We start from the raw sequence: 72089 nt of genomic DNA on the forward strand, positions 1-72089 counted from the left end.
AGAGAGAGGAGCAGACTGCCCACTGAGCAGGGAGCCCAATGCGGGGCTTGATCCCAGGACTCTGGGATCACGACCTGAGCCAAAAGTAGACCCTTAACTTAATGACTAAGCCACCCAGGCTCCCCTAGAATTGTTATTTTTAAAAATGGCCTCAAAACATCCTGTACTAGGGCACCTGGGAGGCTCAGTTGGTTAAGTGGGAGATTCTTGGTTTCTGCTCAGGTTCTGATGGGAGGGTGGTGAGATCAAGCCCCCGGTCCGGCTGGGCACTGAACACAGGTTCTGCTTAAAACTCTCTCCCTGGCCCTCACCACCAGCCCACTCCCACCTATCCACCCCTTGCTCTCTCTCTCTAAAATAAATCAATATTTTAAAAAAGATATTATTTATTTATTTGACAGCGATCACAAGTAGGCAGAGAGGCAGCCAGAGAGAGAGGAGGAGGAGCAGGCTCCCTGCTGAGCAGAGAGCTCCACCTGGGATTTGATCCCAGGACCCTGAGATCATGATCTGAGCCGAAGGCAGAGGCCTAACCCACTGAGCCACCCAGGTGACCCTAAAATAAATATCTTAAAAAAAAAAAAAAAAAGACACTCAGAATTGTCCTTGACCTTCTGCCTCACTCCGACTCAGAGAGTAACTGAATGTGGCGCCCCGCCCCTCGACCGCCCCTCCCTGCGTGACCACGCCCCACTCGCCTAACGGATCCAACCTCCCAACGCCAGAGTAACGGACCTCATTCCAGCGCCATCACGGAGAACACCGCAAGGTTTACTTCTTCACCTGGCTTGAAAGCACACCGCGGACCTGTCGCCACCGCCTTTAACACCACAGCTTTCATTTTGCACCGCGGTCACCTTCGCCGTGGTGCCGGGGCCGCCAGCCATGGCCACCCCGCAGCTCTCCCAAGTGCGCCAGAACTACCATCCTGACTGCGAGGCCGCCATCAACAGCCAGATCAACCTGGAGCTCTACGCCTCCTACGTGTACCTGTCCATGGCCTTCTACTTCGACCGCGACGACGTGGCCTTGAAGCACTTCGCCCGCTTCTTCATGCGCCAGTCCCGCAAGGAGACCCAGCACGCCGAGAAGCTGATGGAGCTGCAGAACCAGCGCGGGGGCCGCCTCCGCCTCCGCGACATCAAGAGGCCGGAGCGCGACGACTGGGAGGGCGGCCTGAAGGCCATGGAGTGCGCCCTGAACCTGGAGAAGAGCGTGAACCAGAGCCTGCTCGACCTGCACCAGCTGGCCGCCGACAAGAACGACGCCCAGCTGTGCGACTTCCTGGAGAGCCACTACCTGCACGAGCAAGTCGAGGCCATCAAAGAGCTGGGGGGCTACGTCACCAGCCTGCGCAAGATGGGGGCCCCCGAAGCCGGCCTGGCAGAGTACCTGTTTGACAAGCTCACCCTGGGCGACAGCGACAAAAAGTACTGAGTTGGGACTGTTTTCCCGTAGCCCCAGGGCGCATGGTGACTTTGCCTGGTCACCATGCTGAGCATGCGTATTGCAGTATTGCCTTTGCAAAAAATTCCAGTTTTTTTCTTTCTGTTCTGCCATAAATAAATAAAGTTGTTTGGTTTCAATAAAGTTATTTGGCTCTTAAATAAATAAAGGTCTCTGATTCGTGTGTGCAAATGTCTCCCCTTTAAAATTTGTAAGCAGGTGTCCAGGAGTCTTTCCACCCACCCAACCCTATCCACATATAGCTCAGGATCTTGGGAGATGGAGGGGGAAGGTATTCCATTCGACCCTGGAAAAAACAAATCAATCTTTCCCTGATAAACAATGTGAGGGTGGGGTGGGGTGAGATGAGGTGGGTGGTCTGGGGCCTTGGTGTTTGAGGGTGCATGTGTATGATAAAGGCATTAAAAAAAAACCCCAGAGTCTAGAATTCATCATAGTAGTTGCCCCTGGGGAAGAAGGGCAGGAAGTGGGATTTCACAGGGATGCACCCTGGGCTACAATGATAATGGGAAGGGAGCCCTATGGTTAATTTCCCCCAGGGACACGGGTGTGACAAAGTAAAGTAACAATGGCATTTTGCAAATCTCAGTCCTTTTATTTACATTATTGTATTTTACTTTTGTAAGAGCCTCAGGAAGTAAGAAAGGCAGGCGTTATGACCGTGTCTTAACAAGTGAGAAAAAGGGAGGCCATGCAAATAAGAAGTTATGGAATGCAGGCACAAACATAGATCTTCTGATGCCATGTTCCATTTTGTTGTTATTGTTGTTGCCTCACAGGTATATCAATGGGTTAAGCAAGTCTGTGTGGGTAGACTGGAAATCCAGCCAGATAACCAGACCCGGAAGGGAGGGAAATCCCCCCAACACTTGTAAAGACAGCCCTGATCACTGCAGTCTCTGCCCTAATTACAGGTGTGCCTTCCAGCCTAGGGTGGGGATGGCTTCTAAACATCAGCCAGACCCTGCTCCTAGGAAAGGAGTCTTCAGAGCTAGCAACAGAACGTATGAGAGGTAGAGTACCTCACAGGAAGGCAGGCAGCACCTGTACACCTGAATCCCGCTGTTCAGGCTCCCTCCCCCACACAGGCAGCGACACTGTTACCTGAGTTGGCACTGAAGACCTGGGAAGACCTCAGGCCTGGAAATCCCCCCGAGTGCACTTTCCACCCACACGGCTTTGCTCTCAGTGGCTTCTCTTCAGGCCCAATGGGAGACTGCAAAACACACATGTTGTGCCTGCAAATCCAGCTCAGCTGGACAGACACCCAGTACCCCAGCCACACACAGAGTCCCGGAACCTAGGCACTGGACCGTTGCCAGTTGTGGTTTCTGCCCTGGGCTCGGAGGCTGACCCGAGTCTGGTTCAGTCTTGGCTGCTGGGCCTCCTCTTTATCCCATCTTTCCCTTTCCTGTGACTCAGAGGGTCTCCCCAGGATAATGCCGTGGAGTCTGCTTAGATCTACGTCCTCTTATTTTACCAGGGAAAGAAGGATTTCCTCACCCACGAGACTCAAAGAGCATTGTGATTACGCTCAAGCGCCTCTTACAAGCTGCTGCTTGTAGTGTCACATTTCACAGCTTTTCTGTAAGAATCCCTGGCAAGGGAGTCTAGACACAGTGGCAGTTCTCCTTCATGTTCCGCAAGACAAAAGGAATGTTCGAAATCCCCTCCTGAGGTTCAGTTTTGGGGTCCACCAACAGACTCTTGAATGTGTAGGGCAGGGGCGGAATGAAGTGAGAATTCAGACTAATGAAGTTGGCCCCGTCCCTCCCTCCAGATGTCTTAACTTTGTCATTCCCACCTTCCTCTGCCTTCCCTCCCTCCTCTGCCATGCACCCACCCCTCAAAAGGTGGGGAGCTAACTTTTGTGGCTGTGCCACCTCCCTGCATACTCACAGCCATCCCAACCCCTCGATAACCTGCCTGTCAGGACATCTGAGTGAGTTGCAACTTGGTCATCCAGTCCTGGGGAAAATACCACCCCCCCCAGATGCACAGCTGGGTACTTGTCAGTCAGTGGCCATGCTCCAATGCTTCGAGGAACCATGTCTGAAATAGTCACTGTTGCTATGGGTACCGGGGTCTCAGGCAATGATAATATCAGAACAGACTGAGGGGAAAATGATAAAATTGATAACTTCATCGCAGGCTCGAACACAGATTCAAATTAACTGTGTTGAATAATTTAGCTCTGGGGACAAAAATCCTCACTGTATCACAAAAGGAAATTTCTTAATAGACGGTTGTCACTGACAACTTGCGCTTCATTTTCCAGGAAAAGGAAACGTATTTTTTCCCATCAGAAAGGTGTGACAAGAAGTACAAAGCACTCATTAATTTCTTCTCAATCGTCTCTACTCTTGAAACTTGTTCTACATTTCTGATTTTTAAATTCTCCTTCAATTTTTTCCATTTGTCAGCAATTTCGGTTTCTTTTTGCAAGCCCAAGAGACATATTTAATCAAACATTCAGTAGTGAAAGGCATTATCATTAATCTTGGAAGTGATACTATGCTTCAGAGTTTAAAATAATGAACATTTTTATTACAAATCATTTTCATGCAGTCCTGAGTTCCAATTCAGAGGGATATTGATGGAGAATTTGCATCAGGAAGGCTGAAGTGAAGGGTGAAATGAGGGGAATTAGCAAAGTGTTAGAAGACCTAAAAGATAAAGAAAAGAAAATTATGCTTTGATTGATTAGTCAAGGAGGACGTAAGAATGGACTAAGTCACAGTGAGAAAGCAAAGTAATAAAGGCTAACACATGTTTAAGAATCTTAGCTGGGATGCCTGGGTGGCTCAGTGGGTTAAGTGGCTGCTTTCTGCTCAGGTCATGACCCCAGGATCTTGGGATCGAGCCCCACATTGGGCTCCTTGCTCAGCAGGGGAGCCTGCTTCCCCCTATGCCTGCTGCTCCCCCTGCTTGTGCACTCTCTGTCTCTGTTTCCCTGACAAATAAAGAAATACAATCATAAAAAAAAAGAATCTTATCTAAGTTTGGATTGCGTTCGGTTATGAGTGACAAAGCTTGGACAAGCAGTAGCTTTAAAAAGATAGGGTTTCTCTCCTGTATGTAAACAAGCGTGGAGGAGAACACAGTTCGGGATGCTGCAGAGGCTCCTTCCATCTTATTTCACTGATTTCAAGAGGTACATTTTTTTCACATTATAATAACTTTGAAATTGGGATGAATCTTAACAATCATTATTGGCCATAGCTGTCACGTCGACACTTGACACAGTGGCATCATAGGCTAGGAACAAAATCTTAGAGGCATTAGGAAGAGTACTCTTAATAAATACTGCATCATTGTTGGGGCATCTGGGTGGCTAGTCAGTTGCACATCTGGCTCTTGGTTTTGCTCAGGTCATCATCTCGCCGTCATGAGATCAAGCCCCTCATCGGGTTCCATGCTTGGTTGGGAGTCTACTTGTCCCTAACTACCCCCCAACTCATGCTCATTCATGCTCTCTCTCTCAAATAAATAAAATCTTTTTTAAAAAAGGAAGAAATACTGTAAGAGACATCAATGATTCTGAGCACAAAAGTGATTTAGAAGAGTTCAAATTATTGATATATTAATGACATATAATATTGTGTAAGTTTAAGGGATACAACGTGACGACTCCATACACATATATGTTGTAAAATGATCACCACGATAAGATTAGTTAACGTCTCCATCACATCTTTGTGAGTGTGGGGAGAGGTGAGATCATTTAAGATGTACTCTTTCAGCAACTTTTCAGTATACAATACAGTACTGTTAACTATAGTTGCCCTACTGTATACCAGATCCCCATGACTTACTCATCTTAGAACTGGAAGTTGTGCCCTTTGACCAACATCTCATTTCCCCCACCCCCAATCCCTCACAACCACCATCCTGTTTCAGTAAATTCAGCTTTTCGGGTTCCACATATGAGTGAGATCATACAGTATTTGTCTTTTCTGTCTGACTTATCTCACTTAGCATAATACCCTCAAAGTCCTTCTGTGTTGCTGCAAATGGCAGGATTTCCTTCTTTTTTTCCCACTGTATACATCTTTTTCTTTATGTATGCATCTGTCAGTGGCCACTTGGGTTGTTTCCTTGTCTTGGATGCTGTGAATAATGCTGCAGTGAACAGGCAGGTATTTTAGAAGAGTTGAAATTTGAATCTGAAGAGGTTTTGGCAGTACCTTACATAATTTATCACAGAGTTTCCTTTCCGTGTTTATGCACAACAGTGATCTAATAACCTCCCCCTCAAAATGAATCTGTGTTAAGGGGCACCTGGGTGGCTCAGGAGGTTAAGTGCCTGCCTTCAGCTCAGGTCATGATCCCAGGGGCCTGGGATAGAGTCTCACATCAGGCTCCCTGCTCAGTGGGAACCTGTTTCTCCCTCTCCCTCCTCCCCCTCCCCTTGCTCATGTTCTCTCACTCACTCTCTCTCAAATAAATAAAGAAAATCTTAAAAAAAATTTTTTAAAAAATCTATGTCTTAATAAATGTAAAAGAGATCTTTTAATAAGTATAAATTAGAAAATCTAGTGGATGAGAAAAAATATTGTGTCTTAATTTGATAGCATTTTCTTTTTTCTTTGTGGTACACAAAATAATGGTGTGCCTTAAAATTGATACATTTTATTTGATAAAATATATTCTTTTATTGTTCTATAGTATAAGGCTTCCAGTCTTGTTTATCTCACATTCCAATACTGGAGTGCCAGCCATTACATCAGCACACAGTAAGAAACCATAGTTGGATCTGTTCGTGGCTGCAAAGGGAGAGTGGCCTTCAGAGAAAGAAATTTCAAGAAAAAGAAAATGCCCAACTTGTCTACCAATCATAATCACAATCATAACCATTATGGTCCAATTCATAAAGGTGTTAAGGTGGGTAGAAAGACATACTCTGTCTGGGAGGATTTCACGTATTTAAAAAAATTGAACAAAGCAACTTTAATACCAAACAATAAAAAATGTTTGCTTTCCCCCCCAACTCATTCTTCAAATTATGTGGATGTGGATGGAAAACCAAGAATAAAGAAATGAAGGAAAGAATATCCTATTGACTAAAAACCCATGATCTCGATCATTCTCTGGGTGATGGTTAACTTGAAGCTGAACTTTGTAAGATGAGGAAGAGCTGGCCTGACAGAGGTGAAGGAGAAAACAACATGAGACAGACTTCCAAATTTGGGCCTGCCGGAACTGAAGACAAAGGCCAGAGAGAGTCTGTCTGGTGTGAAGGGAAGAAGTACAACTCAAGATGAGCTCATAAAAGATGAAGTATGGAGGACAGCTGACGGGCAAGCGTGAAGTTTTTTTGTGTAACTAGAAGGTCATTTGAAGAAACCACAGATTTGGATCTGGGCTTCAGGAGTGGGTTGGTAAATCCCTTCTTGGAGAAATCCTGGGAGGAGGCGGGTGCCCGGTGACAGACACTTGGGAAGAATATTAAAATGTGAAACCTAGTGATCCTGAATTTGAAGAGGCAGGGAGAGTACTATCTCAGATCAGGCGAGTGGCATCGGAAAGTTTTGTATAAGGTCTTGGTGTCCTTTTGCCTTTTTTTTTTTTTAAAGATTTTATTTATTCATTTGACAGAGAGAAATCACAAGCAGATGGAGAGGCAGGCAGAGAGAGAGAGGGAAGCAGGCTCCCTGCCGAGCAGAGAGCCCGATGCGGGACTCGATCCCAGGACCCTGAGATCATGACCTGAGCCGAAGGCAGCGGCTTAACCCACTGAGCCACCCAGGCACCCTGTCCTTTTGCCTTTTATACCAGAGCTGACTATTGTTTCAATTTGCTGCTTCGGAAGGGTACAAGGCACATGTCAGAATGTCAGAAGCACTAGGAGTACATCAAAGCCTCTGCGGGGCCGCGTGAGTGTTTTAGAGCAACATCAAAGAAATGCAGTGTTTGCACCCTTTCTCCTGGAGAAAGAACATGGCACATAGCTCTGGCACGTCTGGCCTCTCTTCAAAAGCCATTCACCGTTCTTGTCAGACATGGGGAAGAAGGAACTGTATCAGCAGCCCGTGCAGTTCACAAGATGCCCGTGCACCTTAGCCGCCAGTCACTGCCGGGGAGTGCGTGCGTGTCAAGACAGGATCCAGAAACTACGGCGAGCTTACACAGCATGGCATTTATCCATTTGACGGTTCCGCTCACAAAACATGACCACCACCGCCAGACTTCCACATCACTATAGACAGATGTGAAGAGGGGCTCCCCGGAAATTCCCCAGCCTCCACAAATGATGCCTCCCCATCGCTGTCTGCCTCACGCTCATGAGCTTTAATCTCAAACGGCCTCTATGGCTGCTTATGTTCCTCACCACAAGAACCACATCGCCTACTCCTGTTTCCCAGAACACTCCTCAGCCTTCACACTAATCCTCATAAGGGCACTTCCCCTTTCTGTCCCCTTCTCTCAACTTCCCCCAACTCTTGAAATCCTTCCCTTGGGTTGTTTGGAAATCCTGGGCCATTACCAGCACGATCTCCTACTACATTCTCAATCTCTTTTCTGAACATTGTCTTCACCTTCTCCCTCTGTGGACAATCAGCAATATCACTAAGGACACTACTTCTGGGACAGCCCCCTTGAGTCATGGTCACTCCCTCCCCCCAACACACACACACAGTGCCTGAAAGTAAGGCAAGTGTCCTCCTTCCTTGTTCACACTTCCAGGCCATTCTCCCTCTTGTCCCTTTGCCCTTAAATGTTCCAGCTTAAAATTGGATGCCATCACACCGTGCCCCCACATTATCCCTTCTTGTTGTAGTTATCTAGGGACCCCCACCTGATGTTTCTTGACTATCTTGCTCCTGGCTGATGGCAACCTTCTCCAGTATGAGCCCTGTACTAATTCCTGCTAATTTCAATATCCACATAGATGATCCTTCCACAACCTGGCCTCTTATTTTCTTGCTTCTTCTCCCACGATCTTATCCTCCAATCCACTTAACAACTCATTGCTATAGTCACGTCATAGACCTTGTCACCTGCAATAACTGTCCTCTTTCCATTATCTCTAATTCATGTATCATGCATCATGTATCATGACCACCTCCTCTTTTTCTAGTTCATTCTCCCCAGTGTCCTGATGCCCCAAATCTTTAAACCCCTCAGGGAAATTCTATCAAATGGTCCAATAACATTTTCACTGCATCTCAACTCCTTGACCTCCTTTATTTTCTGAGGTTAAAGCCCATGGTAAATGATGATAATCATTCCCTTGTACATATTTCCACTTCACCTGACCCTCTGGCTTTGTTGTACTTGCTTGGCAAAAATCCCTGACCTGGTTAAATTCCTTTCTTTCCTAGACCACACCTGCACCCATGTAACTGAATGTGGCTAGAGAAAAATTCAACCATCTTGACTGAATGTGCTTAAATTTAATAAGTAGGGCTCTTAAGTGGTCCCTTCGTACCACGAGCCACCAAACTATATTTCCCTATTCTACTATCTCTCTTGTACTCCCTGCCCATTATCTATAATTCTCTTCTATATCCATTAACCCTGGCTACGTAAGAAGCCATCCCAATAAATAATGTCTTAAAGCAGTGATTATTGTGTTTGCTCATGAGTCTGTGGGTCAACAACTGGTTTGGAGTCAGTTGGGTAGTTCCTCTGCTGAATTTGCAGGGTGTCACTCATGAGGCTGTGGTCGTCTGGTGACTTGAATGGGGCTGGTTTGTGTAAGAGGGCAGTTGGTGTTTGCTATTGGATGGGTCACATGTCTCCAGAAGACTAGCCAGAGCTTCCTCAAGTGGTGGTGGGAAAGTTCCCAGAAACAGGCTCTCTTTTAAGCCACAGTTTGCATCATATTTGCCAATGTCGTGTTAGCTATAGAAAATCACATGGGAAACTCAGAATTGTGTAGGAGAGGAATGGCAAGGGCCTTATGCACTGGGAGTTGTTTCTGGAACAATCTACTACTTCCTCCAGCATCTAACCACTCACACATCCTCCCAATCCTCACTCTCAGCTGGTAACCCTGCTTCCTATTTCACTGAACAAACAGAAACTATGAGAACATCCAGAGACTCCCATCTACCACCTTACCTTCCACCCACCAGCCTGTGGGCACATTTAGTCTACCCCTTCTCTTCTTACTAGATGAAACCTCCATGCCTCTATCTGAGGTTAACCATTTCTTTTTGCCCTGGTGCCCATCTCTTCTTGTGCACTTAAGGACTTTCCTTCTGTGTCTCATCGGGAGTTACTCATGGTGATACAGTGATCTTGTGGCTTGAATGGGCTGCATGGTCTAAGACAGCCTCACTCTCTTTTCTGTATCATTTTCTCTCTCTTCATTGGATCATTCCCTACAGAATAAAACCATATTTTTTATCTTACTCTAAAATATTCCTCTAATTACCCTCTGGCTACTGACTGGTTTCTCTGTTCTACTTCACAGCTTAGTTCATTGAAAGCATTCTCTGTACACACAGTCTTCATTTCCTCTCTTCCCAACTTCTCTTAAACCCATGCTTATCAAACTTGCATGTCCATAACTCCACCAAAATGGATTTTGTCATCGTCTCCAATTTCCTCCACACTGATCACGTCAAGGGTTAATTATCAGCCCTCACCTGCCTTGAACACTTTCTTGAGCTGACCTTCAGGATATTTCACTCTCCCGGTCTTCTTGATACTTTTCTGGCCTCTGCTTCTTGGTTGCCTGCTCCTTTAGTGTTCAATTCCTCTTCATCATCTCCCTGACATCTTAGTATTACAATGTCCCAAGGCTCACCTCCTAAGGCTTTTCTCTTCACTGTGTCTATGTACTCCTTTGGCAATCTCATCAATTTCATGCATTTAAAATGCTCTCTCTGTGCTGATGATTCCAAATTTGTACCCCCAATCCAATCCTCTTCCCTAAACTTCAGACCCATTTGCACAAATACCTACTCAAAACTTAATGAACAACTTAAACTTAGTGTGCCACATAGAAGTCCTTATATTTTTCCCGAAAACTTCTCTACCTACAATTTTCTTCATCACAGATTCATGGCAATTTCCAGGTTTTCAGGACAAAAGCCACGATGCCATCATTAATTCCCTTCTTTCTCCTCTAGCTCACATCCAAACTATTAGTTCATCTTATTTAAAATATACCCAAAATCGGTGTAAGCCTGATGATTCACAGACCTGTACCCCTGGGGCAACATATACATATATATTATATAACATATAATACATTATATGTTAATAAAATAATAAAATACATTATAATTATATAACATAGAATACATTATATTTTAATAAAAAATAAAAAATATATAAAACAAATAAATAAAACAAAATATACCCAAATTCAGATCCCTCTCGCAACTTCTATTATTACCACCCAAGTCCAGTCAACTGAACCTCCCACTCAAGTTATTGCAATAGACTCTTAACTGATCTCTCTGCTTCTGCCCTTGTACCCTCGAGTCTATTTTCAACATAGCAGCTAGACTGAGCTTTTAAAAACAGAAGTCAAATCATATCCCTCTTCTGTTCCAATGGCCCTCACAGCTTTTTTAATCTGCCTATCCTTTCCCTCTATCCTGTTTCTTTTGCACTAACATTTTTACTGTTCTCCTCCTTGTTCACTTGGCTCCAGTGACATGGCTCTATTAATAATTCCTAGAGTATCCCAATCATGCTCCCTCATTAGGGTCGTGTTTTGAGTTTCCTCTGCCTGAACACTGTAGTAGTTACCTTTTGCTGTGTAACAGACTAATCCAAAAACATAATGGCTTAAAATAACAATGATTGGTTTTCGTGGTTCTCCGGGTTGACCGGACAGTTATTGTCTAGGCCAGCGTGGTTGAGGCTAGGTAGTCTAGGAGAGGAGTTGGCATGCTACTGACCGCTGACCAAATCTGGTCTGGCACCCCCTCTTTTCATAAAGCCAGTTTTACTGCAGCACAACCATACCTATATGTTTATGTATCTTCTGTGACTGCTTTCACACTATAATAGTAGTGGCTTGTTGTTGATGGGGCAATGAGGATGGTTTAGCCACATGGTTCGCATCATCCATCAGGGTAGCCCAGGTTCATTTACATACGGTGGTCACAAGAGTTACTGAGATCAGTTGGATCATACCTGATATTGTCCCATTGGTTAAAGAAGGTCACATGGCTAGTCCTAGAATCCATGTGGAAGGACCTACCCAAAGATGTAGCTGTAGGGATGGGAATTTTTGTGGTCATTATTGCAAATAATCTACCATAAATATGACTCTGTCTTCATGGCTTGTTGCCTCACCTTGTTCAATTCGATGCCCAAATACCACTTTTCTAGTGAGCCTTCTTTGATGAACTCATCTTCCCTATTTCCTCTGCCCCCTTTTCTGCTTCATTTCTCTCTATAACATATATCACTTCCTTACCTTACTTATTTTGCTCATTGTCTTCTCCTTCTAGAATATAAACTTCATGAAGGCAAGGATTTTTTCCATTTTGTCCATGTTTTACTTCAGGTGCTTAGAACACAGCCTAAAACAGAGTAGAAAATAAAATTTTTTTAGGGTTTTATTTATTTATTTGACAGAGAGAGAGAGAGAGAAAGAGAGGCAGAAGGAACGGGAGAAGCAGGCTCCCTGAGCTGAAGGCAGACGTTTAACTGACCGCTGACCAAATCGTTTAAGAGACAACTAGGTGTCCTTCAAAAAATATTTTTGACTGAGTGAGTGAATGATCTGATGTTATTTAGGATGAGAAGCAGGAAGAGAACTTGCTGGCCATAACAGTGTTATTGATGTTTCGGGCTACAGCCTACCAGATATTCCTCTCCATGTAATATGGCTAGTATTCTGAGGCAATAATAGATATTAAGCACTTTGAAAACACCAAGAACTTAAGAACAGAATTACTATTGCTTTGCTTTTTATTCCTTAGATAAGTTTGGCCTTAACTCACTCAGTAGGTAATAGTCACTAATTATTATATGTAACCCTCCTAAATTGACCAGGGCACTGCAATTATCTATTTTGGCATAGTAATTTCTTGGAGGAGGAGGAGGGATTATTCCTAAGACAACGCTGTGATCGCATTCAACATACCCATACCCAACCACCTTAGGAATTCTTTTCTGCCTGAAGAATTAAGTCCTCCCAAATTAATATCCATTTTGTCTTTGAGGCATTATATGTTCTTTATGGGTCTAGTTACGTCTTGAAAGAGCATGACTTAGAAAAGGGTGACATGAGGGGTAAGGGTGTCCAGGCAGGAGCCAGAATGTGAAGCATTTTCAGGGCCAAGTTGTGGAGCAGTTTGGCTGGGATAGAGGAGCCATATGATGTAATATAATACAGCAGGAGTATGGCAAATGTGTAAGCAATGCCATGTTTTCAATTATCATAAAATATGATCAAGCCCCAGGTCCACCAGATGTCCCAAAAAAAGACATGAGCATGGAATAGTTTGGCAATATGTGAGCTTTTCTTATGAATTTTGGTTCTTGCATTTATCCCTGTTACTGAATTACATACACTTTCTTTTCATTCTAAATTCTGTATAGGTTTAAGAAACTGAAACTACTGTACCAATAGATTATTTTTTTAATTCTCTTTTTTTTAAGATTTTATTTATTTATTTGTCAGAGAGAGAGTGAGCGAGAGTGAGCACAGGCAGACAGAGTGGCAGGCAGAGTAAGAGGGAGAAGCAGGCTCCTTGCGGAGCAAGGAGCCCGATGTGGGACTCGATCCCAGGACACTGGGATCATGACCTGAGCCGAAGGCAGCTGCCTAACCAATTGAGCCACCCAGGCATCCCTAGATTATTTTTTTATTTGAATAGTTTCATCAAGAGCAGAATTCTGACTTGTTGGATTGTTGATCTGCTATTATTTCTCTACCACACAGCTAGCTTGATGGTTATTTATACCTCATCTATAGCTCTCAGACATTAAAATGAAAGGTCTTGAAACTTATGGGAGAAGTTTAGAGGGAGAGCTCTCTATATCTTGTGAAATAGACAAGGTCGCTGCTTAGTCAACCTTTCTTACAAAAGAGTTCAGTGATAACAGCCAAATTAGAGCCCTGGTCAACCGCAGCTGATGATGGGCTCTGTTGATGGGTACCCTTGGCTAGACATGAAAGTGATGCCCTGAAAAATGATTACCCTTCTACTCAATAAGCTGAAGATGTATCCATTAAAGACTGAGCAGGAAAGAGAAGTAAAAGTATAAATGTAGCCTCTTGATCAGCTCACATATTTGACCCATTACTCTCAGTCATGATCTCTAGTGTATCTATCACACTTCTTCTTGTGTATGAGGTTATTCAAGTGCAGTTTTAGAGACACAGAGTTTTTTTATTCTTGAGGTCTTTATAATCTTAGAAAGATACACTTATGTCTATAAACCAATGAATAATTCTTTTAAAAATACCACACAGAGAAGCTTAGAACTACATGCTATTCATTCACTGAATAATTCTTTAGGAGGACTTCATTGTGGTCAAGCACTGTGATAAATGCTAGGTGTTCTACCCTCAAGATGTTCACACTTTAGTTGGAGAGACCAACATTAAAACTGATATTTGAGTGCTATAATGGAAGTATAGACACACAGAGAAATGAAATTTTAGCTTCCCTTGAGAGTAGTGGGTGTCCTGGAAGCTTCCTCAGGTGTGATGTTACCTGAACGGTATTTTGAAAACCGAATAGGAGATGTCAAAGAGAAGAAACAGTGAAATACACTGCAGATAGAGAGAGTGGTGTGAGCCACATTGGGCTTCCCATGTTTAGGGTCAAGGTGGAGGAGGATAAGGGAGAGAGTAAGGAAAGAGGAAAGATGCTAGAAAAGAGGCAGGAGAGCTCAAAGAAAACCTGGCAGTTCAACCAGTGAAGAAAAGAAGAGAGAGTGATGTTGAGAAATATGGAAGACAGGAAACTATAGTTCTTGGTGACCAGATGGACAATAAAGGATTTTGAAGGACAGTGTTTGGATTTTTAGCTTTGGGTGTCTGGGTATAAGATGATATCATTGTTAGAAAGAGGGAAACTAACAGAAGGTATGTGGATGTTGATAGAAAGTAGGAATGCTTCTCAAGTTCAAGATGCCATGAGACATCTAGGTGGAGCTGGAAATGGAATGAAATGTAGCAATTATATATTTAGATTACATGGAACTAAAGGTGAGGAGTTGAGATAGTCCAAGATGGCAGAGTAGGAGACCTTAGTTTCGTTTGGTCCCAGGAATTCAGCTAGATAGCTATCAAATCATTCTGAATACCTGTGAATTCAACCAGAGGTCTAAGAAAAGAAGAGCTGCAACTCTACAAATAGAAAGGCAACCACTTTCTGCAAGGGACAAGATGCAGAGAAGTGAATCTGAGGCAATATATGGGAAGATAAAAGGCATGGGGAGGAAGCCTCTGTAAGCCAGCTACCAGAAAGTGATATAGCAGCAGAGCACAAAATCAGAACTTTTAGTAGTCTGCTTAAGTGAGGGAGGTCCCTGGCTGAAAGGTGCTCAGGAGGCAAAGCAGGACAGAATCCTAGGTGGGACAGTGTGGTCTCAGGATCCTCCAGGTCAAGGAAGACTGGGGGTGTCTGATTGTGGCAGAGCTCCCAGGCATCTGAGCAGGGAAGCCAGCTGCAATTAGCGAACCTGAGAGTGGGCTTTCAGTTTGGGGTTGCCATATACTGTGAATTGTAGCACAGTCAGGTGACTGATCTTGGAGCAGGGGCCCAATTAACAGCAGAAATGGTGAGACCCCCCCCTTTCCCCCTAGGGAGAAGTGGTACAGTAGCACCACAGGAGTCTGCAGGATTTGGAGACTTGAAAGGGGGTCATGTGCCTGAGAAAGAAATGCTGTCACAGGACAGGTGAGCACAGAGTGAGGATGGAGATGAGGGAGACAAGAGTGACTGACTGCTTTTCCCTGAGGACGCACTGAGGACCCACCACCACCCTGAGCTTTCAGCTCCATTGCTGGAGATTCAGAGGTCACCATTTTCATTCTCAACCTCTAAAGCTGCATGGAAAACCTTCAGGGAATAAAAGCCACATAGAGCAACCCAGAGCAATCTAAGAGAAAATTATTTAGCCTGGCCCCTTGGCAAGGGTGGTACAATTCCACCAGGGGGCAAGAAACCTGAGAATCAGCATAACCAGCCCCTCCCCCAAGAAGATCAGTAGGAACATCCAGCCAAGATCAAGTTTACAGATCACTGAGAACTGCAAAACTCTGGGCTAGGGGAAAAGAGTATATAGAATTCATGGGGTTTTTCATATGATTCTTTAGTCTTTCAATTTTATTTTTTTTCTCTTTCCCTTTTCAACCAACTTCTTATTTTATTAACTCTTTTTAAAATCTTTTTTTAATTTTCATTTTTACAGTTACATTCTATTCTTTCATTGTATTTAATTTTATTTTTGTATGTATATAAGTTTTCTTTCTTTACAATTTTGAGATCTAGTTTTCTAACAAACAGACCAAAACACACACAGGATCTAGTGTATTGCTCTGTTCTGTTCACCTGTCTGATTATATTCTTTTTAAATTTTTTTTCCAGTTTTAGTTGTCTTCTGATTTGTTTAGTATATATTTTTCTGGGATCGTTGCAGCCATTTTAGTATTTAGTTCTTTTGTTCATCTATTCTTCTCTGGACAGAATGACAAGATGGAAAAACTCTCCTCAAAGAGGAGAACAAGATGCAGCACTGACTACCAGGAACCCATCAGTATGGATATAAGTAAGATGTCAGAACTCAAGTTCAGAAAAACAATTATAAAGATACTAGCTGTGCTGGAAAAAAGCATAGAAAGCACAAGAGAAACCCTTTCTGGAGAAATAAAATAACCAAAATCTAATCAAGTCAAATCAAAAAGGTTATTAATGAGATGCAATAAAAAATGGAGGCTCTAACTGCTAGGATAAATGAGACAGAAGAGAGAATAGAGATATAAAAGACAAAATGATGGAGAAAAAAGAAGCTGAGAAAAAGAGTTAAACAACTACTGGATCATGAGGAGAGAGTTAAGATACCATAAAGCAAACCAATATTAGAATAATTGGAATAATAGAAGAGGAGGGGGTGGCAGAAGGTATATTGGAGCATCTTATAGCAGAGAACTTCCCTAATGTGGGGAAGGAAACAGGCATTCAAGTCCAGGAGGCAAAGAGAAGCCCCCTCAAAATCAATAAAAATAGGTCAAAACCCCAACACGTAATTTGTGGTCACTAAACCAGCCCTGCAAGAGTGGTGAGGAAATAAAGCACCAGAATGTTTGTACATTGTTGGTTAGACTATCAGTAGGAATAATTACAGGAATATTTTGGGAAAAATATTTGGCATATCAATATGCATATCCTATGACCCAGCAATTCCACTCCTACTTATATTCCCCCAAAGAAATGCAAATATATAGTCACAAAATGACATGTACAAAATTGTTCCTAGTGGAAATATTTATAATTATCTCTGAACTAGAAGCTTCCCCAATTGTTCATCAATAGTAGAATCAATAATAAGTTGAAGTATATTAACATAATATAATAGTACACAGCGATGAGAATAAACACAGTACATCCATATGTAACAACATATGTGAATTCCAGAAACATATTGTTCAAGGAAAGAAAACAGACACAAAAGAGTGAATACTCTTTTCCTGTCTTGAATAAAGTTTGAATTAGTTAAACTAATATATGGTGATAGAAATAATGGTAGTGGTTATCCTAGAGGATGCCAGCAGAGAGAGACTGAATGTGGGCAAAAGGGTGACTCAGGGATGTTCATTATACTCTGTTTCTTGACCTGGGTGCTGATAAATGGATGAGTTCATTTTGTAAAAAGTTATTGAGCTGGACACTTATGATCTGTGCCCTTTTCTGTGTGTATGTTATAGTTGAATAAACATGATTTTTTTAAAAAGTAAAATAAATAAATAAATAAAGGTGAGGGGTGATGTTTTCCACACCTAATTCCCTTCTGTCTTTGTATATCCTGACTTTTTCTTGCAGGAAAGGTCTCCAACCTAATGATAGGAAGATAAAGAAAGAAGGCTTCATGGATGGCATGGAAAGTGAATAGGAACTGGAGGAAAGGCAGGGATTTGAACAAACAGAAAGGAGAAGGGAAGTCAGCTCACACAGGGAACCAAGAATCAACAGGGGGAGAACACGGGTACAAAGCAAGGCAAGGGCAGAGGGTTGGAGATGTGGAGAAGAGGTAAATAGGCATTACAGAGTAGATGGCACAAGATTTCCTAAAGAATTTCTTCTCTGGATGGATCCTGGGAAGTTTAAGCTTGAAGCAATCAGCAAGAAAAAGCCGTGGTAGATGTTTGAACAGAGGAGGAACATTATATGATTCATAATTTAGGACTATTCTGTGGAAATAGCATCCAGGAGAAAAAGTAGGCATAAGAAGAGGCAAAGGGATCTAGTTAACAGATGTCTGGGATCTCCCAGCACCTCCAGCACCTTTGTCGGGGGAGGAAGAGCTCCCAGGGCTTCTGCTGGCACAACTCTCTCCTGTCAGGAATATGGCAGCCTTCAGGTGACTAGGATTGAAGAAGGTCATATTATATACACCTTCCAAGGGGATCTAACTATAGCCTTCTTAAAGAAGCGAAAAGAGATCCATGAGTATTTTTTTTCCTTTAGAGAAATACAGAAGCAAACAAAAATAAAGCTTGTGGTAAGGGCTATTTTTACCCAATTACACATGCATTACTACCCATGAGCTGGAAGGTGTGATTTTTCTGAGTCGGCTGCTGTGCTGAGATGAGAGGAATTGCTCAGTGTTGATAGCACCGCTGGATGTTGCTAATGTAATTACAGTTTCCCAGGCTGGTCTCAAAAATTAAGGTTCATGTATTCTCTATTTTCCTTTCCATTTTGGAAAGATAATAATAAAAATGTACAAACTTGCTTGGTTTGACTCTATGCCTGGTTTTTGTGACATTTTTATTGTGTCTTCTACCAAATGGATTGATTTTTTTTTTCAACTTGTCTTTGAAAATGTCATTTACACAGAGAGATTGAATGGACTTAATTTGTTTAGTCTCCCAAAGTGATGCTTTTAAGTGGGCCCTGATAATTCAGTAAATACGTCATGTGAAGGGGGGGTGGTATGAAGATCTGAAAGAGTTATTCATGGCGTGTGGGGGACAGAGATGGATAAAAGGAAGTCAGCTAGCAAATAAGACTATAATGACAGAAAAAAAAAAAGATGGCCGTAGAGTACTTGAATTCATTGTTCTATTAAAACACAGTGTTAACTTAGAGAATTGCTCTGTGTCTTTATTGTCACTGTTGTGGTTGCTACTGAAGTACATGGAAGGGCGGCACAAAACAACTCATGTAAATTTCTCCTCCATGCTTCCTTGAGCATCATCGGCAGTTGAACTCAACTGAATTTCTGATTCAGAGAATTACAAAAGACCATGATAGAATTTAAACAGTTTCTCATTTCCTATTCTTTACCAGTGTTTCTATTCTAACATAGCATCCATATTTGGGTCTTAAACTTCCCAATTCAGTATAATTACGTGTGTTGTAACTGCTGATAACCACAAACTCAGCGAGTTTGGGTATACTTTGTAAAGAATATGTAAATGAACTGAGAAGTAACTGTTTTAAGTGGCATTCTTAGGCATGTAAAATTCCTGAATGATCTGGGAAGCTATAAGCATGTACCATGTATTTGGCATCTATGAAGGGCTCTCCTCTATACTATCTCATGGAAACCTGCCACTTATATTTGAATCAGGCCTTTAGTGTAGCATGGTCAAAGTGACAGAGGTAAAAATGGCAACTGACTGTGTGGTCTTTAACATGAGAACTACCCCCCGCCCCCACTCATGTCATCTTAAAGTACCAATGTTCCATTGAATGGACCTTGAAAACTTGGGAGAGAAAAATCAGGATAAGTACTTGTTCAGATATTCTCCTTTAACAAAAATCCACCAATTCCCCTAAGTAATACTTTGCAATTATGCACTACATGGAGAGGAGAGGCTGGATGGAGTTCAGAGTCAGACTTCCCGAGTTCAGATGTACTTGCCAGTTACCCCAGGAAAAATTAATAAACCTCTCTGTGCCTCAGTATCCTTATCAATAAAACGGAAGTAATAACTGTCTTACCTCATAGGGCTATTGTACACATAAAAGACTTCACATGCAGAGAGCAAAGTAAAAACTCAATAAATGTTAAAGAAGAATTGATAAATAAGAAGTTGACACTGAGCATTCTATACTTTACATAAACATGACACATGGAATATTGTAACCTCAAGTAATTCCAATTATACTGAATGGACACCTCTGGTTTCTACATAATAAGAAATTCATTATTCATAGTTTAAAGCTCTCTATAGTCTTACTGAAAATAAATTAATCTATGCAAGTTCTTGACATACATGGAAAAACTAACTTACTGACTCTTGCTAGAGAATTCTATGGACTGCAGAGTTGCTTTCTCAAACCGGCAACAGCACCCACACTCCCAAGGCAAATGAGCCTCCTCAGTGACACCATACTGTCCAGAGCTCTGTGGGGAGAATAGGTCCAGACTATTGCATCCCGCTCTGGAGGCTCAGTTTCATTGAGGCCATTGAGAAATGGAGCAATCTGAGAATGTCGAAGGGCATGAATATCCATGTTATGTGAGAAACCATTCAAGGGACAGGAAATGCAGCCAGAGGAAAAGAATAACCTAGAAACTGTTCAGAAATATCCAAGAGCCATCTCAGGTAAGAAGATTTGGACTTGTTCAGGAAGTCACTTGAAGGAGCAGGCAAACATTATGAGTCATTTTACACAAAACAAAACAGTTGCTTCTCGAAAGAGCAAGGATTCACTAGTAAAAAGTGCTTTGGCAAAATCTGTACAACCCACTTAAATAAATGAGGAAGATTAAGAGTCCATCTCTGTATGGGAACTGGAATGACAGCCTCTGGATCTGAGAACCTAAGCTCTCTTTTAAATCTAGTTGAATTCTACTTTAATGTTCATCTTGCAAGTAAGTTTCCATAGGCCTCCACTTCTCCCACAGCCTTCTTGGGGCACACACTACTGCCAAGAGATGGAGACACAGTCAGCATCTTCTATGCCACCATTACCAAGATGTATTTACCAAAAGGTTAACCAGTACCTTTTGGAGAATTTGATAAGGTTTTCAACTTCTACCGCTTAAGTTCACATTTTCCATCATTTTGTTTTGGCCCTGTGCTAACTGGAAAAGAGGTGCCATTTTACAGAAATGGCAGAAAACTTCCGTGAGGACTAAAAATCCCCCGAGTAGGAGACATTTACAATCTGTTTACATCATTTTATCTATTTGATCCCTTAGCTGGGCTGGTAATATCAGTATTTCCATTCCATAGATGGGCTTCTAAGGACTAAGTGGCAGTGCTGAGACATGAGCACTGACCTTCGGACTCCAACTCCAGTGCTCCTTCTATTTGCCCCCCTCGCTCACTGTTTCAAACTGTTTAGTCCACATACATCAGAAGACCAAAAACAGAGATGGAAAAAAAAAAAGCCTCTCCAATTAAACTCAGTAATGAAGGAAAAAAGAAAACAAGTAAATGCCATGCCAGAAGGAAACCTCACAAGAAAATACGGAGCTGGAAATTCAATTAGAGAAAATTGTGGAGAGATTTTGAGAATAAAACACACAGGGATTAATTAAGGAAATAAAATTAGTTAACTAAAAGGGTCAAGGTTTAGAGTCAATGTATTCTCGGAGTTGGAAGAAAGACCTGTCTGGGATTGGAGAAACTAAAATCTCTTAGATTTTGGAAAGGATGCAGATAAAGTGAATGAACGTGGTGAACGAAGAGCGAGAATCATCAAGAACAACATAAAAATAAGCTGGAGCAGCAAGTGGAACAGCAGGACTAGCAAGACAGATATGAGGGAAGGTAACTAAAAGAACACCCCTAAATGGAAAATCACTATTAAACGCAAATAAAATGATAGACACAAAAAGGCGGTCATGGAAACCAGAACCTAAATTAAGAACAATAGATTTGTGTTTGCATGTTGTTTTCCACGGGGTGAAATTGTTTTTTCCATTCTTTGGGCTGATTTGCTTCCCATTATGCCTCCCTCTGAGCTCTCCAAAAGGGAAATGCAGAGGGTGTGAAGGGGATGAAAAGTCAAGCTGCATATTTTTAATGTGTTTCCAAATGCTACTGAGAAAGCTACCGCAGCCTACTTGGTATGTAACGTATATTTTAAAACCGCTAAACCGTGATAGTCATGATGAAGGCACTAGCTGGCATCAGTGAGGGGAGAACCGTGAGTCAGACTGGAAAAATATTAAATATTAGCAGTTTGCTACTCACATTTGGGGGTCTTCAACAGCCTTATGAGTCCGTATTTAAAACTGTATCACATTATTCAAAATTGGTATCTTGAAAAAGAACTTTTAGACCCTTGATTTTTTTAAAAAAGTACCCTATAACTAAAATACAGCATTATCATATATATTAAAATGAGCAGAACACTGCTTTTGAACCTGCCTCAGCATATCATCCAAACACAGATAGACTGCCACAAAGATATTTTGAAGCTCTCAACTCGATCTGCCCTTAGCTACCCCATCAAATACATGCTCTAGAAGCAGCTCGTCCCCAGGGAGCAAGGTCCTCAAAGAATGTCCAGAACAAAGGTACTTCTGTCCATCATTGACATTGGGAATTTTCTCCACTGAAAAAGGGTAAGTGTAGATATAAAATGGATGGAAGAGGGAGAAGGGAGTGAAAAGGAATACGAAAGAAGCTATTATATGACTTAAAAAGTTACCAACAAGGGGTGCCTGGGTGGCTTAGTTGGTTGAGCATCTGACTCTTGATCAGCTAGGGTCTTGATCTCAGGCCCCTCGTTGGGCTCCACACTGGGCATGGAGCCTACTTTAAAAAAATTTACTACCTATGTAACCTTGAGCCACTTCCTTAAACTTTTTAAATCCTCAGTTTTCTTATCTGTTAAATGGGGATAAGAATAGTATTTATCTTAGAGTTGTGGTAAGAACTGAATAGCATAACATACCCAAAGCATTTACCCATTGCTTAGCATTATGTACACTAAGTGCTCAATAAACCTAGATAATACGATTATTACCATTCTTCAGCTTCTACTTTTGTCTTCCTGCATTTTTTACTTCATTCAACCAATGTTTGCTGAATACCTAGTATATACCAGGCACTGTACTGGGTACTGAGGATATGAATCTGTGCAAGTCAGACATCTCTCTGCCCTTGTAGACTTTACTGTATAGTAGAAAATACATAATATAAAACTTAACTATTAAATTAATTGTTCAATTACATCTGTCATAAATGCTGTGAAAGAGAAGCCCAGGATGCCGAGAGAGTATAATGGGGGACTTGATGTAATCTAGGATTTCCTTTAGAAAGTAAGTTTTGAGCTAAGTTCTAAAGGATGAATAAAAATTAACCTTTCCAGGACACCTGGGTGGCTCATTCAGTGAAGCCTCTGACACTTGATCTCTCCTCAGGTCTGGAACTCAGGGTCATGAGTTCAATCCCCACGTTGGGCTTCACCCTGGGTGTGGAGACTTTAAAAAAAAAAATAACCTCTCAAGGGCAGGGGCAAAGTCTGAGGTAGAGAGAAGGATAGAAGAGCACTGTAAATAGAGGGCTCAGAAGCAGGAGTTATAGAAAGCAGATAACTGATAGCTTTTGTGGCTTTCTCTACCCATGACCTTATTTTACTTTAACCAAATTAACTTAGATGGCTACCCAGACCACAAAAGATAGCAGTTCTCAGTTGTTTACTTCTTCCAGAAAGAAGAGCCAGAACGAATCAGAAGGAAGCTTTGGTTTGCCCATCCTATATCCCAAAGTCTATTTTATCAGAGGGCAAGAAGTGATCAAAGTCCATTCCAGAACCCAAAGTTTGAATCTACTCTGTGGGTTAAAATATACAGAGGGGTTTATAATTCAATTTTACATGTAGTTCTGTGTCGCATCTCAAAGTTCATAGATGAGAAGCATATAAGTGAAAGTGTTATACTGACTATTGGAATGTCTTTCGTGTTGAGGACAACCAAAATAATAAATGGGGCTGTGTGCCAAGCCCGCCTTGTGCTGTTAGAGTTAATGCTGCTGGCATGTTTACATTATAGACTTCATCTTTAAGGCTCTAAGATTTGGTCATAAAATCTCTTCCCAGCTGAAATTTGGCATATAAATAAGGTCTCTGCTTAAGGGTTGAATTGCTCTGTTGCTCTTTTAAAGCTGTCCTTTCACTGGATTCAACTCTGGGTGACTTTTTAACACTGCTCGACACTACCACCTGCTATTAACTCTTCATGCTTAGGGAAAGGTGCTACAAAAAGTCACCTTATCATTGCTACCTAGAACTTTAAAGTGGCAGAGAATTAGACATTTCTGTAGTGTGCCCAGAAAGAGACATTTGTATAATGGGGGAAAGGTTATGTTGTGATCAGAGGATAATTTCAACACCAAATTCCTTTTAAAAAATGTATTCCCACTCAATGCTCCATAGGATGTTAAAGCTCTGATGATAACAGAACAGGTAACCAGCTCTAGAAAGAAAAAGCAAACCTAGTAATCGTCTGAAGAAAAATTCAGTATGATCACAAATCTCTTCAAAAATCTCGTTTTTCTCCAATGAATTAATTTATGAAAACCAGTATTTCTGAGGATTTTTTTTCCTCTCATTTTACTGATTGAATTGGTTATTGACAGTGACTGGGGCTGCAATTTTATTGTTGCTATTTTTTAGCTTTTAATGTTGAAATAATTATGGATTCACAAGACGCCACAACAATAGCACAACACAATGTACCCATCACCCAGCCTCCCCTAGTGATGACACCTTACAGAGCTGTCATGCAGCATCAAAACCAGGCAGTGAATCGGCACAAGTCACCAGAGCACAAATCTTACTCTGATTTCACCACTGTTTGCAGGCCCTCGTTTTTGTATCTAATTCCATGGCATTTTGTCACATGTGGGAATTTGTGACATCACCATCAGAAAGGAACTCTCCTGTGCTCCATCATTTATAGTCATGCCTCCTTCTTCCATTCCCCTTCCCTTACCCTTGGAAACCACCTCTTTGTTCTCCCTCTCTATGATTTTGCCATTACAAATGATACATAACATCAAGAATGTTACATAAATGGAACCATGAAGTATAAGACTTTGTGAGACTAACTTTCTTCACTCAGTGCTATGATCTGAATATTGTGCCTTCCTCCACCATATTCTTACATTGAAATCCTATACCCCAAAGATGAGGGTGTTAGGAAGTGTTCAGGAGGTGCTTAGATTTGTGAGGGTAGAGCCCTTGTGAATGGAATTCTTACTTTTATAAAAGAGACCCAAAGAAGTCCCTACCCCCTTCCTTCATGAGAAGACACAGGATGAAGTTACAGGCAATCAACCAGGAAGGTCTTCACCAGAACGAGACCATGCTAGCAACTTGATCTTGAACTTCCCAGATTCTCTAACTGTGATAAGTAAGCTTCTGTTGTTTATAAGCTACTTAGTCTGTGGTATTTTGTTATAGGAGCCCAAATGGACTAAGATACTTGGCATAACACCCTTAAAATCTATCCAAATTGTTGTGTGTATCAATGGTTTATTCATTTTTATTGCTGACTAGTATTCCATTGGATTGAATGTACCATAATGAGTTCGACCATTCACTTGATGAAGGACATTGGGGTTGTTTACAGTTTGAGGCTACTACAGATAAAGCTTCCAAGAATATCCATGTATATGTTTTTATGTAAATATATGTTTTCATTTCTCTGAGATGATCAGTTGTATATGTTTTATTTTTTTAAGAAATTGCCATACTCCTTTCTAGATGATTGTATGATTCTACAGTTCCAGCAGCAATTATGAAAGATCCCATATCTCTGCATTCACCCCAGAATTCAGTATGATGAGTCACTTTTCATTTTAGCCATTCTGATGTAGTGGTATTTTCTCATGAATTTATTTTGCATTTCCCTAATGGCTAGTGATGTTGAATAACTTTTCATGTTCTTATTTGCCATCCATTTGTCTTCTGTGGTGAAACTTCTGTTCAAGTCTTCTGTCCATTTTCTGATTGGACTGTCTCTTTTCTTTTCTTTTCTTTTCTTTTAAGAAAGGAAGAGAAAGAGTGAGCATAGGCAAGCAGGGGGAAGGAGGGGCAGAGGGAGAGGGAGAGAAATAATCTTAAACAGACTCCATGCCCGATGTGGAGCCCAATGCAAGGCTTGATCCTGTCACCCTGAGATCATGACCCTGAGCTAAAATCAAGAGTCTAGTACTTAAGTGACTGAACCTCTGGACTGTTTGCTTTCTTACTACTGAATCTGGAGAGTTCTTTATATATTCTGGATATGAGTCTTTTTTTAAAGATTTTATTTATTTGACAGAGGTCACAAGTAGGCAGAGAAGCAGGCAAAGAGAGAGGGGGAAGCAGGCTCCCCGCTGAGCAGAGAGCCTCACGCAGGGCTTGATCCCAGGACCCTGAGATCATGACCTGAGCTAAAGGCAGAGGCTTAACATACTGAGCCACCCAAGCGCCCCTGGATATGAGTGTTTATTTGCACATGTGATTTCCAAATATTCTCTCCCAGTTGGTGGCTTGTCTTTCCCTTCTCACAGCAGGAGCTTTTGGAAAGCAAAACTTTTCATTTGATGAAGTCCAATATGTCCGTTTTTGTTTGTTTGTTTGTTTGTAGGTCCTGCTTTTGGTATCATTTAGGGACCAAAGCTTTCTTCAGTGGATTGAAAGGCTGCCATTAGCGATAATAAACTCTGTGTATTATGCACTTACCAGGAGTTGGGAACTGTGTTAAGCCCTTTATAAGCATCATCTAATTTCATCTTTACCTTAGCCCTGTGAAATCCATGCAATTAGCTGCATTTTGACAAATGAGGAGTCTGAATCTCAGGTCACTCACTTGCTAAAGCTCACAGAGTAAGTAGTCAAGACGGGCTTTCGAACTCAGGTACGCCTGACTCCAAAGTACACTGAATAGTGGAATTAAGACAAAATATTGGGGAATGTTAATTAAGATAGGATTTCCTGAGGACTTGGAGTGGGTTACAGGAGGTGGGAAAAGACTGGACTTAACCCACCCAGCAAAAAGGTACAAAGGCAGAGCCGCTGCTAGCAAGCCCCAGTAACAAAGGGCAAGTCAGCCCTGACCAGGAGTAGAAACCACCAACGCTATCCCAAGTTTGATCCGGCATTTTATCACATGAGAAGGAACACACTTGTCCTTTCCACTGACATGGTTTTGCCTCTTAGCAGATACAAGAAAAATGGTCTTGCCCAGCATGAATAAGGAGAATGGAATGCGTTCTTCTCCATCTTGAACTTGGTCTGAACTGATGACCCTAAAGGAGTTCCCGGTGGAATGTAAGAGGCTTCTCTGGAAGTTGTTTGCGTATTTTGGTTAAAAGGTTGAGTGAGAAGTTAGGATCTGGGAGCAGGGAAGGGAGGAGGCAGCTAGAATGACTCAGATAAGGCACTGCGGCTGAACCAAGATCTCAAAGTGACTTGGCTCTCAGCCAATAAACTGTGGCATCTGTATGGATTTTATTGAGGTCAGGAGAAAGCTCTTACAGTATCAACTCAGAGGTGTGAAATTAGCGGCCCTATGCTCAACCTCAATGATTTGAGTAGGCAGCTGGCTAGCAATGTAAGATAGTCTTGACAGAACAGTGGTTCTCAAAGTGCAGTCCCAGGACTGGCAGCATTCACCTCACATGGGAGCTCATTAGAAATGCAAGTTCTCAGACCCAGCCCCCAAACCTATTGGCTCCAAAATTCTGGGGATGGCCCCAGCAATGAGTGTGTTTAAAGGTCCTCCAGGCGATTCTGATACAGGATAAAGTTTGAGAACCCCTGTAACAGAAGGAGATTTATAATGTGTATCAGAACGAGTTTCATTGCATTTAAAACATAAACGTTGGGGTGCCTGCATGGGTCAGTTAGCTAAGTGTCAGACTCTTGGCTTCAGCTCAGGTCATGATCTCTGGGTCGTGAGAGCACCCTCAGCATCGGGCTCCACACTAAGCGTGGACCCTGCTTAAGATTCTCTCTCACTCCTTCTCCCTCGGTCCCTCCACACTTGCACTCTCTCCCCTCTAAAAACCAGACAAAACAAAATGACAACAACAAAAAAACCCATAAAACTCAAAATATTAGCAGCAGAAAACACCAGATTTTCTTTTTTATGGACAAGTCTGAAGACAGTCTGTCTAGGGCTAGTGTGGCGCTACCACAAGCTTACGAGAAAACTAAGCTTGGTTGTTCCGTTTTGCAACCCGCAGTACTGCTTTTTACCCTCAAGGCTGTTTGACAGTCCAAGATGACCAGTGGAACTCCTCCTCTCACATTTCACCTTCAAAGGAGCAGAAGGAACGAGAGAAAAAAGACAAAAAAAGATCCCTCCCCAATGAGTCCTTTAAGCAGAAGTTCCATGTGATGTTTCTGTTTACGACTTAGTTACATGACCACAACCATCCGCAAAGGAGGTTGGGACATGTGGCCTTGCAGTACATTCAGGGCAGTCTTTGAACACCTTGACTACAAGAAGGGTTCTGTCCTAAGGAAGAAGACTGCCCAGGATCCTCTGCCACAGACCTCTAAGATGCAACTGGCAAAATCCTAGAAACTTGGAGAGCATCTTGGAATCAGCCAATTCTTTACGTTTCCACACGAATCTCTTCAAGGCAGTATTTTGGCCTTTTGATATGAAGTCTCTGGTCATAGATAATAAATATTAGGATCTTCAAATATGTCGAATGAGAGAGGTTGTTGGTGATGTCTTATCACACCACGTACCATTCACAAGATGCCAGCCCAGGGTTCTAATAAAGTTTCAGGACAAATGTCCTTATTTTGATCCTCATAGACGCAAATGGCTTCCCCTGAAGAGAAGTTCTTCAAATGGGCTTTTCTGAACTATTTTTTGTTGGGCTGGCAGAAAGAAAGGGCTACTTAAGATGGCAAAAGTCCCCGCCACAAAACCTGAGCTGGGACAGGAGAACAAAAACCCAAGCAGGAATCTGAAAACCCTCCCGCCCTGGGCTCCAGTGGACCAATGGGACCCTGACAAGCAGGCGAAATATCCAAATAAGGGAAACTTGCCAAAAGACCGCTGAACTCCCCTGGAGGCCCCTTAAAAGCCCCCTTCTCCCTGCCTTGGGCGTGACTTCCGCCACTCTCCTTTCCAGAGTCGAGGAACCTCGCCTGAGGGTGCCCACCTCCTCCCTGCGCAACTTTCCTGGCTCCCCTTCTCCTGAGCCCTGAAACTTCGTGGGAGAGTGTTTTTAATAAATCTTGTCTTGCACCCACTTTGCCTGGTGTTGTGTTTATCTCGCCGGAAAAACTTTACATTTTTTACCAAAGAAAATCCCAGCTCTCACTCAGAAAAATGGACAATGACTTGACTTTATTGGTTCCCAGCCCCAAGTTCTGCACAGAACATGGCCCCTAAGCTATGCTCGCCCCAGAATGGGGTAGAAAGTGGAGGCCCAGCCAAAACAGGTGAGGGACCTCAAAAAATTAGTGACCAGCAACATCTCATAAGTTCTCAAGCTGCCGATATCTTCAAACTTGCTAAAAATGTACATTGCCAAGCCCTAAGCCAAAAGATTCTAATGCTACAGAACAGAAATAGGATCCATGAATCTGCGGGTCTATTTCAAGTACTTTAGCTGATTCAGACGGACCTTGGACAAACTCTAAATATCCAGCAAGTCCCCAAACGCACATGATAGATACTACAGCAGGCAACGTACGGAACAAATTCATTCAAAAGCTGATGCTTGCATCTTCCCCATCATACAGCAAAGTTAAAACAGCTGCTTGATTTGATGAAAAAGATCAAATCAGCTGTTTGATAGCGGCGTGGAGTGACTTCAGTCAACGCGGGTGAGTTGGGAGAGTCTCCGGGCCATGAGCCCACAGTTAAAGGATGCCCACTCAGCCACAGCAAGGACAACGACGCCAGTCCCATCAGAAACGAGGCCTGCCCCAAATGCCAACAGGGCTCCTTTGGTAACCTGGGCCCTGTTGCTCTCAATCTTAGATGACACAGAAGTTTCTTTCCAGCTCTAACGCATTCTAACTATACTTAGTGGTCTTCAGAGAAGTGCACGGACTCTCTATCCTGGGGACTCTGCAACTCCAGAGCAACAGCAAAGAGGTCAAGTGCGGATAGCCAAAAGGAACAGTAGGGAGGAGAGGCAGGGAGAGAAGGGGAAGAAAGGGCACACTGGGTGCAAAGCTGCTCACTCTTCAAAACGGGGGCCCGTGCCCCACGCGCATACCCACGTGAGCAAGCCCGCATTGTTCTCCAGCTACCACCTACCTAGATCCGCTGCGGTGAAGCCCTGCCTTGCTGACATGAGTCGGAAAAGTATATGCTCTAGTCTAGCCAAGATTAGGAGGTTCGCTTTGTGTTCCAGCAGCTCGCTGCAGGGAAAACGGCAGAGGAGGGGAAACCACCCCACCCTACGACCTCCGGCGGTGGTTACCGTAGGAGATGTGCTCCATCTACTGGTCTACTGCAGATGACAGCCGCAGAGAGATTTGAAGACCGGAAACAGTAAAGGCACACATTTTAAAATGGATTCGGGCTCTTTGGGTAAAAAAAAAAAAAAAAAAAAAAAAAAAAAGCCTGGGGGGTGGGGAGGATGCCTTTTCTTTTTCAAAAACAAGAAAGAAGGGACAAAGAAAGGAAACCACATTTCCAAAGACAGAAGCTACCGAGGAAAAGGAGACTTGTCAGAGAGAGATGCAGTGGGAGAAGCAGCATTAAAAAAATAGGGAAAAAAGTGCCAAGATGAAAAAAAGAAAGAAAAAAAAACCTTGAAGAAACCAGCCATTTGGTCATCACTGTAGCACAGAGGCTTCAAGAAAATCTCTCACATTATTTGGAAATAACATGCTACGTGCCATGTTTTGGTCCTTCATTGAAATGATTCAAAGAAAATATTCTGTAGGATTCTATCCACATGGACACAATCGACTTGGGTAAGGCTCAGTCTTAACATAGAATCATTATACATTTTGTCATTGTCTAGGGGCACACAGACAATTGTGCTGACACTGGAAGTTCACAGCAATTTGGAAAAGACTGGAGGGGTTGAGGCATGACCAGCCCTTCTGTGCCTCTTGTGCAAATCGTTGGCCTCTAATAACAACAGCTGTTGCCTCCAAGGCCTGTCACTCTTTCTAGTCATGATTCTTAGACTTCTGACGAATCTGATACCTTCGTCCACACCCTCAATGGAGCTATGTGCTTTCTGAGGTGCTGATGAATATTTGACCATCATATCTCCCTTATGGGCATTGACAGTGCCCGTCTGCAAAGCATTCTAGGAACAATTTTTCCACTTCAAGTCAACTTCCCTTATCAGTGGGTCCTATAGCCTGTCAGGGTGAGGAGAACAGAAAAAACAGCATTTACTGGGCATCTACCAGGCACCAGGCTCACTGTTTCTTTCTTTCTTTCTTTTAAGATTGTATTTATTTATTTGACACAGAGAGAGAGATCACAAGTAGGCAGAGAGGCAGGCAGAGAGAGAGGGGGAAGCAAGCTCCCCGCCAAGCAGAGAGCCCGATGCGGGGCTTGATCCCAGGACCCTGAAATCATGACCGGAGTCGAAGGCAGAGGCTTAACCCACTGAGCCACCCACCTGCCCCCAGGCTCACTATTTCTTAAGGTATTCATTACATCTCCATCCCAGCCCTCTGCACATGTCAAGACTAAGTCTCAGAGAAATCAATTAATTGCCCCAATGCTATTAACTCATGGCTCTGGAAAGCAAGTACAGACTCTCCACCATAGCGGAAAAATGTACCATGTTAGGAACACCCGGGACCCTGACATAAACCAGTGTTTCTCAGTGTGGGAGCTGCATCAGAGCCTCCCGGAGTCACCTGCTTCAAACGTAGCTCCCTGACTGTCAGCAGATTTGACTAAATTAGAACCCCAGGTGGGGCCCTGGAATCTGAACTTGAAACAAGTGCCAGGAAATGACTCTGCTTCTCATTAATTTTGGGAACCCCGTGATATCAGGAGTAGGAGCAAAAAATGCTGAGGTCCCAAGGGCATGCTTTTAGAGCTAAGAGTATAACAGAGTTCCCCCACTGCATTTAGTTCAGGCTGCTGTGGTGCAGGGCAAAAGAAGGCTATTGTTCTCCATCTGATTAAGCTGTTTCAATTCCCTGAGCCAGTTTATTCATCTGCAAAATGGGAATCATAGTTTCCATCTCACATGGTTGGAGTGAGGATGATGCATGTGAGAAGACTTGGCAAATGCTAAGTGGCTCTGTGGTAGATTGTAAAAATGGCCAAAAATCGTCCCCCAGCCCCTCTATCCACACCCTTACAATATTAATATTGCAGCCCTTCCCATCAAGATGTGTCCCATTCCTTGAACCTGGGCCCTGTGATTTGGTTCTTGCCAATGGGACCCTAGCCAACATGACTCAGGAAGAGGCTTAAAAAGTCCTTGCATATTAAGGTTTGCCCTATTGCTATGCTTGGGATCCTGAGTCTCAACTAGCCTTCTGGAAAATAAGAGACCACATGAAGAAGAACCACAGTCAGCGGCCAGCCAATAGCCAGTCAACTGCCGGACAGGTAACTGAGGCTATTCTGGATCCCCCCATCACTGCTGACTTTCCAGTTCACTGGAGACCCATGAAAAAAAACCAGCAAAAATCGATAGAGCTAGCCTCGACCAGAAAAGCTGCCTGGGCAGCCCACACGATTGTGAGCTAAATGACTGATGGTGAAAGCCACCAAGTTTTGGAAAAGTGTGTTACACAGCAGAAGCTACTTGATGCGGGCTCTAGGCACTGGTTACCAGTTGGGTTGCTTAGTGTTTTGAGCACGGGTTTTGTGGATTGCCAAGATGCTACCTGGAAGGGCATGACACAAATGAGCAGACATTCCTATGCAAATTTTGAGTCAAGCTCTCTCATCACATGGGTACAATGCCTACCAGAAATTCTTTCCCAGTCTCTCTCTGAACCAAAGCACACTTGGGAAGGAGCAAGGGGCTGAGAGGAAAGAACCCCTCCCTGTCTCCCTCTGAGCGTCTCAAGAAAGGCAGTTCAGCAACCTCGTGCAGAAGGACACATTGCCTAAATCTCCTCCAAGCTGATTGTCAATAATAATCTCCTAACATCACAAGTTCGTGCATAATCTCCTGCATGCCTTCCCACATGCATGCTTTCAACAGCCTGCTGCTGGCACCAAGATAAATGGCTTCATCAAAGGCAGCCATGGAAGCTTGCGACCTGTTGAGGCAGAAAAGCTTCTGAAGGGATCAGAAACATCCTAATGCCTAAATCAAGCATCCTCACTGCCATATGAAGCATTACTGTGTAGAATATATTAAATAAACCTGTAATGGTGAACAGGGCAGGAATTGCGCTACCCAGGCTCACCCTGGGAGTCTTTATACTATGATTAAATTCCTCTGATAGGCGTTTTCAAAGTGCGTTGTTCCTCTTGCTAAACATGTTTGGCGAGAGAAGACTAGTCATCTGTAATCATTATTGGAGAAGTCTCATTCGGTAGAACAAGGTGCAAGGGTTTTCTATCAAATTCATATTTGGCAATTTGAAAAGTAAGTATAAAAGTATAAGTCAAGCAGAGAGAGTCAATTATCATATGGTTTCACTTATTTGTGGAGCATAACAAATAGCATGGAGGACAAGGGGCGTTAGAGAGGAGAAGGGAATTTGGGTAAATTGGAAGGGGAGGTGAACCATGAGAGACTATGGACTCTGAAAAACAATCTAAGGGGTTTGAAGTGGCGGGGGGGGGGTGGGAGGTTGGGGTACCAGGTGGTGGGTATTATAGAGGGCACGGCTTGCATGGAGCACTGGGTGTGGTGAAAAAATAATGAATAATGTTTTTCTGAAAATAAATAAATTGGAAAAAAAAGAATTAAAAAAAAAAAGAATTTTGGGGGCACCTGTGTGGCTCAGTGGGTTAAGCCTCTGCCTTCGGCTCAGGTCATGATCTCAGGGTCCTGGGATCGAGCCCCGCATTAGGCTCCTTGCTCAGTGGGGAGCCTGCTTCCCCCTCTCTCTCTGCCTGCCTCTCTGCCTACTTGTAATCTTTGTCTGTCAAATAAATAAATAAAATCTTAAAAAAAAACAAGAATTTTTAAAACCCTCCTTTCCTTCACCCAAGAGATTTAGAGATCATGCAATGAATAAATACAGTCATCTAGCATTCATTTGACATGGCGAATTACAGCTCACTCTGGGAGTAAGTGACTATTTCCAAGGCTGGTGCATTGTACTCAACTCACATACTCGAGAGGAGGAGTCAAGATGTCAGAGGAGTAGCAAATTGAGATGACATCAGGTCGCAGGAGTTCAGCTAGATAGTTATCAAACCATTCTGAACACCTATAAACCCAACAGGAGATCGAAGAGAAGAAGAGCAGCAATTCTAGGAACAGAAAATCGACCACTTTCTGGAAGGTAGGACGTGCAGAGAAGCAAATCTGAAGCCATGGGAAGATAGACCCGGAGGGGAAGGGCCGGCTCCCGGCAAGCAGTGGAGCAACGGAGCACAAAATCCGAACTTTTAAAAGTCTGCTCCACTGAGGCACATCACTCCAGAGGCTAAGCAGAGGTGGAGTCCTCATAGGGGCAGTGTGGTCTCCGGTCCCGTGGGGTCACAGAAGGATGGAGGTGTCTGGGGGTGGCAGAGCTCGCAGGTATCAGAGCAGGGAAGCCGGCTACAGAGTTGGAGCCGAGGAGTGAGCTCTCAACTTGGGGTTACCTTAAACCGTGATCCACAGTACAGTCAGACCACTGCTCTTTGAGCAGGGATCCCACAAGTGGCAGGTCTGGGGAGACTCCCCTTCTCTAGAGGCAGGAACCTGCTGGGTTTGGAGACTCCAAACGAGGCTGTGCGCAAGAGACAGAAACGCTTGGTCACAGGCCAGGTGAGCTTGGAGCGTGGCTGGAGACCAGGGAGATGGGAGTGATTGAGCATTTTTCTCCGAGGGCGCACTGAGGAGTGGGGCCCCTGAGCTCTGGGCTCCTGCGGGCTGGAGATTGGGAGGCCGCCATTTTCATTCCCGTCCTCCAGAACTCTACGGAAAGTGTTCAGGGAACAAAAGCTCCTGAGAGTGAACCAGAGCAGATTACTTAGCCTGGCCCCTGGCAAGGGCGGTGCAATTCCGCCTCCGGCAAAGACACTTGAGAATCACTACAACAGGCCCCTCCCCCAGAAGATCAGCAAGAACATCCAGCCAAGACCAAGCTCACTGATCAAGAACAGTGGGATTCCTGAGGAGGGGAAAGCAAAGCACAGAATCATGGCTTTTTCCCCATGATTATTTAGTCTTGCAAAGTTAATTAAATTTTTTTATTTTTATTTTTTCTTATTCTAAGTTTTTAAAACTTTTCCTCTTTCCTTCTTTAATGTTTTTAACTAGTTTATCTTAACAATACCTTTCTAAAAAAATCTTTTTTAAAAAGATTTTATTTACTTATTTGACACAGAGAGAGAGACTACAAGTAGGCAGAGAGGCAGGCAGAGAGAAAGAGGGGGAAGCAGGCTCCCCACTGAGCAGAGAGCCCGATGTGGGGCTCGATCTGGGGACCCCGAGATCATGATGTGAGCTGAAGGCAGAGGCTCAACCCACTGAGCCACCCAGGCACCCCTAAAAAAATCTTTTAAAACTTCATTATTATAGTCATATTTTATTCTTCATTGTATCTAACTTTATTTTTTGTATACATATAGGGTTTTTTCTTCTAAAAAATTCTGGGATACAATTTCTTCCAATAGATCAAAATATACCCTAAATCTAGCACAGGGCTTTGTTCTAGTCTTCAGCCCGAGCAAATTCTCTCCACTTTCTATTCCTTTCTTTTTCCAGCCAACTTATCTTATCAGTTCCTTTTTTAGAAGTTTTTTTTTTAAATTTTCATCTTTACAGTCATATTCCATCCCTTCATTGTGTTTACTCTTATTTTGGTATATATATAAGTTTTTCTTTCTTTAAATTTTTGGGAGGTAGTTGCTTCTGAGACCAAAATACACCCAAAATCAAGTGGGTGGCTCTGTTCTATTCACCAGTCTAATATAAAAATTATATATATATATATATATAAAGGAAATTTTAAAGATATACATATACATATATATACATATATAAATATATGTAGATATACATATCTACATTTTAAATTTTAAATTTTAATTTTAAAGATATACATATATATATCTTTAAAATGTCCTTTATAAAGGAAAATATATATATACATATATAAAATATACATATATAAAAATATACATATATATATATATATATATATATATATATATATCTTTAAAATTTCCTTTACCCCCTTTTCTCCCCCTGATTTCAGGTCTCTTCTGATTTGGTTAGCATACATTTTTCTGGGGTCTTTACCACCCCTTTAGTATTTTATTCTCTCTTTCATATATATATATTTTTTAAAGATTTTATTTATTTACTTGAAAGAGAGAGAGAGAGAGAGAAAGATATCACAAGCAGGCAGAGAGGCAGGCAGAGAAAGGGGGAAGCAGGCACACGCCTGATCAGAGAGCCCGATGCGGGGCTCGATCCCAGGACCCTGAGATCATGACCTGAGCCAAAGGCAGAGGCTTAACCCACTGAGCCACCCAGGTGCCCCTTGTTCATATATTCTTATCTGGATAAAATGACAAGGCAGAAAAACTCACCACACACACAAAAAAAAGAACAAGAAGCAGTACTGATGGCTAGGGACCTAATCAATATGGACATTGGTAATATGTCAGATATAGAGTTCAGAATGATGATTCTCAAGGTGCTGGCTGGGCTCAAAAAAGGCATGGAAGATATTAGATAAATCCTGTCTGGAGATATAAAAGCCTTATCTGGAGAATTAAAATAACTAAAAGCTAACCAAGCTGAAATCAAGAAAGCCATTAATGAGCTGCAATAAAAAATGGAGGCTCTTATTGCTAGGATAAAAGAGACAGAAGAGAGAATTAGTGATATAGAAGACCAAATGACGGAGAATAAAGAAGCTGAGCAAAAGAGACACAACCAACTACTGGACCATAAGGGGAGAATTCAAGAGATAAGTAATACCGTAAGATGAAACAATATTAGAATAATTAGGATTCCAGAAGAAGAAAGAGAGAGGGCAGAAGAAGGTATATTGGACCGAATTATACTAGAAAATTTCCCTAAAATGGCAAAGGTAACAAGCATCAAAATCCAGGAGGCACAGAGTTCCCCCCCAAAATCAATAAGAATAGGACCACACTCCATCACCTAATAGTAAAACTTACAAGTCTTAGTAGACAAAGAGAAAATCCTGAGAGCTCAGGACAAGAAGTCTATAACATACAATGGTAAAAATATTAGATTGGCAGCAGACTTATCCACAGAGACCTGGCAGGCCAGAAAGAACTGGTATGATATATTCAGAGCATTAAATGAGAAAAACATGTAGTGAAGAATACTACATCCAGCTAGGCTATCATTGAAAAGAGAAAGAGAGATAAAAAGCTTCCAAGACAAACAAAAACTAAAAGAGTTTGTAAACACCAAACCAGCCCTATAGGAAATACTGAAAGGGGTCCTTTAAGCAAAGAGACAGCCTAAAAGTGGTAGACCATAAAGGAACAGAGACAATAAAAAGTAACAGTCACCTTTCAGGCAATACAATGACACTAAATTCATATCTTTCAGTATTTACTCTGAATGTAAATGGGCTAAATGCCCCAATCAAAAGACACGTGGTATCAGAATGGATAAAAAAAAAACCCAAACCCATCAATGTACTGTCTACAAGAAACTCATTTTAGACCCAAAGACACCTCCAGATTTATAGTGGGGGGTGGAAAACAATTTCTCATGTTAATGGTCATCAAAAGAAAGCTGGGGTAGAAAACCTTATATCAGATCAATTAGATTTTAAGCCAAAGACTGTAATAAGAGATGAGGAAGGACACTGTATCATACTTAAAGGGTCTTTCCAAAAAGAATATCTAACAATTTTAAATACCTATACTCCTCACATGGGAGCACCCAACTATATAAACCAATTAACAACAAAAGCAAAGAAACACATCGACAATAATACAATAATAGTAGGGGATTTTAACACCCCCCTCACTGAAATGGACAGATCATCCAAGCAAAAGATCAACAAGGAAATAAAGGCCTTAAATGACACACTGGACCAGATGGACATCACAGATATATTCAGAACATTCCATCCCAAAGCAATAGAGTACACATTCTTCTCTAGCGCACATAAAACATTCTCCAGAATAGATCACATCCTGGGTCACAAATCAGGTCTCAAATGGTACCAAAAGATTGGGATCATTCCTTGCATATTTTCAAACCACAATGCTCTGAAGCTAGAACTCAATCACAAGAGGAAACTTGGAAAGAACTCAAATACATGCAGGCTAAAGAGCATCCTACTAAAGAATTAATGGGTACCAGGAAATTAAAGAAGAATTGAAAAAGTTCATGGAAACAAAGATAATGAAAACACAGCGGTTCAAAATCTGTGGGACACAGCAAAGGCAGTCCTGAGAGGAAAGTAAACAGTGATACAAGCCTTTTTAAAGAAACAAGAAAGGTCTCAAGTACACAACCTAACCCTACACCTAAAGGAGCTAGAGAAAGAACAGCAAAGAAAGCCTAAACCCAGGAGGAGAAGGGAAATCATAAAGATCAGAGCAGAAATCAATGAAATAGAAACCAAAAGAAAGAACAGTAGAACAAATCAACGAAACTAGGAGCTGGTTCTTTGAAAGAATTAATAATATTGATAAGCCCCTGGCTAGACTTATCAAAAAGAAAAAAGAAAGGACCCAAATAAATAAAATCATGAATGGAAGAGGAGAGATCACAACCAACACCAAAGAAAAACAAACAATTATAAGAACATATTATGAGCAATGATACACCAGCAAATTTGACAATCTGGAAGAAATGGATGCATTCCTAGACATGTATAAACTACCAAAACTGAATCAGGAAGAAATAGAAACCCTGAAGAGACCCATTAAATAAGGAGATTGAAGCAGTCATCAAAAATCTCCCAACAACAAGAGCCCAGGGCCAGATGGCTTCCCAGGGGATTTTTACAGACCAATATCCTTGATGAACACAGATGCAAAAATTCTCACCAAAATACTAGCCAATAGGATCCAACAGTACATTAAGAGGATTATTCACCACAACCCAGTGGGATTTATTCCAGGGCTGCAAGGTTGGTTCAACATCTGCAAATCAGTCAATGTGATACAATACATTAATAAAAGAAAGAACAAGAAACATATGATCCTCTCAATAGATGCTGAAAATGCCTTTGACAAAGTACAGCATCCTTTCTTGATCAAAACTCTTCAAAGTGTAGGGATGGGGGTACATACCTCAATATCATCAAAGCTATCTATGAAAAATCCACAGCAAATATCATTCTCAATGGAGAAAAACTGAGAGCTTTTCCACTAAGGTCAGGAAAACAGCAGGGATGTCCATTATCACCACTGCTATTCAACATATTACTAGAAGTCCTAGCCTCAGCAATCAGACAACAAAAAGAAATTGAAGGCATCCAAATCAGCAAAGAAGAAGTTAAACTATCATTCTTTGTAGATAATATATTTATGTGGGACACCCATAAGAATCCACTGCAAATCTGCTAGAACTTGTTCAGGAATTCAGCAAAGTATCAGGGTATAAAATCAATGCACAGAAATCACTTGCATTTCTATACACCAACAACAAGAGAGGAGAGAGGAAAATTAAGGAGTCAATCCCATTTACAATTGAGCCCCAAACCATAAGATACCTAGGAATAAACCTAACCAAAGAGGCAAAGAATCTGTACTCAGAAAACTATAGAGTACTCACGAAAGAAATTGAGGATGACACAAAGAAATAGAAAAATGTTCCGTGCTCATGGATTGGAAGAACAAATATTGTGAAAATGTCTATGCTGCCTAAAGCAATCTACATGTTTAAGGCAATCCCTATCAAAATACCATCAATTTTTTCCAAAGAAATGGAACAAATAATCTTAAAATTTATATGGAACCGGAGAAGACCTTGAATAGCCAGAGGAATGTTGAAAAAGAAAGCCAAAGTTGGTGGTATCACAATTCCAGACTTCAAGCTCTATTATAAAGCTGTCATCATCAAGACAGTATGGTACTGGCACAAAAAGAGACACATAGATCAATGGAACAGAAGAGAGAGCCCAGAAATAGACACACAACTCTGTGGTCAACTAATCCTTGACAAAACAGGAAAGAATGTCCAATGGAAAAAAGACAGTCTCTTCAACAAACGGTGTTGGGAAAATTGGACAGCCACATGCAGAAAAATGAAACTGGACCATTTCCTTACACCACACACAAAAAGACCTCAATGTGAGGCAGGAATCCATCAAAATCCTTGAGGGGCAGCAACCTCTCCAACATCAGCCGCAGCAACTTCTTCCTAGGAACATCGCCAAAGGCAAGGGAAGTGAGAGAAAAATTAACTATTGGGACTTCATCAAGATCAAATGCTTTTAAACAGCAAAGGAAACAGTCAACAAAACCAAAAAACAACTGACAGAATGGGAGAAGATATTTGCAAATGACATTATCAGATAAAGGCTAGTATCCAAAATCTACAAAGAACTTATCAAACTCAACACCCAAAGAACAAATAATTCAATCAAGAACTGGGCAGAGGACATGAACAGACATTTCTGTAAAGAAGACATCCAGATGGCCAACAGACACTTGAAAAAGTGCTTCTCATCACTCAGCATCAGGACTATACAAATCAAAACCACAATGAGATACTACCTCACAACAATCAGAATGGCTAAAATTAACAAGTCAGGAAACGACAGATGCTGACGAGGATGCGGAGAAAGGGGAACCCTCCTACACTGTTGGTGGGAATGCAAGCTGGTGCAGCCACTCTGGAAACAGCATGGAGTTTCCTCAAAAAGTTGAAAATAGAGCTACCCTATGACCCAGCAGTTGCACTACTGGGTATTTACCCTAAAGATACAAACGTAGTGATCCGAAGGGGCACGTGCACCCGAATGTTTATAGCAGCAATGTCTACAATAGCCAAACTATGGAAAGAACCTAGATGTCCATCAACAGATGAATGGATAAAGAAAAAGTTATATATATATATATATATATATATGCATACATACAATGGAATATTATGCAGCCATCAGAAGAAATGAAATCTTGCCACTTGCAACGACATGGATGGAACTTGAGGGTATTATGCTGAGAGAAATAAGTCAATCAGAGAAAGACAATTATCCTATGATCTCCCTGATATGAGGAATTTGAGAGGCAAAGTGGGGGGTTTAGGAGGTAGGAAAGGAAAAAATGAAACAAGATGGGATTGGGTGGGAGACAAACCATAAAAGACTCTTAATCTCACAAAACAAACTGAGGGTTGCTGTGGGGTGGGAGAGTAGGGATAGGGTGGTTGGGTTATGGACACTGGGGAGGTTATGTGCTATGGTGAGTGCTGTGAAGTATGTAAGCCTGACAATTCACAGACCTGTGCCCCTGGGGCAAATAATATATTACATGTAATTAAAAAAAATTTTTAAGGAAAGCAAGCAAACAAACAAAAAACAAATCACATACTCATTCTGCAGCCCCCTTAACCACCCCTCCACACACTTCAGTAGATGGTTACGGTGTTACAGTTGTTTGAGGATAACCACATCACTCATTTTCTTAAATCCTTCTCCAAACTGTATTGAATCTGGGGGACATCTCAAAACAGCAATGAGTATCCCAAAATAAGTCTCAGGCTCCTTCTGCTTTTTATACACAGACTTGAATGTGTTCATTTGCACTGAAGAATCTCAAATGTTTTTTTTTAAAGCTTAACAGATTTTTGTGGATATAATTTGGAATTTCAAGTTTCATTCAAGAATTCAAAATTAGTTCAAATAAAGGATTGCCATTCAGTCAATTAATATGAGTTCTAGAACTGGGATCTAAATGAAGTTTTTCTCATACTAAACACAATGTCAGTGAACTGTAGCTAGTTAACAATAGCTTTTATTTGCCCAGTAAATAAAGAAAAGTAACTGAGGTTGTACTGGAAATACTGAGGGGCTGGATACAGTCCTTGGTTGAAAGTGATCCAGGCACCAAATGGTGAAGGAAATGAACAACCAGTAGAGAAAAAAGAAAAAAGGAAACCGTCATATGAACACAGCCAGAGGAGAGAGAGGTGTGCAGATGATAACTGAAGCCATGAGCATGCATGAGCTCTCCCCAGGATGTTCACAGAGTAACAACATAAGACAGCCAAGAACCGAACTCAATATTGGAAGTACGGGCTGATCAGGAGACTGAGAAGAAATGGCCAGAATGGTAGGAGAAAAGCTGGAGTGATCTGTATCACCAAGCTTCAGGAAAGGAGTGTTTCAACATAAGGAGAATGCCAAGAGAGCAAGTAAGCACTGGGGACAAGGGACTTCATTGGGTTTGCCAACAAGAGATACTCCTGGTGATCTTGGCCAGAGCAGTTTTCATGGTGTGGCGAGGACAGAAGGGAGACTGTAGTGGATTGAAGAGGCTATTATGGTAAGTAGGAAATGAAGACAGCGAGGGTGGGCCATACTTTTAGGGAAGTTAACCTTGAAAAAATTGTAAGAGGGAATGGGGAAAAAGAGAGGATAGAGATCATGGAATGCAAAGGCTTATTAAGTGTAGAAAGGCCTGGGGCGCCTGGCTGGCTCAGCCCATGGAGCATGCAACTCTTAATCATCACATCTTAAGTTTGAGCACCATCTTGGGTGTACAGATCACTTAAAAATAAAAAATAATCAGGGGCGCCTGGATGGCTCGGTGGGTTACAGCCTCTGCCTTCTGCTCAGGTCATGATCCCAGGGTCCTGGGATCGAGCCCTGCATCAGGCTCTCTGCTCAGCGGGAAGCCTGCTTCCTCTTCTCTCTCTGCCTGCCTCTCTGCCTACTTGCAATCTCTGTCTATCAAATAAATAAATAAAATCTTTAAAAATAAATAAATAAATAAAAATTTAAAATTATCTTTAAAAAGAGAGTAGAAAGGCTTATTTGTTTAAGTATTGATAGCAAGGAGGGGCATCTCTTCCATCCTTACAGGAAGGAGTAAGTATATGGTTAGACATTTCAAGTCTGTCAGACAGAAATTTTAAGTGTTCCTGCCTGCTGACTTTTTTTCTCAGGGACCTAGGAACAAGATACCTCTACAGAGACTGAAGGGGTGAATAAGAGACCAAAGATAAGGTAAGCATGAAGAAGCTTTCAAATAGTCACTGTGGAGACTGAGGAGGACTGAAGTGAGACATGGAGGGACTTCAAGGTGGCATGGAGGGTGGTCCTGGGGGAACGTAGAAGTCATGGATTAATGGTTGTACCAGTGGTGTGATTTTCCCCAGAAATGCTCAACTGTCTAGATGGAAGCAAAAAGCAAAAGTTGGATCCATCCAAGAATAGGGTTTTGGCACATGGATTTGATAAAAGGGATAGAACAAAGATGTTAAGAATCCTGGCAAGAGAGCAGTTAGAGACCACGAGATACGAGCTAAACAGAAAAGGAAGGGCACCTGGGTGGCTCGGTGGGTTAAAGCCTCTGCCTTCAGCTCGGGTCGTGGTCCCGGGGCCCTGGGATGGAGCCCCGCATTGGGCTCTCTGCTCGGCAGGGAGCCTGCTTCCCCCTCTCTCTCTGCCTGCCTCTCTGCCTACTTGTGATCTCTGTCCCTCAAATAAATAAATAAAATCTTAAAAAAAAAAAAGAAAAGGGAAGCTCGGTGGGAACTGATATCATGTAGGGAAAAATTAGTGGGTCAAGTGAAGGTAGCTCCTTGGGTTGACCCGTGAGTGTGGCTGGAGCAACTGAGTGAGAACGGGGCCGTAGGGGGAGGCGGAGATACATTTAGGAGACTGGTCAGAGTGGACTATGTGAACGTCAGATGTCAGAAGTGGTGCAGTTCTAAGAGTTACTAGTTCTAGAACAAGGCCACGAAAAGCATGAGTGGAGGGGAGTGGACGCCAAGGTCACAGAAGAGGAGATGCACACCTTGAAAGCGTAGGGGTGGTTTGTTATCTCCACAGGCCACAAAGATCATGGGATGACAGCAGGACGCGGGTGGAGAAGAAACAAGAGAGAGTCACTGACTGAGGGCGAGTGACCAGCAAGCTGAAAGCTGACAGAGATGAGATTTAGAGATGGCAGAGTTACCTCATGTGGGTCTCCAAAGCCCAGAGGGTAGAGAGTGGCCTGAAAGAAGCATGAAGAGCCAGGTGAGGGCCTGCCCCACCTTTCAACCTGATACCCTGTGAATGAGGGATGGAGCATCTCTGCTTGAGAGACCCACAGAGGCCAGGGCTTTGATTGGGACCGAGGGAGAGTGAGGCAAGTTGTGGACAAGTGGACCATGGGATAGGAGTGGCAAGCTGCCCAGTAGAAAAGGTGTGGACAGGAAAAATAACTGGAAGGATTCACATCTGGGAGCAAATAGGGACCACAGTGCACTGGCATGGAGGATTCGTCTGTCTACAACGTTTGGAAAGAATCTACCCCAACTTTCTCTGGTGGCTGGGGAGAAGTGGTGGGGGCCAGCTCTAAGGTTACAGAGCGATCGCATTCCCTTTGAAGCACATGAAATTGCTTCTTTTCATTGCTTTTGCTCTACCGAAAGGATAGTAACGTCACAGGATTCAAGTGCAGAGGACCTGCACACCGCAGGGAATGACGACACTTTCAGCTGTGGCCGGGCCTGAATGCACTACTATTTCTGCTTTGTTTCGAGATCTCAGCAGTGCGGCTGCAAGAGGAGGTGGTGCGTGAGAGCGAGGCCCGTTCCCCAGGGATGGACCCTAGGCTGGCTCTGGGCCCGTGGGGCCCAGAGGTGAGAGCAGGAGCCCGCCGTGGGGGGTGGGGAGTCCGAACTCCAGGGCTGTGCGGGATCTGAGGACAGAGGTGGGGAAGGTGTAGGAGGCGAGAAGCTGAAGGTGACAGGTGGCTGCAGGGAATAAGCTCAGAAGAAGGAAAGTGAAGGAGAAACAAAGGTAAAACCTCAGAAAGTGCCTCATATCAGAAATAGCATCTTCTTTTCCCCAGGAAAGTGAGGGCTGCCTCCCCCCAAACCAATTACAGTGGCAGAGAGGGAAGGCATGGTGCACAATAAGGAGAGAGAAATGACTGGAAAGCACTTTGCAAGACTAAAGAGTTATATAAAGTCCCAATAATAATAAATCACCTTGCCTGAGGTATGAAAACCTTAAAATAACCTGAAAAATCAAAACATGGAGAAGCAGAAGGCATCAGTGAACTTCCAGAAGGTTTGTATGCTTGTTTGAAATACTTCCCCCTCAACAACTCCAGTCAGGTTCTTTAGGAGCAGACCTCAATCAGGTTTTTGGGTAAAAAGGAGTCTAGCCCCTGTTTAAACCTGCCCTCTCCCCTCCCCCACCCCATGGCCATGAGGGAAGAGCACAGACCTGGGGGGGGGGCCCTCTTTTCTGAATCTGACATCTGCCTTCCTGAATACTCCTGCATCTGTTCTGTGAAGGTTTTCTTTTCTTCTTTTTGTTATATAAAAAGAGAGAGATTTTAAAAAATTATCTTCGTTCCTGGAAAAAAAAAAAAAAGAAGAAGAAAGAAAGAAAGTAAAGAAAAATAGGTCTTTCTGAATTCCCAGTACTGGAGCTCTGTTCTTTATATATCTACTCGTTCCATTGTTAAATAAACCCACATATTTAAGGGTGACACATCCTAACTAATGCCTTGTCGGGCCCATGTGCCTTGCTAAAAATGGACCTTGGTGACTACTGTTTCCATTTTTTTCAAAGAAATAATTTGATTATTTTTATTCTGCTTCTCTCTACCACCACTCACAAGGAAATGGTTATCTTTGTACAAAAAACATTTTTAAACAAGCTGAGAGCTGCAACATGTACAGACAGAAAATTTTCTTAAACACATCTGTATAAGTCACACACACATACTCACTGCCTTGTGAAAATTAGCTTTAAATTTGCAATCAATGCTCTTCTGCAGGAAAACTGCTTTCTGTTCAACCTCTTACAATATTATGTGCATCCCTACATCTTACTTTGTGCAGACCTGAGTATCTCCCAGAAAAAGGATAATTTAATAAAAGCGGGCGATATGAATCACCCAGGGACAATTTGAATTATTATCTGTAGATAATTCATTATGCACATATTTCTAGTGAGATTCTTAAATCAGCAGGGCTTCTTAATCAGAGACTTTCAAATTTTCTCTGTAATAACTGAAGACTTGACCCATAAATCAGCAAATAGGCCAGCAGGCTCGCCACATGCTTCACATTTCTTCTTGGGAGAAAAAGACACTTAATTATCCTGAGGTCACAGAAGAAGGGAAAAATGGACATGAAAGTTGTTAGGGGTTTTATAGCAAAGTATAACTAATTTCAGTATTGTCTTAAAAGTAAGCTTGTGAAAAGAAGCCAAGGAAAACGTTTGAAATCAACTGATGTGTTTTATGCAGAGAAAGATATTTTCAATGTTTACAGGAACAATCTTACCAGCCAAACCTGTTTCCCATTTCCAGTAAGTTGACTGTCCCAAATTTGAATATTTTTTTCATGTTACCTGTTTTGCAAATTAAGTCTTTAAAATGGAAGACACAGGAATGTAAGACTTATTTTAATCCCTTAATGGAATATTAATAAAGGGATAGAGTTTATCCTTTATTTTTAGTATCTTGCCTGACCCCTACTTCACTAGAACCTCCTTTTTTTTTAAGATTTTATTTATTTATTTATTTGACAGAGAGAGAACACAAGTAGGCAGAGAGGCAGGCAGAGAGAGAGGAAGGGAAGCAGGCCCCCTGCTGAGCAGAGAGCCTGATGCGGGACTCGATCCCAGGACCCTGAGATCATGACCTGAGCCGAAGGCAGTGGCTTAACCCACTGAGCCACTCAGGCACCCTCACTAGAACCTCTTGGTTATGACTCTGTCCTCCTCCTATTCTTCAGGTCTTATTTCTTCCACCTCCCATGGTAGAAAGCTGCTCTTCTTGAAGGACCCCATAGTGATCTAACAGTGCAGTGCAAAGCTGGTGAGGAACTTCATGGGACATAGCCCCAGAAGACTTGGGTTCGAGTCCCAGTGCCCATTAGCACTGTCTGGGGGACGCCATTGGTGGGATGCCCAGATAGCCTTATCTTGACTGGTTTGCTCATCCCTTGGCTGCTGTCAGTATAGGCAGCAAACTGCTCAGGACTATCTTCTTCTCTGGGTAATTGCTCTCGGACAAATGGGAGTCCCTTCTAAGCAGGATGATAAGGTTCCCCCTCCCCTTCCAGGAGCAGCCATTAGCCAATGAGTGACTGATGCAAGAGTACCAAAGTCCAACCATCTCCAGGGAGGACCAGTTCCCTGGGGCTTTTAGTGTCCCTGTGGCTCCCGTGGGATCTAGCAGAAATCAGCCTCCAGTCTAGACCACATCCTTGCTTAGCTCTCTTCCTCTGCCCTCTCCACTCCCCTTCCCCGTGGAAGAGCGCCTGCTCAGTGAGCTGCCTAAACAAGAACCTGTGCTTCAAGCTCCACTCGGGAAGCCGACTGCGGATGCACTGGGACCCCAGACTCTCACTTCACATGTCTGGTAGCAATTCACTCACATGTGAAATGATGACATTAACACACACCCCACAGGCCCGTTGCGTGGGTTAAATGAGAAAACCTGGGTTAAAAAAAAACAAAAACAAAAACAAAAAAGAAAACAAAAAAAACCAACCATGCTCACGTGAAGTGCTATTCAAATTTAAAGGATTATTATGACCTCATGTAAATATCAGACTGTGTAGACCACCTCTCCCACAGTTGGGGTGGAGGTCAGTGGACCATAGTCAAAGAGCTTCCTCCCTCGGCCTCTGGTTTCCCACTTCCTTCCCTAGGTTTCTGTTGCTGGCTCCTACCCCTCTGACCAGCCTCCACACCGGACAGCACCTGCAGCCAGGGAGAAGCTCAGGCTACCTCCTTCAGTTCCAAGCACAAGCTGAGGTTCTCTATATACTGGAGACTCCCAGCCCTCGATCTCCAGCTCTGGCAGCTCTCTAGAACATCAGACGCGCAGTTCTAGTGACTATTTGACAACTCCATGTGGCCATGGGACAGACATCGGATTTAACAGGGCCAAAGCATGACTCTTGATTCCCCACCTGTCAGTCGGCTTCCCCATTGTTACCTTCCCCATCTCCCTAAATAGCAGCCTAAATAGCTGCCTTCCAGAGAACGGCTCAAGCCAGAACTCTAGGAACCATGCTCGATTCCTTATATTCCTTCACCCTTTATGTCCAATCCATTGGTAAGCTCCGCCAACTCTTCATCCAAATTCCACTTCTCTCCATCTCCACTACCACTGACATAATCCAAGTCACCATCATCTTACTTGAACCACTGCACCCAGACAAATCCTCTTTATAGGATTAAGATCCTGTCACTGACTTGCTTAAAACCTTCAAATGGCTTGCCACCATTCTTAGAGCAAGATCCCTCTGTCTCTGTCTCTATCTCCCTCCTCCTTCTCTTTCTCTCTTTCCCTTTCCTTTCCCTCTATCACCTACCTAATAAGCGCGCGCGCACACACACACACACACACACACACACTATACTACAACCACATTGCTTTCTCCTTATTCTTTGCAGATACCAAAATCATTCTTGCCTCAGTGTCTTTGCATTTGCTCTGTCTTCAGCCAGGAGTGTCCTTCCCCAAGCTTCCATGACTATCTCGTTTTGGTCATTTAAAGTTTGCTTTACTCTTCTAATTTAAAGTAGTTACCTGGGGATACTCTGTCACATTCACTCTAATCTTCTGGAAATCCCTTCTCACTCACTCTTTCTTGTTTACTGGTCCATTTGTGCATTATCCATCTTCCTCCCAACTGTTAAGTTCCAAGAAACAGGATTCTTGTTTATTTCGTTCACAGCTATATCCCAGAGGCCTAAACCAGTGCCTGTTACATAGTAAATGGTCACTCAATACAGCTTTTAGCTGACTAGATTCATGGATGAACGAATGAATGAATAAATGAAGCACTGGACGCAAGCTTGGGTTCTAGCTCAGCTATACCATTGGCTAGCTGTGAGAACTTGGACAAGTTAAATGAGCCCTTCAAGGGCATTTTGGGTGGCACTTGCTAGGCTGCTGCTGAAGGGGAAACAGGTAACTGAGGTTTAAACTTCCCAGCATGCATCGGGGCCTTAAAACTTCCTTCTCCTGACTCCTAGACTCACTCTGCAGTACGTAAAAGCTTAACCATGGGGTAATGTGGCCAATTGTTCTGCTTTGCCCAGGACTTCGACTTTGTGGGCACGTGAGACTTTCAGTGCTAAAACTGAGATCATCCTAGGCAAAGTGGCGCAGTCTGTCACCTCCTGTGAGCCCTAGTAGAACACCTTCAGCTCCAGGCCATGGAGCACCCTGGAGGAAACTCAGTAAGAAAGGCAGTGTCTGAGGGGCAAGAGGGGTTGGTGAGGAGCTTCACAGGGTGCGGTGAGAGTAGGAAATGTCCTTGGACAGGTTTCGATCCTGTTGAGTTTTATTATTGTTGTTACTGTTGTTCTACTATTTAGTTTGGTAAAGTTTCAGCTAGAGAAATGAGCAAGAAGAGTACAAAGAACTTGTTTTATTATTCTCTCCCTTTGTTTCCCTTTTTCTGAACTATTTGAGAGCAGACTACATCTTTAGGCTTCTTAACCCTTTCACATTTCAATGTGTATATCCTGAGAGCAAGGATATAGTTCTTATGTGACCACAATTCAAATTTAGGAAATTTAACATTGACACAGTACTTTCGTTTAATCAACAGTCTATGTTCTAAACAAATCAATTGTCCCCAAAAGAAAACATTCATTCCAGGATCCAGTCCAAAATCACATACTGCATTTAGTTTTCATCTACTTTAGTCTCGTATTCTTACTTTTTTGTGATAGGGACATTTTTGTAGGGAACATGACAATTATTTTATGGAATGTCCCTCAGGGGGCGCCTGGGTGGCTCAGTTGGTTAAGCAACTGCCTTCGGCTCAGGTCCTGGGACTGAGCCCCGAGTTGGGCTCTCTGATCAGTTGGGAGTTTGCTTCTCCCTCCCCTTGTCCTCCCACCCAATTTTGAGCCTAGCTCCTTATCACTGATTAACCATGAGCTCCAGCATTCGTCAGCAGGCTATCCCTGGAGCGGGAGAGAGGCCCTCGTAAACCCCCTGGTCAACGTGCATCTGCAGGCCTCCTTCACCTACCTCTTCCGGTATTTCCACTGGGACGATGTAACTCTGGAAGATGTGGGACATTTCTTCGGTGAGCTGGTTGAGGAGAAGACCCAGGGCGCCCAGCGTCTCCTGGACATGCAAAACCAGCCTGGCTGTGGTGCCTTCTTCCAGGATGTGCAGGAGCCGTCCCCAGGGGGGTGGGGTGGGGGTGTAATGTAGTAAAGCCGCAGATGCCAGGGAAGCCGCCCTGGTTCTGGAGAAGAACCAGAACCAGGCCTGTTTGGGTCTGCATGCCCTGGGTTCCGCCCGCACAGAACCCCAGCCCTGTGACTTCCCGGAGAAGCACTTCCTGCATGAGGAGGGGAAACTCATCACGAAGATGGCAACCAGCTGACTCACCTCCGCAGGCTGGCCGGCCCCCAGGCTAGGCTTGGCGAGTATCTCTTCGAGAGGCTGACCCTCGAGCACCACTAAAAGTCTCTGAAGCTCAGCAGTCTTAGAGGGACCCCTCTGGCATCACGCTGGTGCCAAGGCTTGTGCCCTGAGCCTCTCCCTGAAGCCACTAGGCAGCTTTTCAACCACCGAGGAGCCCTCTCCCCACCCGTGGACCAAATGGAAACAGTAAAGCTTTTTGCAGGGGGAAAAAAAAAAGAATGTCCCTCAGTTGAGATCTTCCTTACTTTTAGAACCAGAATAATAACATCCACCACACAGGATTAAATAAGATTCATTCCTAATTATAATTTAAATAAATAAGATAGAATTTGAGATAAAAAGTATAAAGGTCTATGCAGATATAAATCAATGTTTATATTCTTGATAATGATATTCAGTATCAAGTTTGAACTTGAGAAGCAAGTGACCTAAGACCCACTGAATCAAAAATTCAGAGAGTGGGGTCGACATCTCTATTTTAACAAGCCTTCCAGGTGATTCCAGCAGGCTAAAGTTTGAGAACCACTGTTATCATGGATTAAATGATGTGATTTATGTATCTAACTGGCACAATGCCAAGAGATCACATCACAGAATAACTGTAGGGTAAGTATTAGCTCCCTCCTCTGCCTTCTCCACTGCCCATAACTCTCTCAACACACAGAAGTGTGGATGCACGTGCACACACACACACACACACACACACCAATCAATAATTGTTTGGATACTGTACATAAAAAAACAACCCACTACTATTTCAAAATTTACATACATTAAGAGCTTGAAGTATACCTATAAAACTTCATATGGTTGGGGGTGCCTGCCTGGCTCGGTCAGTAGAGTATGCAACTCTTGATCTCGGAGTCATGAGTTTAAGCCCCACATTGGACATAGAGATTACGTTTTAAAAAATCCTTCATACAATTGAACACAATTAGTCATATCATGGTTCTCACATCCTGCCTTCTTGAAACTGGGAGAAAATTAATCAATAAATATTTATTAAATATTTGTCATATGTCCAACTCTGGTTGCTAGAGAGAATCATAAAAAAGTAGAAAAAACAGTTCCTGCCTTCAAAGGGCTTAATGGGGGAAAGATAAAGGTAATGTTAAAAAATGAAATTCACTCAGGTGCCTGGATGGCTCAGTTGGTTAAGCATCTGACTCTTGATCTTAGCTCAGGTCTTGACCTCAGGGTCATAAGTTCAAGCCCCACACTGGGTTCCATACTGGGTATAGAGCCTCCTTAAAAAAAAAAAAAAAGACAAAACCAAAATTCACTGAGTAAATTTGAAGATATAGTTGGCTATATTAAGCAATTAATGTATTAGGGAACACCCCATCTAGCAAACAGAGGAGAGCTCCAAGGAGTTGTATAAAATGGAAGGTTTTTATAGAAAAATAGGGCGGGTCAAGGAGGTTTTGCTAATAATAAAAAGAAAGGACTGTTTCAGGGAAAGTCACTTTCCTTTAGGGGGAAAATCTTGGGTGTTTTATCACACAGATTACCTCATCTTCCTTTTGGGGGATGGAGAGGCCCAATGTGACAGACTACCTCATTGGTGCCGACCAGAAAATTCTTGACTGACCAGTAAAGACTACATTTTTCGGGGAGGTGGAAATTACAATTAGGTTAAATATTAAGGCCCACTTCGGTGATGCGGTCTAGCTTAAGCGACTCCATTTTGGGCTTCTGCTTTTGTTTTTGACAGTCATCAATACTGACTGACACCTACAGTGAGATGGAAACTGCCATGGTGGGAAGTTACCTTGATGAATTGGGAGACTCCACGAACACTATCAGACAAGCTATCCCAAAAGATAAGAAATAAGAAGTCTCACAGATCAAATTTCAACTCTCAAATCACACAATTTGAATTGACAGAGAAAATAGAGTGAGTAGTAAAGGGAAAGAAATGGATTGGGTTAACAAATCTGGGATAGGGTACAGTGGAATAGTAGGACCACAATACCTGAATCATCAATTATGCAAAATGTATATGTCCCATATCTGTCACATCACCTACTGATGATGTGGCTATAAAGATCAGAATTAAAAATTAACAAGGAGACTCATCAAACAGATTACCAGGAGACAATATATTCTTGCTCTATCAGTGAGAAACAGGGACAAGTATGCCTGGCCACTGCTATAATTTTCCAATAATTTACTATGTGTCTCAAACAGAGGACAGGTAGAACTAGAACAGGAGTCATTAATAAGCGACTGATTTAAGAAATCTACAATATTCAGGGTGCCTGGGTGGCTCAGTTAGGTAATCATCTGACTTTGGCTCAGGACATATCTCAGAGTCCTGGGATCCAGCCCCACATCAGGCTCTCCATTCAGCAGAGTCTGCTTACTCCTCTTCCTCTGCTGCTCCCCCTACTTGTGCTCTCTCTCAAATAAATAAAATCTTTTTTTTTTTTAAATCTACAATTCTTGTGACTATTTAGCCTGACTTGGACCTTCCTGTGGATGTTCAACATATATGCTCTACTTAACTTATCACATCTAATATGTCTCAATCTATTAGCAATCTATTCCTTCTCTAATTATTTTACCTATTGCCTTTATTTCTCTTGTTCTCTATATAGTATAAGTAAATACTCTTAAATAATTAAACAAACACACATTTTAGGTACAATATAAGAGGTTTTCACATAACCTCTCATTTAATTCTCATGTCTTATATATAATGATATAAAAAAGACATATGCTGTAGGCACTGAATAATTTAAGAGTACAATGCAGGGGCACCTGGGTGGCTCAGTCAGTCAAGCATCTGCCTTCTACTCAATTCATTGATCTCAGGGTCTTGCGATCAAGCCCTTGGCCAGGCTCCCAACTCAGTGGGGAGTCTGCTTTTCAATCTCCCTCTGCCCCTCCCTCAAATAAATAAACAAAATATTTGAGAAAAAAAAGAGTACAATGCAATATAGAGTTAGTCAACGTTTTGGTGATATGGAAGACATACTCTAGGGATCCTAGTGAGGAAAGCTGGGCTTATTCAGTAAAGGATTCATGGAAGAGTTGTTTCTGCACCAGGTCTTGAAGAAAGTGAGGGACTTTACTAGAAAGAGAATCATGATACAGACATTACTGGAGGAGCAAGGAGAGTAAATCTGGGCAAACCTTAGGAGAAATCAGCCACAGGAAATGGATCCCACACCGGACAGCAGAAAAAGATGCAGTCACTTAGGAGAAGGTGGAGTTGACAGAAGGAGAAAGCCAAAATGCTCAAAAGAGAAAACTGAACTTGCTTCAAAAATGTGAAGCATTTTTTTAAGATGGAGTACTCTTAGTAAAATAGTGGGGGTATGCCCTCTGTGGTAGGTTGTATTACTGCTTAAAATATTTGAAGCTACTCCCTGTTTAGAACTACACATTTCCACCCTGATATGTCAGCCTTGGCCAACAGTCTTGCTTCAACTAATGAAAGTGATAGGAGGTGACATGCCCTACCTCTAAAGAAAGGTTTAAGCATCACTGTGTGATTCCACCATATTTAACTTTCTAGCAATGCCCCAGATAGGGGATGCCCATTCAGCCTTGGTTCTGGAATGAAAATAACCTGGAAGCTACTGCCAGCCCAGTATGGACAAGAAGCACAAATAAGGAAAAAATTTTTATAAGTCACTGAGATTTGCAGGTTTTTGTTACTATAATTTAGCCCCCGATACAGCTTCTAGTCAGCATTGTTTTGGAGGTTTTAGCCAATACAGTAAAAGAAAAAAAAAGAGTCTTTGGGTTGATAAGGAAAACAATTTTTTTTTGTATGTGACTATAATTTCCTATGCAGAGAGAATTTATGGATAGATTATTCAAATTAATAAAATGGGTTGACAATCTGGAGCAGAAGAAAGATGCTACTGTGTTGAGTGAGTATTCTCTGAGAGTGGAAAAGATTCAGTGTGAGGGGATAAAAATAGCCTGAGTGAATGAAGAGGCGACAAGGGAAAGTGCATCTGATGGGGAAGTAAGAAAGACAAGATACATCACTAGGAGGGAAATGAAGAGGAAAGACATGGTGGAAAGTACAATTCAGTGGGGCGGGGGGGAAGATGGATTGGCAAGATTTCTGAATACAAACACAAAATACAAAAGCCAATAAATTTTTCTGTACACTGTGGGGAAAAGTAGTTAGAAAATATAATTTTTGTAATTGCCATTTAAACTTAGCAGTACAAAAAATAAAATAAAATAAAATTAGCATCTTTGCAGATGACATGATACTTTATGTGGAAAACCCAAAATACTCCACCCCAAAACTGCTAGAACTCATACAGGAATTCAGTAAAGTGGCAGGATATAAATCAATGCACAGGAATCAGTTGCATTTCTATACACCAACAAGAAGACAGAAGAAAGAGAAATTAAAGAGTCGATCCCAATTACAAGTGCACCCAGAAAAAAAAGATACATAGGAATACATTTAACCAAAGAAGCAAAGTATAGAATACTCAAGAAAGGAATTGAGGTAATCACAAAGAAATGGAAAAACATTCCATGCTCATGTGTTGGAAGAACAAATATTGTGAAAATGTCTGTGCTACCTAGAGCAATCTATATATTTAATGCAATCTCTATCAAAACACCATCAATTTTTTTCAAAGAAATGGAGCAAATAATCCTAAAATTTGTAGGGAACCAGAAAAAGACCCTGAATGTCCAGAGGAATGTTGAAAAACAAAGCCAAAGCTGTTAGCATCATAATTCCTGACTTTAAGCTCTATTGCAAAGCTGTCATCATCAAGACAGTATGGTACTGGCACAAAAACAGACACATAGATCAACGGAACAGAATAGAGAGCCCAGAAATAGACCCTCAACTCTGTGGTCAACTAATCTTCTACAAAGCAGGAAAGAATGTCTGATGGAAAAAAGACAGTCTCTTCAACAAATGGTGTTGGGAAAATTGGACAGCCACATGCAGAAAAATGAAACTGGACCATTTCCTTAAACCACACACAAAAATAGACTCAAATAGATGAAAGACCTCAATGTGAGACAGGATTCTGCTAAAATCCTTGAGGAAAACACAGGCAGCAACCTCTTTGACTTCAGCCACAGCAACTTCTTCATAGAAACATCACCAAAGGCAAGGGAAGCGAGGGCAAAATGAACTATTGGAACTTCATCAAGATAAAAAGTTTTGGCACAGCAAAGGAAACAGTCAACAAAACCAAAAGACAACTGACAGAATACGAGAAGATACTTGCAAATGACATTATCAGATAAAGGGCTAGTATCCAAAATCTAGAAAGAACTTATTGAACTCAACACCCAAAGAACAAGTAATATGGTCAAGAAATGGGCAGAAGACAGGAACAGACATTTCTGCAAAGAAGATATCCAAATGGCTAACAGACACATGAAAAAGTGTTCAACATTACTCGGCATCAGGGAAATACAAATCAAAACCACAGTGAGATACCACCTCACACCAGTCAGAATGACTGGAATTAACAAGTTAGGAAATGACAGACATTGGTGAGGATGTGGAGGAAGGGCTCAAAAAGTTGAAAATAGAGCTACCCTACAACCCGGCAATTGCACTATTAGGTATTTATCACAAAGATACAAATGTAGTGATCCAAAGGGGCACATGCATCCCAACATTTATAGCAGCCATGTCCACAATAGCCAAACTATGGAAAGAAACTAGATTTCTACCAACAGATGAATGGATAAAGAAAATGTGGTATATGTATACAATGGAATATTATGTAGCCATCAAAAAGTGAAATCTTGCCATTTGCAAAAACATGGATGGAACTAGAGGCTATTATGCTAAGCAAAATAAGTCACTCAGAGACAGACAATTATCAAATGATCCCACTGATATGAGGAATTTGAGAAACAAGACCGAGGATCATAGGGGAAAGGAGGGAAAAAATGAAACAAGATGAAACCAGTGAGGAAGATAAACCATAAGAGACTCTTAACCTCAGGAAACAAACTGAGGGTTGCTGGAGTGGAGGGGGGTAGGAGGGATGGGGTGGCTGGGTGATGGACACCATGTGCTGTAGTGATATCTGTGAATTGTATAAGGCTGACAAATCACAAACCTGTGCCCCTGAAACAAATAATACATTTTATGTTAACAATAAATAAATAAATAAGAAGTACATTGAAAAAATTTTTTAATAAAATTAGCAGTATAGATAAGTGTTCCCAGGAATATATCTAGAAAAAGATGAGTACTTTTTATGAGAAAATTATAATAGTGTATAGAAAGAAGACTCAAATAAGTGGAGAAATACAGCATATTCTTGGTTTGGAAGATTCAGTATTGTAGGGATGTCAGTTCTTCCCAGTTGAAACCATACAATCAATGCTATTTTAATCAAGGGCTCAGTGGGGTCAATGCAGAAGTTGACAAGCTGATTCTAAAATTATATAGAAGAGAATGGGACCAACAATAACCAAAACACTCCTGAAGAAGAAAAACAAGGTGGGAAGACTTGCCCTATGAGACATCAAATCTTATTTAATGGCTATAATATTTAAGAGAGGGTGCTATTGACAAAGGGATGTATACATTTCATCAAAGAGGAAATAAAAATGGCCATGGCATGAAAAGATGCTAAATTACTAGTATTCAGGAAAATACAAATTAAAACCACAAGATACCCTTTTACACACTCTAGTTTGGCAAAATTGAAGTCAGATAATAAAAAGGATTGACAAAATATGTAAAACAACATGTACTTTCATCTGCTGTTGATAGAAGCTCATCAATTGGGGAAAAGTACTATTGAACATGCACATATCTATGACCTAGTAATTCCACCACCCTTCTTGCACAGGGACCAGGGTATATAGGAAGGATGCTTACAGCAGTGTTATTCCTAAGAACAAAATGCTGAAAACAACCTACCCTCCATCATAAGTAACAAGAGCATCAGACTGAGACACAGTCCTACCCAGGAATGCTCTGCAAAGGTGGACGTGAATGAACTACAGCCACATGTATCAGCATAAGCAAGGCTCAGAGACACAAAGGTCAGTGAAAAGGCTAGGTCACTGAAGAATGCATCCAGTACAAATCCAGTCCCCTACTACTCTAATCAGGGAAAACCAAGGAGCATGTTAAGAGATATATTCATATGCAGTTAAAAAAAGCCCTGTGGGGCGCCTGGGTGGCTCAGTGGGTTAAGCCGCTGCCTTCGGCTCAGGTCATGATCTCAGGGTCCTGGGATCGAGTCCTGCATCGGGCTCTCTGCTCAGCGGGGAGCCTGCTTCCTCCTCTCTCTCTGCCTGCCTCTCTGCCTACTTGTAATCTCTCTCTGTCAAATGAATAAATAAAATCTTTAAAAAAAAAAAAAAGAAAAGCTCTGTGAAGTAAATGAGCTAGTTGATAACATTAAATTATCAATTTTAGGGGCGCCTGGGTGGCTCAGTGGGTTGGGCCGCTGCCTTCGGCTCAGGTCATGATCTCAGGATCCTGGGATCGAGTCCCGCATCGGGCTCTCTGCTCAGCAGGGGTCCTGCTTCCCTCTCTCTCTCTGCCTGCCTTTCCATCTACTTGTGATTTCTCTCTGTCAAATAGATACATAAAATCTTAAAAAAAAATTATCAGTTTTATATTGAGGGTTATATAGGATCTTCTGAAAAAGCTTCTAAGGTGGTGGTAACGTTCTATTTATGAAAGTAGGTGGTAGGTCCATGAATGTGCATTTTATTATTATTATTATCATTTCATTTTCCTATATACATTTTATACCACTTTGTGTATAATTTATGTGTATGGTATATTTCATAACAATATTTTAAATTAGTGTGTGAAACCATATTATCTTTTTTATACATAACTACCATACTAAAATATAGAAATGACAAAACACACAAAAACCAATATTTTTTAAGGATGGGGTAAAATAAAATAAATATCCTTTTAATGAGTGGTACCAAAAAATACTTCTAGTGAATTGTAGAAGTTTGGTTTCATGTTCTGAATACTTAACTTTTAATGTCTTGCTAATCTTGATAGCTTCATGTTAGCTAATTTCTGAAGAACAGTATATATTCAGGGTGATGTATATTGCTAATGACAGTGGGCACATATTAATTTTTCAAATGATCTTCTTTAATAATTCAAATTTTTGCTTAACTACTTGTTAGATTTCATGAAAGTATCACTATTTTTACTTCAAATACAGCTGATGAAGACCTAGTTCTAAGTGCAGAAGGAGTGTCAGCTCCTAAATTTCCTTGTAGTAGTCTGGGTATTTTTATCCATCTGAGGATTCTTTGTGAGAATTTTTTGAGGCCCTTATCAGTGTCTCAAGAGTTCATTTAAACTTCTTAAAATAGCCTGTAAATCCTCTCAACTAGGCTTACAAAAACTGTAATTGTTTCCTTTTTTAAAGACTTTATTTATTTGAGAGAGTGAGAGAGAGAGAGCAGGAGCACTGTGCTGTAGGGGAGAAGGAGAGGGAGAAGTAGACTCCCTACCAAGCAGGAAACTTGATGTGGGGCTCAATCCCAGGACCCTGAGATCATGACCTGAGCCAAAAGGAGAGGCCTAACTGACTGAGCCACCAAGGCATCTCCAAAACTATAACTGTTTCTACTAACAACTGGTGTATAGCTATGCCAAAGTGTAGGAGCATAAAACAATAATTTAGCATTAATAAATATTAAAATTTTGTGAGTCAGGAATTTGGACAAGGCACTGTAAGAAGAGCTCATTGCTGCTCCATGACGTTTGGGACCTCATCTAGGATAAGTTGCCTGGAAGACAGAACACCAAGGCCACCAGGCATCTCTCCACATAGCCTCTCCATTTGGATAGCTTGAGCTTCCTCACAGCATGGTTGCCATAAGGTTCTAAAAGTGCAATGCAGAAGCTCTTACTCTCTTCATAGGCTAGCCCTGTAACTGACATAGCATCACTTCCATCATACACTATTGGTCAAGCAAGTTTCTAAGGCCAGCTTGGATTCAAATGAGCCTGTAATCAGATTACATCTTTCAGAAGTAAAAAAAGAATTTGCAGTCATATTTAATCTTCCATAGAAATACAGCACCAAAGGGAGCCAATGCAAACCCTTCTCACTGAAGAACTGCAAATCTCCCACAAGTGGGACATGAAGGTCTCATACACTAACACACTGTAGAAATTAGTGTCAGTTACTAAATATTAGTGAAGCTTGCCTCCTTTCTTCTTTGATAAAAATAAATACAATTAGAAATTCATGCCTCCTTGCGGGGAGTCCCCAGATGATTTCTAAGCAGAGGTAGGCATTAATGATACTTGAAAGAGACAAGGATCACATTGAACTGAGAGATGTGAATTGGTGATTTGCTGTGGGTCCACAACCCATGTAGCTGGGCTGCAGAAATTTGAACATTTGAAGTGAATGCTCTCAATTGGTTTCCAAATGGCAGTCTCTTGTGTTCCTCACACAGTAGCCTGGCTTAGAGGGCTGGACTGATGGCTAGGTGCAGCTTTAGCAGTACTGCTGCCCGCTCTGACAGGTGGATGGGTTCCTTTCACGGAGCCAGAGGCCCTACAGCTGCTAATAGTAATTATACTTGTCAGCAATGCATTCCCCTCAGGAAACTCCTGCTGGTTCATTAGGGCTAATTGCCAATAGGCAGTGCAGTTTCCTAGAAGAGGAGGGGACATAAACCCACAGGGAGTTAAGAACAGCTGTGTGAGCTCAGAGAAGCCAGATGTGGCCATTTGCCATTACAGTGTAGCTGAGGGCTGCTGAATTCATTCAACCCAGTCCCAGGAACAGAATAAAAGGAAGAATTTGGTGAGGTAGGCTAAACTCATCACCATCTTTATCGTCCCACAAGCTTTTGTGGAAAACATGAACACACCTTGATGGACTTCTGACTTAAAAACAACAACAACAACAACAACATCTTTATTCTAAAAATACATTTCCTACCTTATATAGGACTTGGGGACTGAAGGATCCTATAATTAGTTTCATTCATTTGTCCATTCAGTAAATATTTATATACCTACTATGTGTCTAGATCTCTGCCTGCACTTAGGGTACAAGATGAGGTGCTCTCTGATGGGAGCCAGATCATATTTGGAGTATAGCTTTCCATTAACATGAAATAAAAAGCCACTGAAACAGGGAAGTGCCATCATCTTATATTCCAAAGTAGCAGTCTGTTTACTATGTTGACAATGACTACAAAGGAGCAAAGGTCGAAGGCAGACACCCATAGAGAGGCAATTGCAATAAGTCAGGTGAGGGTTGATGGGGGCTCAGAGCAGAGTGGTCATGAGGAGGTCATGAGAAGTAGCAGGATTATGGGTACATGTAGAAGGTAAAATCGATAGAACTTCCTGATGGGTTTGAATATGGAAAGTAAAAGAGAAGAATACAGACGGCTCCAAAATCGTGGGGCTATGTATCTCCCCAAAGGGTGGAGTTGCCATCAACCGAGGTAAAAAAAAAAAAAAGCCAGAAGTAGAGTGGGAGGAAACCAGATGTTCCATTTGGAATGGTGATTCTGAGACATCTATTTGACATCCAAATGAGATGTCAAATAAGAAGCTGGATGTGTGCTGAGGAGAGAGGTCTGGACTATAGATAAACTGGTGGTCATTGATATATGGACAGTATTTAAAGTGTTTATTTTTTAAGATTTTATGTTTTATTTATGTATTTAAGAGACAGACAGACAGACTGAGAGAATGAATGAGAGGAAGAGCAGAGGGGGAGAAAGCAGGCTCTCCACTGAGCAGGGAGCCCCATGCAGGACTCAATCCCAGGACCCTGGAATCGTGACATGAGCCAAAGGCAGATGCTTAACCAGCTGAGCCACCCAGGGAACCTTAAAGTCTTTAAAAACCAAATGAGTTCACCAAGAAGTGGGGATAGCTAGAGGAGAAGCAATGACTAAAAAATGGAGCTCTACAGTGCTCCACTACTGAGCAGCAGGGAAAGGAGGTCCTGGCAAAGACATAAAAGATAGAGAAGAAGCAACCAGGGAGGGAGGAGGAAACCTGAGTACAGGGTCTCAGAAGCCACCTGAAAGAAGCACAATTAATGGATGAGGGATACTAGATTCAGCCTCAGAAGGCCCACAGGTTGGGTAACATGAAAACTGAGAGATGACCATTGGATTAGTGGACAAGGAATTCTCAGCATTTAAAATGAAATTCTTAGTGGTTCTGTCTGTCTCAATCTTTAATATCAGTAAAAATTTTTGCAAAGTCAACTTGGGAGTATGACTCCCCCATACAGAGAAACCTAGGTCTGTTTTTTAGGATTTTTAAAATGATAAATAACAAAAGTAGAAAGTAAAAGCCTCCTTTAATTAGAGTGGCAGTTATAATGTTCTAATTCAACATATTAGTTGAATAAGCAGCATGGCCTGCTTGTCTACCATCTGATATGAATTTGATCATATAGCCTAATAACACTTCAGTTCCCTCCTGTAGCTTCTACCTCTTCGTATTTACCACACTGTCTCTCTCGGCATCTCCTGAACACTTTGTCTCAGAACACTCAAGGCCTCCTTAACCCAAAGTCAAAATCCCGCTTCCAGGTAAAGTGTACAGTGTAGTGGCCAAGAACCCGGCATCTCAAACTCTGCTGCCCGAGTTCGAATCCCAGCTCTATATGTGTATTAGTCAGCTATCACTGGGTTATGCTGCCTAACAAACAAACGTTAATTCCCACAATGAATGTAATATTTCTCCTTCACTCGACATGTAGGTAGCCAGAGGTAAGCTGTCTTGAGTGTGCTCCTGACTCTGGGGCATGGTAGGGTCTGTACCATACCATATGTCTTCTTGACTGAAGCAGGAAACTTGATTTGAGAAAGGCATGCTCTTGTGGAAGACGACAGAGACTAAACCAGACTCTGCAAGTACTCTTAAAACTGCTTAGATGTCACGTCCAATCACATTTTTTTTTTTTACTAAAGAAAGTAAGTCACATGGTATAGTTTCTAGCATCATTTCCTTCCTTTTCTGTATGTACGTTCTGCTCTGTCCATCAAAAAGTGGGGCCATTCCCAATCCTCTTGAAACTGAACTGGCCTTGTGAACTTGCCTTGACCAAGAGAATGTGGCAGGCAGTGACACTTTATGATTTTTAAGCCCAGCTCTTAAGAAGGCCAGCAGAGTGGTGCCTGGGTGGCTCAGTGGGTTAAAGTCTCTGCCTTCGGCTCAGGTCAGGATCCCAGAGTCCTGGGATCAAGGCCGCATGGGGCTCTCTGCTCTGTGGGGAGCTTGCTTCCTCCTCTCTCTCTGCCTGCCTCTCTTCCTACTTGTGATCTCCATCTCTCAAACAAATAAATAAAATCTTTTAAAAAAAAAAGAAGAAGAAGAAGAAGAAGAAGGCCAGCAGATTCCACCTCCTGTGTCTTAGGACCCAGCTGGCATGCTGAAAGGAAATCCAAACTGGATGACAGAATGAACAGAATCCATGCACAGGAAGTCCTGAAGGATGAGAGGCCATCTTGGACATTGTGGCCTCAGCTAGATCCCAGTTGATGTGGGTACATGAAGAGATTATGAGGAAGACAAGCTGAAGAAACTCCCTTGGAGCCCCTGCAAAACCACAGAATCAGGAGACATCATAGTGTTTTTAGCCACTCACTTTTGAGGTAGTTGTGCAAGAACGGGTAAGTGAACTGCATTGGTCAAGTCCCAAACCAATGGAGCAGGGAGGAGGTGTGTGGAGAGGAAAGTGAATATTTTTTTTAAAGATTTTATTTATTTATTTGACAGAGAGAGATCACAAGTAGGCAGAGAGGCAGGCAGAGAGAGAGAGGAGGAAGCAGGCTCCCTGCTGAGCAGAGAGCCCGATGCGGGACTCGATCCCAGGATCCTGAGATCATGACCTGAGCCGAAGGCAGTGGCTTAACCCACTGAGCCACCCAGGCGCCCCGGAAAGTGAATATTTTTGAATAATAGTATAGTTTAGCACAGTCCCTCAGCAACATTATGAACTACTTCAGCATGCAGTGTCTCAGCTGCTCCTCTGTAAATGGGAGTAATTTTTTTTTAAAGGAGGCTCCATGCCCAGCATGGAGACCAATGCAGGGCTTAAACTCACAACCCTGAGACAGAGACCTGAGCCTGACGCCTAACCAACTGAGCCACCCAGGCACCCCATAATTGGGAGTAATTTTTAATTGAAACCCTCTCATTAGACTGTTGTGTGTTAAAGTAAAAGGGTTAAATAAATAAAGGCATGTGACTCATTCTAATTTGGCACAAAGAGTTAGCTATCTTTTGTTCCATCCTTGAGAGACCTCTGTTTCTTGCCTTTGTGGTCTTTGTAAGGTGTCATTGGGAAGCTGGGACACTTACCCCAGTCCAGATCTCTGTAGACCACAGCTATACCTCACAGAAGGACAATAACACTCTAGTTAGTCATTCAGCTCTAACCACGTTTACCTTCACATGCTCACTTACTGCCCATAAAGCCCCTTTTGTAAGGAAAGCTCTCTAGCCTGGACCACACACACTGTGTCAGAGACAGCCTCGCATCCACCCATATGTAGGGCCTGGTACTGGACCCCAATATTCTTTTCCATAATGCGTCCCTTTGGGGACTTCCGTGTCCCTCCCACTAACGAACCTCCACTGGGACTATTTCAAATCATGAAAGAAGTGAGACAGTGGTCACAGTCTTTTCTCTCCCAGGAGATTCTTTGGTCCCTGAGGACATTTACCCACCTCCTGCCTGGAACCAATTCCATGCTGTACTGAGCCATTGGAAACAGAGTTATGACAGAATCTAAAGTGATAAGAGTAGTTACAATTGGAAGGAGAAATTTCACCTGTTTCATTTTTCTTTTTTGTACCTCTTTCTTTCTCTTTCTTCCTATATCAGAAAGTTTAATGTAGCTTTTTATTTTTTACTATCAGAATGTATTATTTATAAGCAGAAAACAATAGATCAAGGGAGAAAAGAGTGTGAGGGCTTTTGAAAAAAAAATCCCCCCAGTAGTATCTCAATATTTGAACATGCAACTCTATTTAATCATGCAAACTTGAGGTTGCTTATCAACTTCCATGAATTCATGACATGCTGAATTGATGTTGGAGTCTTGACCTACTGAAACAGAAGAAAGCCCAGTATTTTTTACCAAATACTTCTTATAATCTCTAGGGATGCTTATCAGCATCTTTGAATCTATCCTGATAGTCCCTGTTGTTTACATGCAGAACAAATCTTTCCTTCTAATGCTTGGGCCCTGGGCAGAAGAGAGCCACCCCATACAAGAAACTTCTGGTTCCCTTCCTCTGCAAAGACTTATCATTAACTACAGTGAGCTGTTTTAAAACAGAGCCAAGATGCCCTTCAACAGATGAATGGATAAAGATGATGTGGTCCTTATACACAACGGACTATTACTCAGCCATCAGAAAGGATGAATACCTAACTTCTGCATCAACATTATGGGACTGGAGGAGATTGTCTAAGTGAAATAAGTCAAGCCAACAAAGTCAATTATCATATGGTTTCACTTATTTGTGGAACATAAGGAATAGCACAGAGGACATTAGGAGAAGGAAGGGAAAAATGAAGGGGGGAGAAATCAGAGTGGGAGATGAACCAGGAGAGACTATGGACTCCGGGATACAAACTGAGGGTTTTAAAGAGGAGGGGGGTGGGGGATAGGTTAGCCTGGTGATGCATATTAAGGACACCACTGATTGCATGGAGCACTGGGTGTTATACACAAACAATGAATCATGGACCACTACATCAAAAACTAATAATATACTGTATGGTGACTAATGTAACACAATAAAAATAAAATAAAATAAAATAAAACCCCCTATTCCTCTCCCCCCAAAATAATAAAATAAAATAAAATGTAGGGGTTTTATTATTCAAGTAATATACTGTGAAGCCAACAGATGTTAACCACTGAAATGATAGTTTGTTCTTTACAGAGCCTAAGAAGAAGGGCCACACCATGCCATGCAGGGCCACACAGAGAACAGGGTTTCTCAGGAGGCAGAGGGAATAAAGGCAGGATGTGGGTAGAAGACTTTACTGTGGTTTTCAGTGCAAGGAAAAGGCAAGCAAGGCAGGCTAAGCAGGTTAGGGTTGGCTTGTCTGAATAATCTCTGCAGGCTGGTGGGGGTGATGTTCTGAGCTGTCTGATACTTGGCCCTGGGGTGCCCAGGACCCGGGAATATTGGCCTGGAGAGTAAGAGCCACATGGAGGAGAGGAGGGGGTGTGGGGTCCGGATTTGTTAAATTGCATACGAAAGGCATACTCCAGGTTGAACTGTTTTCCTCTAGGAATTCGTTAACCCTTTGAGGGTCATTCCCTTTCTGGTCAGCTGTCCTCAAGCCCCAGACACCTGAGCATCAAGAATAGAGAAAATATCACTAATAACATGTGCCTTAATTGGGGACCATCCTGATGGGTCAGACAAGTTTCTTTGTCCCTGAATCTCAATGAGGGGAAGGGAGGGGTTGCAGAGGGCACTGCCCAATTTGGTCCTGCAAAAGTATAGGCCCTCAAGTCAGAGTGTCCCATTCCATTCAGTCCTTGTTTTGTTTTGTTTTAAAGAAATCTATTTCTTTTTCAGAATTAAAACCTGCAACTTACACTACTAGGGCATTGATCAGCAGCTTGCTGTAAGTTCTTATCTCTTCTTCTATTTCCTCCACCAGATCCTGATTTCCATGAGGCAAGAACAGTGACTTCCTATTCATCCTTGCACTAATACTTAAATATTTGTTAAATAATCTAACTAATGAATGAAGTTGGGAAATAGGACATCTGGCAAAAATAGTACATAGGTACAGGTGTCTCATTCTTTCTCCATTATTTATGATCCCTGGAATTTTACCAAACATATTTAAAAGAGGAGAAAAACTGTCAGCTAAAATTAGTACTGATTCCCTTCCCTGGGCAAGGCCAGTATTTTTTCATAGGTGCCTTACATACTATAAATCTCACTGGTGTAAAGTACACTAACTTCAATGGTTGTTAGTGTATTCACACTTGTGTACCAGTCACCATAGGCATCCCTGGAGGTCCTCAGAAGTACCTGGTAAAAGAACTTCAACTTTCTTTCATTTCAAAGGTAGGGACTCCAAGATCAATTTAGCATGTCATGAATTACAGGGGATTTGATAAGCAACTTCACATTTGGATAATCAAATAGTGTTGTGTGTTTAAACACTGAGATACCACTGTGGAAAATTTTTTTTAGAAGACCTCACATTTTGGGGTACCTGGGCAGCTCAGTCAGGTGAGCCTCCAACTCTCAGTTTTGGCTCAGGTCATGATCTCTGGGTGGTGGGAGGGAACCCTGTGTCAGGCTCTGTTCTCAGTGCAGAGTCTGCTTGGGATTCTCTCTCTCCCTCTCCACTCTCTCAAGTAAATAAATAAAATCTTTAACAAACACACACAGACGTTTAAAAAAGAGACCTCACATTTTTGTCTCCTTTGATTTATTGTTTTCTAGCTATAAATAATACATTCTTAGAGTATGACTTAAAAAGCTACACAAAATATTCTGAGGGAGGGAGAAAGAAAAAGAGAAAGAGGAGGTGGGGAAGCCAGGTGAAGTTAACCTATCAGATGGTAACTACCGTTATCCCTTTAGGTCCTGGCCAGAATTCTGTCTCCCAGTACTCAGTGCAACACAGAGCTGATTCTGGTCAGGAGGTGGGTAAATGTCCTCAGGGTCCAAAGAATCTCTTGGGAGAAAAGAGACTTTGACCTCTGCCCTACTTCCTTCATTGTTTGAAATAGTCTCAGTGGAGGTTTGTCTGTGGAAAGGACTGCATTTTAAGAAAAATAGAGGTTAATGGACATGCATGCAAGGAAGGTTAATAAGAGAAATCTACAACAGGGAGAAGTAAATGAGGGATACACACACACACACACACACATATATGTGTGTATGTATATGTATATAACAAATATATATGTGTATATATATTTCCCATAAATGTTGAGGGAAGGCTTGAGGAAGAAATAGGTTTAAAAAGGCAATGTATGGCTTTGAAGTATGTAAACCTGGTGATTCACAGACCTGTATCCCTGGGGCTAATAATACATTATGTTAACAAGAAATTTTTAAAAAAAATTAAAAAGGCAATGTATAGGGGAGCCTGGCTGACTCAGTTAGTAGAGCATGCAACTCTTGATCTCTGGGTCATGGGTTCAAGCCCCATACTGGGCATAGAGATTACTTAAAAATTAAAATAATTGTTAAAAGACAGTGTATGAATTGAAACGTTCATACATCATGGGTGGAAATGTGAAATGGTAGAGCCGCTATAGAAAACAATCTGGTGGATGTTCGAAAAACTGAACACAGAATTTCCAAGTGACTCAACAAATGCACATCTAGGTACACACCTCCAAAAACTCAAAACAGGTGTTCAAACAAAAACCTGTACATTACAGTTCATACAACACTATTCATACTGGCCAAAGGGTGGGACCAACCTACATAAATGGGCAGTTCATGTAAATGGAATAGTGCAATATGTGGTCCTTCATGACTGGGATTTTTCATTTATTAGAATATTTTTAAGATCCATTCACTCTGTAGCATGTATCAGAGCTTCACCACTTTTCATGGCTGCATAATATTCCACGGGTTGTATATACTTCATTTTGTTTATCCATTCATCTCTTGATGGTCATTTGGGTTGTTTATATCTTTTGACTAAATGAATTTCTATGAAATGTCTTAAATTGGTAAATCCATGGAGACACAAACCAGATTAGAAGTTGGCAGAGGTGGGGTGCCTGGGGGCTTGGTTGGTTAAGCGTCCACTTTTGGTTCAGGTCATGATCACAGGGTCCTAGGATCAGGTCCTGCATCGAGCTCCCTGCTCAGAGGGGAGTCTGCTTCTCCTTCTCCCTCTCCTCCTCCCTTCTGCTTGTGCTCTCTCTCTCTCTAAGAATTAAATAAAATATTTTTTAAAAAAGAAAGAAAAGAAATTTCCAGAGGCTGGGGAGTGAAGGAACCAGGGACAAGTGGGGGTGGGGAGTCTCTTCCAGTGGGCACAATTTTCTTCAGAGGTGATGAAAATGTTCTGCAATTAGATAATAATGCTTCCATAGGGAATATATATATGTAATATATAGTAATATATAATATATATAATTATGTGTGTGTGTGTGTGTATATATATATATATATATATTCGTTACTTCTTCTCCTGTCCAAGATATCTATTACTAACTTTCCTCCAACGTGTCTTCCTTCCCCTCTATTTTCCTAAAATACACTCATAGAAAATGTTTAAATGAAAGCAGAGGAGAAGGAGAAAGGAATAAGGAAGCAGGGAAATACTGAAGCAGGAAGCACAGCCATTTCCTCTCCTGCACACTGTGGACCCTTATCGGTTTGGGTCCCTCTGACAGCAGCACTCATTTGGGAGTGGATCCCAAAATGGAGGAGTGACAGTGAAGGGAGAGTGATGTAGGGAAGAATGGGCCACAGTAAGGGAACATTATGCAGCTTACAGGGCCTCAATTCCACCAAGGCCACTGAACAGCCTATATAATATCCTCCAGAACTGTCCACCGGACAGGCAGGAGTATCCATCCACAGGCCCTTGTTCCTCATTGCTCGATGGTGGCCCCAGAGATGTACATTCATGGGCAGAGTCTTAGTGAGGCTCAGCCTGTCCCTGACATTGAGGAAGGCCTGGGGCAGAAGGGAAGAGCGACAGTGTTGTCCCCTGCAGCTGCCCCCAAAATAGGGAGCATAACTGGAACCATGGAGCCAAACATTACAGGCCCATACTAGGAAATTCTTTAAAAATTATTTTTTCAAGATTTTATTACTTTATTTGAGAGACAGGAACAGGGAGAGGAGCAGGGTGTGAGGAAGAGGACCTCCAGCAGACCCTTCGTTGAGCATGGAGCCCAAATCAGGGGTCCCATCTCATGACCCCGAGATCATGACCTGAGTCGAAACCAAGAGTCAGCCATTCAACCGACTGAGCCACCCAGGCACCTCCAAAATTATTTCTGCTGAAATATAATTTCTATGCAATAAAAGGCACAGATCATAAGACAATGGTGAATTCTGACAAATCTCTATGCCCATGAAAACACCCCCTCATTTGAAATGTGGAACATTTCCATTATCCCAGAAAGTCCCTTGTGCCCTGGAAAGCAATCCCTGCCCAAGACCACACCTTCAGTCCCCACCCCAGGCAACTACTGTTCTGATTTCTATCACCACGGATTAGGTTAAACTGTTTAAGACCTGCACATAAATTGAATCATACAGTAGGTTTCTTGATTCTGGTTTCTTTTGCTCAACAAACATTCTTGAGAATCCGTCATAATGTTACACGATCAGTAACTTGTTCCTTTCCCTTGCTGAGTTTTCTGTTATGCGAATATACCACAATTTGTTTATTCCTTCTCCCACTGATGGAAAGTTGGATCAATGCCATGTTTTGGCTATTATGAGGAATCCTTATAAACATTCTTATACAATCTTTTGTGGCGATTTTTATAAATGTCTTATCTTTTTCAAATTCTTTTTTTTTAAAGATTTTATTTATTTATTTGACAGAGATCACAAGTAGGCAGAGAGGCAGGCAGAGAGAGAGAGGAGGAAACAGGCTCCCCGCTGAGCAGAGAGTCCGACATGGGGACTCGATCCCAGGACCCTGGGATCATGACCGGAGCTGAAGGCAGAGGCTTAACCCACTGAGCCACCCCGGCGCCCCCTCAAATTCTTTTTTGAATGTGTAGAACTGTCTTGTTAGGTTGGTTACTCTGTTTCATAAATGTTAGTGGAAGGTGGAAAAGGGGCCACAAAGAGGCAAAGGAGAAGGTCAGGCTCTGCTCTGTTTCCCAGAAGGGCCACCCCACCCTTTGGCCAATTAGGACATTTGTTATAAGGCATGTATTTAATCAGTTGTATGAGAAGTAGTCGATGCTACTTTTTTTTTAATATGTCCTTGATCATCAAAAACTATGCACAACAGACATCCCTAACTCCTGCTATACCTTTAACAAACAGTCCAGGTATGCCGGGCTTTCAGTTTCTACTTTCTTCATTTTTGTAAAATTTTAATTTCCTATGACTATGCCTTATTTTATCATCATGAAAAAATAAAGATTCTTTAAATCTGCTCAGTGTGGGTGAGCCTCTAAGAGCATGCCTCCTCTCCCTCAAAATCACCATCATGATGAAATTTAATGATACCAAACAGTATATATATATATACACATATATAACACATATTATGTATATGTATAATATATATGTATGAATATAGAGAAAGATATTATACATTTAACAGAAAAAAGTCTTGAATAGCCTGGAGCTGAGAAGGTATCAAATTATGGTGCCATTACCTTCTCCCACAAGAAATGGCTAAAATATACCTAAATAAGATTAGCATAATAAGAAAGTACAAACAGCAAAGATTTTTAAATGTATGAATTAAAATACTGTTTTACTCAACAGATGAAATCAGAGAGTCAGAAGCACAGACTATTCAAGATCCAAGGGGCTTCTCAGCAGGCATTTTGTTCCTGGGTGTTCTCTAAACCCCAGCCCCGGGGTTGTCCAGGGGGTCTTTCTGTGAATCCCACCTCCCAGGTCTAAGCTCTTTGTACACTGCCCTAAGACTCTGTTCCTCCCCGTCAGGTCCCCATCGCGGCACGTCCTAGCCGGGCTGCCTCCGTGAAGACCCTCTTTCCAGTGCCCCATGAACTGACTTCTCTTGACTGCGAAGTTTATGACTTACTAACCCCCTGGGAGACAGATAAAGACCCTTCTCTCTCTGCAGGAAACACATACGTTTCCGCAGTAGCCTTCCAGCAGCATCTCCCCTGCCTCAGTGGGCTAACCTCGAATGCTCACTTAAGTGGTGGGGGTTCCAGGCCCTGCAGGAAGAGGGTATTTATGGCAGGGCTATTTACGGTCCAGGCAGATCATCCCCATGACAGCGTGCAGAGGACCACCTCCTCTGTGCATGGCATGTCCTGCCTCTACTATTCACCCTCAAGGATGGAGACTCCGAAGCAGAAAATCACGAAGAGCAGTTTTTTTAGCTGCCGCTGGCAAACAACCGAGAGTTGACTCCGTCATGCCTGGAAAAGCTATTGCAGCAGTGGGGTGATCTCATTAAAATCATAAAATAAACTAAAGCAATCAACACTGCATCCTTGGGATGCTGGAATAAGGCGGGAGTTCAGAACTTGCTGGTAAGCCAAAAGCTCCTTTTTCACATGGGGGAAGAAAAGATTCCAGCTCTTCTGCTTACCCTTGTGCATCTGAGTGCATGCCTATCTGTCCAATCACATCCCTTGCTTCTCTGGCACAGGTGCGCAAGAGGTGATCAGTCCTGATACATTAAGAAGTCAGCATCACCCAGCAAGTTTCGCCTTCGGGGTACACCCAACAGGGAAAAAACTTAAGTACGTTCCTGAGGAGACCTGTATGAGAATATTCATAGAAGTGCTCATCACCATAGCCTCAAACTGGAAACCGCAGAACAATCGTCAATAGTAGAATGGGTAAGTAATGCCACGCTAGAGAATTCATGATCTTCAGCTTTGCACTCAGTGCAGTTGGAGATCACAGGCATGACTCTGAGTAATGGCGGCCAGACCCGGGAGTACGCACTGTAGGCCGCCATTTTTGCCTACACGTGCTACCTTAATACGCTCTTCGGACTCAAGAGAGTGGTTACCCCCAGGGGCACGTGGTGACCGCGCAGGGGGCAGGAGGGAGCTGAGGTGCTAGACACGCTCGGGTTTTTTGATCTGGGGGCTGGTCTCACGGCTGTAATCAGGTTGGAATCTCACTGAGCTGTACATTTGGGTGCACTTCTGTAGCCTATGATAATTTAATAAAAATTAATTGGACAAGCACAAGGCTTCGGTTTCCCGGCATCATCCCAATCGTCAATGACAACATATCTCATGCTTAAACATTTGTT

At 42.2% G+C, this 72089-nt stretch overlaps 1 protein-coding gene and 1 pseudogene across 1 annotated transcript; both read left to right on the forward strand.

The window, feature by feature from the left end:
- Window positions 1–885: 885 nt before the first annotated feature.
- LOC122896681 (ferritin heavy chain-like) lies at window positions 886–1437 on the forward strand. The gene has a single exon (XM_044234746.1). The coding sequence runs from the start codon at window positions 886–888 to the stop codon at window positions 1435–1437; it is 552 nt and encodes a 183-aa protein (XP_044090681.1).
- Window positions 1438–32031: 30594 nt separating this feature from the next.
- Window positions 32032–50223, forward strand: LOC122896683 (annotated as a pseudogene).
- The last annotated feature ends 21866 nt before the right edge of the window (window positions 50224–72089 follow it).

This window comes from Neovison vison, chromosome X (assembly GCF_020171115.1).
Source record: "Neovison vison isolate M4711 chromosome X, ASM_NN_V1, whole genome shotgun sequence".
NCBI lineage: Eukaryota > Metazoa > Chordata > Mammalia > Carnivora > Mustelidae > Neogale > Neogale vison.

What these genes read in the sequence shown, in the direction of transcription:
- LOC122896681 (XM_044234746.1), top strand. Translation starts at nt 886, where the DNA reads ATGGCCACCCCGCAGCTCTCCCAAGTGCGCCAGAACTACCATCCTGAC.